General features: G+C 50.9%; 2 protein-coding genes across 2 annotated transcripts; one reads left to right on the top strand and one right to left on the bottom strand.

The window, feature by feature from the left end:
* Positions 1-1,697: 1,697 nt before the first annotated feature.
* On the bottom strand, positions 1,698-6,073 carry MRPL45 (mitochondrial ribosomal protein L45). Its single transcript, XM_030465904.1, is given in 10 exon segments — positions 1,698-2,352; positions 2,802-2,875; positions 2,878-2,937; positions 2,940-2,973; positions 3,079-3,227; positions 3,502-3,551; positions 4,133-4,231; positions 4,586-4,703; positions 4,900-5,101; positions 5,974-6,073. Coding segments are annotated over 10 exon segments (999 nt in total). The 5' UTR covers positions 6,046-6,073; the 3' UTR covers positions 1,698-2,211.
* A 6,405-nt stretch (positions 6,074-12,478) lies between these two features.
* LOC103539242 (puromycin-sensitive aminopeptidase) lies at positions 12,479-47,856 on the top strand. The gene is made up of 23 exons (XM_030465866.1): positions 12,479-12,671; positions 20,743-20,827; positions 28,908-28,985; positions 29,993-30,114; positions 31,004-31,111; positions 32,142-32,342; positions 33,025-33,121; positions 33,227-33,260; positions 34,686-34,800; positions 36,874-37,038; positions 37,708-37,812; positions 38,100-38,160; positions 38,938-39,047; positions 39,637-39,700; positions 40,243-40,382; positions 41,237-41,371; positions 42,806-43,025; positions 43,590-43,732; positions 43,981-44,037; positions 44,467-44,574; positions 44,823-44,978; positions 45,090-45,137; positions 47,387-47,856. The coding sequence occupies exons 1-23, from the start codon at positions 12,549-12,551 to the stop codon at positions 47,537-47,539; spliced, it is 2,628 nt and encodes an 875-aa protein (XP_030321726.1). The 5' UTR covers positions 12,479-12,548; the 3' UTR covers positions 47,540-47,856.
* The last annotated feature ends 5,234 nt before the right edge of the window (positions 47,857-53,090 follow it).

The following is a 53,090-nucleotide window of genomic DNA, read 5'->3' as shown; positions in this document are numbered from 1 at the left end:
AACCCAACCTTCAGCACCCCCCTCCTCCACTGCTCTGCTTTTAAAAAAACAATTCTGCAGCCACCAGGGCTGAGCTGGGGCCTCCTGCTACCACCTTCTCATCAGCTTCTCAGCCACACTTGTAACTCTTGCAGCGACTCAGCTGTAAAGGTTTTTTGTCTTAACTAACAATGCCACTAACTTTCAAAGCACTTTCTTGTCACTGGTTTCTTCTCCTTCACTCCTGGGGGGGTGTATTTACATTCCCCACGTGTACAAACGTCCCCAGGAACCAGCACAGCCTCTGCCCATCAGCATTTCCACTCCCACTCCCAAGCCTTCACCTTTACAGCCCAGCTGGGGAAGGGCTGGATGCCTTGGGGCATCTCCAGCTTCTCCCCTGGATTCCCCAGACCCCTCCCTATGGGGCAGAGATGCCAGGAGACCCCCGTGGGACAGGGAAGATGCTGGGACCACAGAGGGACCACGACCTCCAGAGCATCAGGCAGGGCTGCCAGGTTTGCCCCCACCAATGGACAAGGAGAGGGACGCGGGGAGAAACATCAGGGTGAGGGGAGCAGCCCCTGGAAAGAGCTGAGCCCCTGGTTTGTCCCTCTGCACCCCTTAAATGGAAGCAAATAAATCCTGAGGCAGCAGCAGGGAAGGTTTCAGCTCTCCCTCTGATCTCCCCACCCAAGGCTGGGGCTCATCCTCCTCTTCCTTCATCCTTTCCTTCCCCTCTCCTTGGAAAGAGGCATTGCTGGAGTGCTCTGGATGCCCAAGCACCACCTGATGGTGTCAGGGAGTGAATGTACAGAAAATAAAAGTGTCCCCTGCAGCCAGAGTGCAGCCTGGTCTGTGGGGGGGGGGGCTCAGAACATGGGGTGGGGAAGGAAACCCAGGAGCAGGAGTGGTTTAGTGCAGAGGTGGCTGTGGCTGAGGGGTCCCCTCCATCCATCACCTCCATCCCTGCTGAGAGGTGCCCCAGACACACTGGGCACAAACCAGTTCACACTGGGCACAAACCAGTTCACCCTGGGCTCTTCTGGCTCAGAGCTGGAGCACTGGGTCCCTCCTCAGCTGGTGACTGAAGCGTGGGCAGCAGGCTGGATACTGAAGGTTCTTTCAGGAACAGGCAGACAGATTGTGACACCCTTCTGATTTCCAGAGAGATGAAAGGGATTCCATGGCTGGCTCCTCTCCTAGCAGAGCACAAAGCTGATATTCTGCCCTTCCAAAAGAACATCATTCACAAGAAACACTCTGCAGGCTTGAGGAACCAGAACTCCTTCACTGCACACTCCATAGAATCTCTTTCAGGGAAGAAAAAAAATGCACTTGAGTCCCACAAGGCCTGGGAAATGGCTGAGTGAAGGAGCAAGAGAATGCTGCAAGAAAAGCTGCTTGGTTGTTTGATCACTAGGGAATATTTTGTTCCCAGGACTAGGAATAAATGTGATTTATCCCAGTGAAACAGGGCAAGAACAGATTAGCTGAGGGCTCTGGCTTAATTCCACAGGGCAAGGGAACCTCTGGGAACAAACCCAGCCAGCAAAAGCAGGGGATCTGCTGTGGATGTCCCCATGTCCACAGGATGGTGCCACCACCCACTGACAGCATCCCCTGGCTGGATCCATGAGCAGCTGCAACAAAGGCACCAAAACCTTCAGCTGAGAGAAGCCCCTGGAGAAGCCATCAGCTGGCACAGACACACACCAGAGGAGTCAAAAAGTTTTATTAAATTATCAGTGCTGTGCTGCAGCCACCACCAAGCACCCCCTCAGCAGGGTCAGCAGCTCCCCCCCAGCAGAACTGGATTTCAAGAGTGTTTGCTGCTCTTCCCTGTTGGCTGGTTAAAATAAAATAGCCTGGGAATCAGTCAAGAGAGGGAGAGAGGATGGGAAAAGGAAGTGCCACTGCTGTAAGTTTTAATAAAAGCCAAGCAGGGCTGTGACACTTCCCATGGGGTGCCCAATATCCCACGTCTGGGCAGAGCTCTGCAGCCCAGGGCTCTCAGGATGGAAGCTGAGGGCAGAGTTTGGCCTGTCCTGAGGAGAGGACTCTGCTCCCCTTCACAGAAACACTGAGAGGGTTACAGGGCAGCACACCAAGTCTGCTTGGACAGAGGAAAGAAGTTCTCAGAGCTCTGAATCCCCCTCCCAGGCCCCTCTTGTTCTTTTAAAGGACAATTCTTAGTGAGTGAGTCCACTCTGAAGCAGCTCACTGAAAGGCTCACAGCCACATCCAGCCCCTGATGTTCTCCATCTCTTCCCCCCAGGGTTTTCTTTGGCACTGCTGTCTCTGGAACTTCCTACTTGGTCCTTTCATATTCTTGTGAGGGGATGCAAGGTTGGGCCAGGAATCATTCACCGTCTGGAAAAGCAAGGAACAGAATCAGAGCCAGAGGCAGCTCTGAGCTGGGGATCTCCTGGTGGGGAGCAGGAGAGAGGAAAGGCTTGGGAGTTCTGGAAATGCTGAGGCCTCACACCAGGAGGTGACCAGGAGGTGGCAGCAGCACCGGGGAGGACACAGAGCCCAGGGCTGTCCCCTCCTTCCCCTCCAGGACCCCTTTTCAGTAACAGAGGAAGACAAAGCACCTGCAGAGCAGCAACCCCCTGAACTGACTGCTGCCAAGCTGCCTGGTGTTGCCTCCTGTCCAGCTTCCAGGTGCTGGAGGCCAAGAATCCCCATTACCAACCAGCTTTTGCCTTCCCCTGATGGGAAGCTCAGCTTTAGTTCTTGCCAGAATTAACCCAGGGCCTCTGTCCACAGCCACAAACCCTAATGACCCTAACCCTAAGGGACCCAGTCCTGGTGCATTCCTTGACAATGGCTCCTTTGGGGGGTGCCCACGCTGGAACAATCTTGCCATGCATCCTCCAGCTGCCATAGGGTTGACCAAGTACCTCTCAAACACCACATACTCCAAAACATCCTTGGGCACCCCCTCCCCCCCTACATCAGGCGTCCAAAGCGGTCGTAGATTGCCAGAGTCTGTGGGGGAAAAAAACCAAAAAAAACCCAAAATAAATTCAAATGTTGGCGTTGGCAGCCAAATTACCAAGAAAAGGAGAAAGCCCAGGGCAGGAGGGGCTGTACCTGCTGTGTGTGCATCCTGACTGTCACCTGGCCATAGAGGGTTCCCTCTGTGACGATGCTGTCGCAGCGGATGTGAACCACCCGGGGGGGCTCCAGGGACCCCACAAAACTCCACCTGATGGTCTTGTACCTGTTCCCACGGACATTTCCTAGAAAAAGGGGGAAAAAAACAACGCCTACAAAACCCAAACAGATGTGCTCTGGGTCTGCTGATTTTGCTCCTTGCTCTTCCAGATGCTTCCTGCTTAATTACAACAAGCAATTACTACAAGAAAATGAAGCATTTATTCTCTATTGTTCTTTCCCTCCCTTGCTCTTCTCCTGACTGTACCCAGAAAAAAAAAATAATAATTGAGACAGGGGATGAGGTTTAGAGAGCAGGGAACGACACCCAAGGACACACAGCACCAGAGAAGCACTTACTGAGTAGCAGCGCTCTGTCCACCAGGGAGTGGAGTTTCTGCTTGTTAAAGCTGGAAGTGAAACAGACCCAGTTACTCACACACCTTCCAGAGGGATTTGCTCCCCAATTCCTGATGCCCAGCAGGCACCCAACCCCTGAGAAGACAGAAAAAACTGAATTCTCATCTGTGCTCTCAATAAAAATAAAAAAAAAATAACATGAGTGGAAGTTGGCTGAGAAAGCTGCAGGGAAAGAGACACAAAACCCTCTGGAACCCAGGGTCTGACCTGGAAGTTTTATTCCTGTTTGAACCCTAACCATGGAGTTTTGGAATCTTGTTTTATTCCTGGGAAGTGGGGCAAGGCAGGGGAGCATCATTTCCTAGCCAAACAATTCCCTGCAGCCCCAAGACCCCACTCAGCTGCTGAGGAGAGGGGCAGCAGCTCAGGTCAGGATGGATTTTCTGCAGCCTGCTCCTCACTGTCAAAAGGAAAAGACTGAAATCCCCAAATTCCTGCTCCTCACTGAGGTGGGGGCAGAAGAGGAGAAAGGACTTGGTGCAGAGAAGGAGGAAGAGAAACAAGGAAGAAAACCAGAGCATGGAAGGGAAGAGCAGCAGGGGCTGCACATCTGTCAGAGAAAAGGCCTTACTTGGTCAGGGAATTGTGAGCTTCAATAAATATCTCCTGAGCCTTCTCTGGAAAAGTTTTAGTGCTGAAATCTGGATCGTGGTCTTTGATCTTCCTCAGGCTGAAAAGAAAAGCTCCACAGGTAAGTCCTGGAGGCATCTCAAATGTCCCAGGTGATGGCAGCAACCTCAGCCACTCCAAACCCAGCTTGGACCAGGCAGCAGCTGATCCCCCACTGAGACAAAAACCTCCTGGGACAATCTCACTGCTGCAAACCCCAAAAACCCTCAAAAAAACCCCAAACCCACACTGCACCCACCCACCCCAGAGCAGGCTCCTTGTGTTCAGGTTGTGTCAGACAGCAGCAGCCAAAAACACCCCCCCACCACTGCAGGACAGAACCAAGCAGAACTTCTGCCCCAAAAAATGGGAATTTATGACAATTCTTGGAAGGATGGGAAGGGGGGGGACGTACGCCAGCTGGGAGGCAGCTGTCTGCTTCAGCTTTGCCATCCTCTGCTTCAAACCATCTTTGGAGAGGGAAGTCAAACGGGCATCACCCTCAGGAGGGACGTAAGGATCCATGATTTCAGCTGCAGGAGAGAGGGAAAGTCAGGAGGCCTGCAAAACCAGCAAAGTAAAGGGAATCAGGAGGGAGCAGCCTGGCAGCTGGGAGCTGGAGAAGCAAGAATTCCTTCGGGGCTGATGATGTCTGTGTGTAACTCAGACTGCTCCCTGCTCCCACTTTGTTCAGCACTGCCCTCGAGCCCAGGGAAGGATCTCTCCCACCTGTGGAAGCCAGGTAGATGGTCCTTTCCATGCGTTCCTCTGGAAATATTGGCATGGAAGCCCTGGCTCTCTTCTCCTTCTCCTCAGGAGGCAGCTCCCTGGCCCACTCAGGCACAAAACCTCTCTTTTTCTTTGTTCTCACTGGCACAGCAGCCCAGGCAGGAGCTGGAGCTCCACGGGGAAGGAGCAGAGACCCTGCAGCCTGAGGAGGGGAAATAACAAAGCCGGGGGGAGTCACCCCAACACCCCAGAAACAGCACCAAGACCCCCAGCACCACTACTGCAGCCCCCTCGGACCCACACCCCCCCCCATAGCCCTGATCCCACAGACCCATGGTCCCCCCTTAAAACTCCTCGGGGCTCCTCAAACCCCCTCAGGACCCCCAAATCCTCAGTGCCCCACACACCCTCAGGACACCCCACACCCTCAGTGCCCCCCACATCCTCTCAAGTCTCTTCAGTGCCCCCCACGCCCCCCAAATCTTCAGTGTCCCCCACACCCTCAGGTGCCCCCCACACCCTCTCAAATCCCCTCAGGTGCCCCCCACATCCTCAGGACCCCCCACACCCTCAGTGCCCCCCACACCCCCCAAATCTTCAGTGTCCCCCACACCTTCAGGTGCCCTCCACACCCTCAGTGCTCCCTACACTCTCAGTGCCCCCCCCACACCCTCAGGTGCCCCCCACACCCCCCAGTGACCCCACACCCCCCAGTGACCCCCACACCCTCAGTGCCCCCCACACCCCCCAGTGCCCCCCACAACCTCAGGACCCCCCACACCCTCTCCAATTCCCCCAGTGCCCCCCACATCCTCTCAAATCTCTTCAGCACCCCCCACAACCTCAGGTGCCCCCCACATCCTCAGGTGCCCCCCAAATCCTCAGCGCCCCCCACAACCTCAGGACCCCCCACAACCTCTCCAATCCCCTCAGTGCCCCCCACATCCTCTCAAGTCTCTTCAGTGCCCCCCACACCCTCTCACCCCCCATCAATCCCTGACCGCCCCCTCAGCCCCTTCCCCGGGCTCCCCCGGGTCCCTCCCGCCGCCCCTCACCCGCTCTCCCGGGCCCTACCTGTCCGCACACCCACAGCCTCCCCAGCCCCATCCCTGCCCGCCCCGCTCCCGCCGCCATGGCAGCCGCCATCTTCCCTGCCGCGGGGGCTGATGGGAGGAGTGGGCGTGGTCCGCATGCGAACGGGCGTGGTTTTGTGCGCGCGCGCGATGGGGGCGTGGCCGATTGGAAGGGCGGGGCCGCGGTGGGCGGGGCCTGGGTGGCGGCGAGTGGAAAATTCCACCGGGTGCGGGGGGAGCGGGGGGGGGGGGGAGGCTCCGCCCCCAGCGCGCGCCTTTTGGGGGGGGGGGAGGATACCATAACCCCCCCGACCCCCCCCCCAATCTCCCAACCCCCCTGACCCGGGGACTGATGCAGATGGGGGGGGGTTCCCGGTGTACCGAGACAGAGACACATCCCCCTCCTCCCCCCCCCCCCCTTTTTCCTCCCCGCGCTACGTGCGGCAAATCAGGGACCCCCCCTCACCCCCACCCCGTGGACCCCCACCCCACCCACCGGTTCTTCGGGGGATGCGGAGCTGCCCTCCCCCCCCCCGCTCCGAGCACCAGGGGTGATGCTTTGGGTGCGGGAACGCTGGAGGCTGCGGGGGGGGCAGCAGGGGAAGGGTCCCCTCCCACCGTCCCCAGGGTGGCAGCAGCATCCCAGCCCCCTCCCCTTGCAATTCCATCCCGGGAGACGCGTGGCCCCCCCGGGGGATGCAGCTGCAGGGTCCATCTCAGCTGCAGGGTCCATCTCGCAGCCAAAAACCTATTTTATTCTTTTGGAATTGGGGAAAGTGATGGGTGCGGGGTGGCCCCCGCGGGGAGTTGAGGGGAGGGGGGTTTGAAGGGGGGGGGGGGGGCTGTGGCTCGGGTCCTGGCCGTGGTCCCAGTTTTCTTTGGGAAGTGTTGATCTTGGCGTGGGGGAACCGGACAGCTGGTTAATGTGTAGTGACGGCTCCGCTGCGCCCCAGAGCGTTGATCCCGGCCCAGGTTCTGATCGGTGCCGCCGGGAGACCGGGAGCGACCCCGTGGGGCTGTGATTCGGGGGGGAGAACACAGATGGGGAACCGGGTACCCAGGAGTATGGGGGGATCGCATCCAAACAGTCTGGTGTGATGCTCAGGGGGTTCAGGAATAGGAAAAAGGGGATCCTCCTCCCCGCTGCACCCCCGAGCCCGTTCCCCCCCCCAGGATGAAGCTCCGGAGCCACTCCGGGAGCAGCAGGGGCTGAGTCAGCGGCTCCGGTGTCCCACGGCCCGGCTCTTTCCCAGGGCTGGGGATCCATGGGGTTGGCTTTTCCAGCCTGTGGCTCTCCCGGCTGCCCAGCGGTGCCATCTCAGCCGGTTCTGACACCATCTCGGGGCTCTGGCAGCCCCCCCAGGGCCTCGTCCCCAAAACGTGGGGGAGCAAGGATGAGGAGCATCCAAATCTGCTGTGGTTGAGGTCGGGGCTCCCCCCAGGAGTTGGTGACCTCTGGAGATGCCCCTCGAAGGTGTCCCCAGCTCAGGTGGGACCTTCCCCATCACAGAACCACCTCGCTGGGATTTGCCTCCATCAGAGAGTCTGGGATCAGGGCTGGGATTTGGAGGGACCTGAGCATCAACAGAGGAGGGGGATGCTCAGCACCTGCACAAAGCTGTCCCCACCAGCTCCAAGCAAGGACTTGGTCACCTTTCCCTCCATCCTGGTGCCACTGGTCCCAGGTAGACGGAGGCAGAAGGGAGAGGGGGAAATGATGGAAAACCTCTCCCAACCCCCTGGGAGCAGCCTGCAGAGCAAGAGGCCCCAAGAGCCACTTTGCAGCTTCCAGCGTTGTCCCCGTGCTCCCAAATACCAGAGATTCCTGCCCTAAGCCCAGACCTGCGAGGCAGGATTAGCTGGTGCCCTCCTGGTGCCCTCCGGCTGCTCTCGGCAGGATCAGGAAAAACTCTGGCAAAAGAGAGAGGAAAAATTTCTATGGTGATTTTTCTTTCTCTTTCCTTCTTCCTGTGTTTTTGGTTGGTTTTGCTTTTTGGTTTGTTTTTTTTTTTTCCCCTATCCAGCTAATTAAACTGGTGCAGTGACAGCAGTTGGTGGCTCTGGGCTAATTACAGCTCTTGGCTTCCACCCCATCCATTTTTCCTCAGGTTCTCCCCAGTCTGGAGCTGCAGGAGAACCTGGTTTGGTCAGGCCATGGCTTCCCCACGGCTTTCTTGGTGGAGACTCTTTTCTTTCTTCCTTTCTTTCCTCATGGATTCTTGCTGACAGCAGCATCCTTCACCCAACAACATCTCCTGCTCAGAAAGCACCTGGAGACCTTTGCTAAGCAGGAGCCCCGTGGCCAGCGTGGCCACCAAACCCCCCTGGTGCCCCCAGCACTGGGCACAGAGCAGGAGGGCACCCAGGGGCCTGCCAAGCCATCGGGAGCAGGAATTAGAGCTCAGAGGAGATCAATCCCCTCTGCTCTGCTCCAGGAATAGGTTGATCCCACCCTTGACCTTGCTGCCTGCCCGGCCACGGCTCAGCCTGGGAAGAGTCACCCGTGGCCACAAGCCAGGATGGAGCCCTCCTCCATAGGATCAGAGAACAGTTTGGGTGGGAAGGGACCTTAAAGCTCATCCAGTCCCATGGCAGGGACATCTCCCACCAGCTCAGGGTGCTCCAAGCCCCATCCCACCTTCATCCAACCCTTCCCTCTCATCCCGTCGCTCCCTGTCCTTGTCCCAAGTCCCTCCCCAGCTTTCCTGGAGCCCCTTCAGGCACTGGAAGGTGCTCTAAGGTCTCCCCATGGGATCCTTCTCTTCTCCAGCCTCAACACCCCCAACTCTCTCCCCCTGGCTCCAGAGCTGCTCCAGCACTCCCAGTATCTCCAGGGCCTCCTCTGGATTTGCTCCAACACCTCCCTGTCCTTATGTTGGGGACCCCAGAACTGGACCCAGCTTTACCCCAGTGCTCCAGGGGGGGAGATTCCCCCATCCTGGCTACAGGGATGCTTCACACCCTGCTGCTCACACCCACCCGTGGAGTTCCTGCTGCTCCAGCCCTCCCCTCACTCTTGGGGGACAGGGGGGGTTTCCAGGACTTTCTCCCCAGCCCCCCACCATCCCCACAGGTCTGAGCTCACTCCCAACACCCACCCCCCAACCTCCCCATCTCCCAGCAGTGCCACGTCCCCACCAACCCCCCCCGTGTGTCCCCCGGGGCTCCTCACCCCACCAGGGTGTGGGGAGGGGATGGTGGCAGCCGCCCCAACCCCCTGCCTGGCTCGGGCTCTTTTCCTTCTCTCCCTTCCCCTCCCCGGGGCTCTGCAGCACAATGCGGCCCCGCAGAAGCCCCAGATGAACCCGGGCTCGCAGCAGCCCCGTGGTTTTCCTAACGATGTGCTAAGAGCTGTCGGGACTTTCTCCATGCCCCAGTTCCTGCTCCGGGTCCGGGCTCCTCCAGGTCCCGGTGAATCCCTGGCTCGCTCCGAGATAACTTGTGTTTGAAAGAGAGAGAGAAATCGCTTTTAGCAAAAAAAAAAAAACAAATCAAAAAACCAAACCAAACCAAAACAAACAAACAAACAAACAAAAAATCCCAAAAACAAACAAAAAAACCCAAACCAAACCAACCAAACAAAAAAACCCCAACAAAAAAAAATTCTTCAAGGGAGGGGGAAGGAAAAAGAAACAAACAAAAAAACCCAAACAAAACCCAAACCAAACCAAACAAAAAAACTCAAAACAAAAAATCCCCCCCCCCCCCAAAAAAAAAACTCTTCAGGGAGGGGGAAGGAAAAAGAAAACCCAAACAAAAGGAGTAAATTGGTGTTTCTAGCAATGCAAAGGAATTAATGATTTCCTGACTCTGCGAGCTGTGCTTCCTTCTTAAAAAAACCAAACCAAACAACGAGGGAGGTGGTGGCACCCCCGACAGCACCTGCTTTGTTTTGGGGGGCTGAGGTTTCATGAGTCCATGTTTTGAGGTTTCATGAGGTCCATGTCCAGTGCTGGATGGAGCCAGGGAGAAGCCAGCAGCCACATTGCTGGATCTGGGATTGCTGTGGCAGGTCCTGGGGCTGAGAAAAGGGCTGGGGTACAGGGAAAGCCACGGTGGCCACCAGCCCCAGCTCCCCTCTCCCAGAAGAATTCAATTTTCAAGCAGTTTTTCTTTTTTTCTTCTTCTTTTTTTTTTCCCCATATAAAGTTTTTATTAAGAATTTCCAAACTTCCTGCTGGTGATTGTCCCAAACCCAAACAGACATCCAACATCACCCACTTGGGACATTTATAGCCCTGTAAATGCCGTGTGATGTATTCTGGACACAGCTTTTTAAATCAGATTCCTGACAAAACATCTTCCACAAAGCTGGGGCTCTGCTACCCCAGGGTGAGCACTGCTGATGGGCAACAGCAGAAAATCCCCTTTCTGCTCCTTTTTTGTTGGCTTTTGAGGACGTGAGCCCAGCCACACAGAGCTGCACATCTTGTTTTTCTTTCCCAGGAGCTTTGCAACACCCAGGTTTCACCTCCATGCTGTGGTTCCAGCATCAGGAGGAGAGGCTGTTAGCTCAGGGTGGGGAAAAAAGCAACCCCACGTAGGTGTCTGGGCAGGTACAGCAAGCCTGGAGGACAGGTCACCTCTCTGCACATTGCTAATTTTATTTTATTTATTTTTAAGCCCATCTGACTATTTTTTAATTTCTTTTTTTAATGCTGGATGTCACAGTGCTCATCTCACCCCAAGCCCCCTGGGCAGCGCTGCTTTATCTGGGCCTGAGGAGCACAGAAGGGGCAGAACCAGGGAGAAAAAGGTCCCGTGTTCTCCCTCCAGCAGAGTTCTGATGAGGAAATTGGGGAAAAAAACCCCAAAATCTGTCCGGGTACCCTGTGGGACCCTCCGGCTGCTTAGGGCAGGGGAAAAAAGAGAAAACCAAGAGGGAACCCGAGGGCAGGGACACATCGGAGCCCACCCCGCACTGCCAGAGTCCCCGCTCCGTCCCGTGGCCACCCGGGGGCTTCCAGGTGCCACCAGCACGATGCCACCAGTGACAGTGACATCGCCGTGGGGGGGCAGGACACGCTCGTGGGACCCTCTGAGCCTCCCGTGGGTGCTGCCACACGCCCTGTCCCGCTGGGTCCCCACCGGATCTCTGAACCCCCCCACACCCGGAGGAGGGGGCACCCCCCTGGGCAGCCCCCCCGGGAGCCTCTGTGCAACCCCTGAGACCCCCGAGGCACCTCAGAGGGGTTCACCGTGCAGCTCCCCCCCTCCAGGGTGTTCATTAACGGGGTTCACCGTGAAGCCCCCCCCGAGGGTGTCCCATTAACGGGGTTCTCTGTGAAGACCTCAAAGGGTGTCCCATTAACGGGGTTCACCATAGAGCCCCCCCCCCAAGGGGTGTCCATCAACCGGGTTCTCCGTGAGGCCCCCCCCCCCCCCCCGAGGGTGTCCCATTAACGGGGTTCACCATAGAGCCCCCCCCCAAGGGGTGTCCATCAACCGGGTTCTCCGTGAGGCCCCCCCCCCCCCCCCCGAGGGTGTCCCATTAACGGGGTTCTCTGTGAAGACACCCAAGGGTGTCCCTTTAACGGGGTTCACCGTGAAGCCCCCCCGAGGGTGTCCCATTAACGGGGTTCACCGTGAAGCCCCCCCCGAGGGTGTCCCATTAACGGGGTTCACTGCGCAACCCCCCCCCCAAGAGTGTCCATTAACAGGGTTCTCCGTGAGGCCCGCCCCCACCGAGGGTGTCCCATTAACGGGGTTCACTGTGAAGCCCCCCCCCGAGGGTGTCCCATTAACGGGGTTCTCCGTGAAGCCCCCCCCGGAAGGTGTTCCTTTAACGGGTCTCACCGCACAGCCCCCCCGCCCGTCCCCTTCCCACCGATCCCCCCGGTGCGCGCGCGGGACTGGATGGGGACGGACGGGACGGGACGGGGCGGATCCAACCCCCCCGGTACCGAATCGGTAAAAACGGGGGGAGCTGAAGGGGGGGGGGGGGGCAGGGGAAGAAGGGGACCCCGCGACGCACGCGCACCGCCCGCCCCGCTTACGCAACGCGCCCCGCTCCGCTCTACGTGCGCGGCCGCGTGGCGCCGCCGCGCGCACGCGCACGCCCGGTTCCTTTTCCTCCTTCTCCTCCTCCTCCACCTCCTCTTCTTCTTCTTCTTCTTCTCCCTCCTCCTTCTCTTCCTCCTCTTCTTCCTCTTCCTCCTCCTCCTCTTCCTCCTCCTCCTGCCGCCGCCTCCCGCCCCCTCCCCGTTCATCCTCCCCTCTCCCCTTTCCCCCCCCCCCCCCTCCCCAATTCCTCCATCCACACACACTCGGCCGCCTCGTGCCGGGAGCGCGCGCGCGCGCCCCCGCCCCTCCCTCTCTCCCTCCTCCTCCTCCTCCTCCTCCTCCTCCTCCTCCTCTTCCTCCTCCTCCGCTCGCTCGCTCTCGGTGTTGCCGGCACGAACCTTCCCGCTCCCGTCTCACCCCCTCCCTCCTCCTCCTTCTCCTCCTCCTCCTCCTCTCTCCGCCGCCGCCTTCTTTTCCAACCCCCCCCCCTTCCCCTCTCCCCCCCCTCCCTCTCCCCCCTTCCCCCGTTGCGGGGGGCTCAGCCCCGCACCCCCTGCCCTGCCCGCCCCCGCCATGCCGGAGAAGCGGCCCTTCGAGCGGCTGCCCGCCGACGTCTCCCCCATCAACTACGGACTCTGCCTCAAGCCCGACCTCATCGACTTCACCTTCGAGGGAAAGCTGGAGGCCGCCGTGCAGGTAGGGCCCCGCACCCCGCTCCTCGGGGGTCCCCTGGGAGCCCCATCGCACCCCCGGTTCTCTCCCTTCCCTCCTTTAGGGAGCCCCGGTACCAGCGGGACCCGCACCTTCCTTCCCCTCCTGGCTGCGGGGCCCTGCGGGGCCTCCCTCCCGCCTCAGCCCGGCCCTCGGCGCGGTGGAGCCGGACGGGCAGGTGCAGGGAGGCCGCTCGGAGCTGATCCCCCCCCTGCCTCCCTCCCTTCCACGGTTTCCTCCCTCCCTTCCCATTCAGCCTCTCCATAAATACCTATATTTATATATGGATAAATAGATAGAGAGCCATCCCGCACCCCGGGCCCGGCGGGGAAGGGCTCGGGGCAGCCCGCGGGCCCCGCCCTGCCCCGCACCGTCCCCCGGGAGCAGCCTGGGCAGGGCCGGGGGGGCCTCTCTAGGGACCCCTGGATCTCCCTGGGGCTACAACCCCCCCGCTTTCCAACCTTCTCCCCTTTTCCAGAACGGCCCCGCTAGCAAAAGTCTCTATGTAGGTTAAGCCGCGGGACCCCCCCCCCCCCCAGCCAGCACCCCGCCTGCTGCTTTGATCCATTTCCAACCATTCCGGTTTTTTTTTTTTTTTGTTTTTCTGGAAAAAGTACCGATTTAATGAGAGCTCCCCCCGGTGTAGGGCCTGGGTGCCATGGGAAGCTGGAAGGATGGAGCCAGAGGAGTGGGGAGGGGGTGTGGAAGGGCTGAAACACCCAAGGGGGGGTTCTTCTGCCTCTCCTGAAAATCAGAAGAAAAAAAGGAAAAAGAAAGAAAAAAAAAAAAGCTGCCCCGTGTTCGTGCTGGGAAGGCTCGGAGTCATCCTCAGGCTGCTGTGCCAAGATTCCCTAAACGTGCTTTTCGTGTCTCTCCTTGTGCAATGGTTTGAAAGAGATTCAGAATTGTGAGAGCTCTTGCTCAAAAGGGGATGGCTGTCATCGAGGGCTCAAAAAAAAAAACACCAAAATAATACTCCAGGGAGATTTTTTTTATTTTAAAATACTGAGAGGTGGAAGGATTGGAAGCTTGAAGAGGTGCCCAGAACCTTGTGCTTCAAATGGGGGAGTGTTGGGGTCATGGAGCTGCAGGAGCAGCACAGGGACAGAGGAGAGCAAGTGCTTGGGGAGGGCAAAGGCTGTGGGTGAGGGTGAATCTTGTGACTTTAGGGACCTGGAGGAAGGCAGCAGAGATGAGTAAGTTCACGTCATGTGGAGGAAAGACTGGAAATGTAAATGGCCTTGAAGATCCTGTTCCAGCTCAAGTCCCCCCGGGCTGCTGCTGCTCTCTTGGGTGTCTGGGTGAAAACACGCTGGCCTGAGAAATTCCCAACCTCTTCCCTCCTAATCCTAGCCACCTTTTCCTGTCTTTGCACCTAAGTTGCTGCTCCTCACTCCTGTTACAGCTGTGGGGCTGTGCTGTAAATGGGATCACTGAAATCATCCAGGTTAAAAATAACACCGGGGGGGAGGGGAGTGGTGGCTTTTTAAGCCAGCGTTGCTCCTGAAGAGTGAGGAGTAGTGAACAGCAGCCTTGGAAACTCGGTTTAAATCCAGGAATAAGGAGGATTTGGAGGCTTCTTGGGGAGGTGGTTGGCAGGTTTTAGTCTGGTTGAGATTTTTTTAAGTGTTGGTTGCTGGGTGCTCAGTGGATTCCTGGAGCACTGGGCACCACCTGGGAAGGAAAAGTCCTGGAGTTTCCTACCAGTGTGTGTTGAGGAAGAGCACTGATCTGGTGGGTTCAGGGTTGTTAAAAAAAAACCCTCCTGTTCACACCATGGGGAGCTGATCTGATCTGATCTGATCTTCCCACTGTGGGGAGAGTTAAAATACAGGGCAAGGTTTTAAAAGCATCCCTAAAGAGGAGTTCTGTGTTGTAAAATAACTCCTAACAACCAGAGACCAAAGGATCGTGAGGCCACATCCCAGCTGCACACAAGCAGGAGGTGCAGGAAGGTGCATGGGGTGAGTGTTCATCTGCTTGGGGTGGAAATCTGAAGCTTTGCCATGTCCAAAGGAAAGACACCTCTTAGATTATAGAGTAAAAATTCTGCACCTTAATGCAGAGAACAGCAAGCAGCTCACCAGCAGTGCCAGGGGGAAGGGATCTGGCTGCTTTTGGGGCTTACTTAAGGGTATGCTGACATTTGCTGGTTGGTTGGTATTGAGCTGGGATCAAAACTAGGAAATAAAAAGGAATTTGCATCCTTTTTGATGAGATTGGTTCAATGAAGGAGCTGTTGGCCATCTCCTGGAGCAGGCTGGAGTGGAGCTCAGCAGAGGCGTTCTGTTTGCAGGACGTTTGGGCACACATTGCCCAGCAGCTTTGATTTTTCTAGATTTTGGGTAGGGAAACACAAACACTGCCTTCTCTTGAAGGTCTGGGTGTTGGTTTTTGTAACCAATCAGGAAGAATCATCAGTCCCTCTGCCCCATTCCAGTATGGTAAAGCCTTGACATGTGATAATCCCCAGGAAGTCCTTAAACCAGGGATGCTTTCTGAGTACTGAAACTTTGACACCAGTGTCAATCATGATTAATGGCAAAATGAGGAAAGTGCTTAATTATGTACATCTTGATTAGCCAGCTGGAATTAGTGATACTGAGTCAAGGTATTACAAGTAAACACTTGATCAGCCAGTTTGTGTTCCTCAGTGGGTGCCAATCAGTAGGGTTTGGCAGTGCCCTGTGGAGAGTTTGGGGGAAGGCTTTTGACTTGAGCACTTCCAAGAAAGGTTAAATAACCTTCCAGGCCTTGGTGGTGGGCTCAGGGCAGGGAGACAGAACCTAAAAAGCCATTTTGTCTTTATGTGGCAATAATAAATGTTGCACTTGTGTGGCTCCCTCCAGGGCTCGAGGGGATAAAGCCTTTTATGATGCAAAAGATAAGGCTGTGGCCTCAGTGTCAGCAGCCACCGGGTTGGTTTCAAAGCCTTAAGAAGAACTGGTAGGTGTTTGCAGTTTGTTGTTTTCAGGTTAGGGGATTGGCCTCCCCTCCACTCTTTGGATTGTTTGATTTTTGTGGCCTCTTGAGGCTGCACCTGGTGAGCTAAGGGTTAAGTTTTGTCCAGTTACTCAAGGTTTTAAAAGAATATAATTTGTGGTATTATTAATATTTTGAAAGCCTGTGGAGTTGTGTAACAAACAGACAAATGAACACTTTATAATGGGGTATTTATGACAATTAACCCCAAAGTCCTCAAGGTTTCCTGCTGAAAGAGTTCATTTCTCACAAGGAGGGCAAAACGTGGTCGTGGGGGGATTGGGTTCTGTGTGTCAGGAGCAGATCTGGAGGTGAAGTGGAGCCTCCTGCTCACCATCCTGTGATCACTCTGTCAGCTTTCTCATCCTTTAGCATTTCAAGCTGTTGATTTGTTGGGTGTGTGGGGATGTTTCTGAATGAGCACAATTGAGTGGGGTTTTTTCTTTCTTTCTTTTTTTTTTCTTCCTTTTTGTGGAAGTAGTTCATCTACTCTATTCATCTGTTAGCTGGAGATTTAATTATTCCAACCCTGATCCTCAGGCTCTGGTTATCAGTGCAGCACACTGCCATTACTCAGTGTCTGGGGCAACTTTTTTTTCCATTCTGCTTTTGGCTCCTGGGAGGTTTGGAACAAAGAGGGGATGTGGGGCCAGCCTGTTCTTCACCAGACATGAGCAAACATTTGGCTCCCCAAATTCAACTCTCGTTTTAAGCTCCTAGAAGGAAGTTCTTCAAGCTCTTAGGACTCCAAAAACCCCTCAGGGTGCTGAGCTTTGGAGAGGGAGCTCTGTGGTCAGCTCCCAACTCCCTGGGGTTTCCTTGGTGCCTCTTTTGGAGGGTGCTGATTCATTTCTTTCATTGCAAACTTAACTCCACCGAGGTGGTTCTGGGTTGCAGAGCAGCCAATCTGTGAGGAATTTACAACCTGAGGTAGATGGCTCTTTTAAAATATCTTTCCCAGTCCCTTTTATTGTGTCTTAAGGATACTGGGTTACATTTAGCAATGTTTAACCTGTATCTCTTGCTTTTTATAGGTTAATTATGCAGTATCTGCTAGACTAAAGTATAAATAGTCTTTTGATCCTGCTGCATGCCAGTTAAAGATTAATTGTGGCACTCTTGGATGTAATCCTTGAAAAATTAAGCTTAATGGGTGTAGTATTTGTGGTCAGTATCTTTTTTTTTTGGTGGGGAATGAGTCTGACATGAATACCCAGTCAGGATATCCAAGCCTTGCAGCTTGGGTGAGATGGGGATTGGAGTGTGCAGGGTGAAATCTGCTTCAGAATCAGCACCCTGGGACCCTCATGGCACCAGCTCCAAAATCAGGGATTTCCTCATTTCCTAATTCCTTTCCCCCCTCACCCCCAGGAAGGCCTCAGGTGCTCTGAGCATCCTTACAAAGGGATTTATTTCTCTGATTAATTTGACACTTGTGAGGATGTGTGGCAGCTCCAGAGGAGTGCTGCTGGATGCTCTTTGGAATGAAGGGAGTTTTTTGGGGATGATTTATTTATTATTTTTTTTTGGCTGCCATCCTCTGCTCCAGATGCAGGCTGATAAAACTCTTGCTTCCCTCTCTCATTGAAGTTTTGAATTCTTGAAAAGTTCCACCCTGGAACACAACCTGGGGTAATTTGAGGTGGCTATTTTTAGAGACTAGGATGCTAAAAACACACATGCTGGTGATAATGCTGCATTTAGAAGAGGACTCTTGAAGCTGAGTGACAAGAGTTTAATTCTCTAGCCTTACAAATGGCTCTGGAGTATCATGGCTCTGGTTTTAACTACAGAAGATGTCTTTTGGTGCCCCTAATCCTTTCCTGTGGATAGGCTGCCATTCTTCTAAAGCCATCCAGATTCTTGTTTCCAATGTCCAAAAGCTTTACAAAACCCAACAGCTTTCCAGCATCTCTGTTAAAAAAAGCCTTTTTAGCAGTTTTTCCCTCAAATGGTCTCACTTTTTGGCACTACTGGAGGGAACTTCAGCTCTCCTCTCCTAATGGGTGAGATTTTTCCTTCCCAGAACCAAATGCTGAGCACAGAGGGGGCTGTGGAGGGGTTGGGAAGTTTGTGTCTGAGCCAGGGAATGCCTCAGGAGTTGGTGGTGTCTGTGCCTGCCTCATCTCAGGAGGTATCTGAGCTCTGATGGATGGTTCCAGGCTTTCACCAAAAACACCACCTTGAAAACTTTGGAATTTTTTGGCTCTTCCTCCCAGAGCTTGCTCTCACTTCATCTGCTGCTCTTCAGCCTTCCAGCAAAGCTGCTTGCATTCCTCTCTTGCTCTTGCCTTGGAAAGCCTCTTCTTGTTGAGGAGTAACTTTATTATTTTGCATTGGGAGGTGAAGCAGGGTGAGAGTCTGCATGTATCCAGCTCTGTAATTCCTGACACCTTCTGCAGTCAGATGGGGTTTTTTTGCCTCAATATGATTGCATTTATGGGAAGCACCCCATGAGCAGAATATGTCTCCCAAAACATGGCAATAGTGGGAATGTAAAAGCAGCTTCAAGGTTCCACTTAGAGTAAAAAAAAAATAAATACAAAAAGCCCCATTAATTCCTCTAGAACCTACAGGTTCTTCTGAGATGAAATGGTCAGAAGTCAAGCGTGCTGGGTGGTTTGGTTTTGTTCTTCCAAGTGTGTCTGTACCTCATTATTTTTAGTGGATCAGAGGGAGGAGGCTCTCATGCTGAAGCCTGTGTGCCAACATGAAAACTGGGGGGTTTTTTTTGGGTTGTTTTTATTTTTTTCCTCCACTGAATCAAACTCTGGGGTTCCCAGCAGTGTGCAGGAGGTGCTCTGCCAGTGTTCATATCTGCAGACTGAATTTTGCCCTTTGCTTTTCATGAGTTTGGAGGGTTAAGCATTTTCCAGGCTACTGATTCACTGAGTCCCTGGAAATGGTTTGGGGATGTCTCAGTCTCTTGTAAAACTGGCTTGATATTCCTTAGGAGGAGAGAAAAAAAAAAAAAAAAAGGTAAAAATAGGTAATTGCCTTTCTAAGAATTCCCTGAAGTTGTCTCTGCACAAACAAACTTATTCTGCAGGCACAGGGCTACATGGAAAAGTTTTCTGTCCTCAGAAGAGGTTGTTTGTAACAATCCAAGCCTATTGTTAAAGCCAGCATTGTCTGCAGCTTGGACAGCTCTTTATGCATCTTGAATTCCTAATCCATAGAGATTTTGATTTGTAGATGGAAAAAAAGGTCTCCAGTAGACATTTATTAGAAGCTTTCCTCATTCTGATTTTCCTGGGTTTTATAAGACCTTGAAAAACCCCAAACCCTGATGCTGTGATTAAAATTGTTGGGCTTTGGTCCTAGGTTTTGGGAAGTGTTTTAATCCTTTGGCTTCATGCACACCCAATTGGAAATAAAAATAGATTTCAGATGGTAAATCTTTATTCGGAACACCAAGTGTAACCTGGGTCACTTCAGCTGCTACATTTGCTGGTTTTAGGCATTGCAAGCATGTTCTGAGGATCAGGGTAAATTTCTTAGGTAACATTGTTTTGGTTTTACCACTATAAAGAGGCCACAGGGTGAGAAGAGAGCAGCCCTTTGCTGTGGGACCAGCTCCTGGGGGGTGCCTGACCTGCAGGGTTTGGGAAGATTCGGTGTTATATTTGTCAAAAATTGTGTTTGTGATAGGAACAAACCACAGACATTTGCTTCAGAAGCCAAGTTGCTGGCTGAGGTTGGGAAGAAGCTGAGGTGGGGTCACCCATCCTCTGTGGAGCAGAGGGTCCCACCTGGGTGCCCCCGTGAAGCACCAACAAAAATGCCCTGACATTTCTTAAGCCTCCCTTATCTGGGCCTGAATTTGTTTTCTGTGTACACAGTGACTAAGGAAGCATTTCTGTGGTGTGCCCAGGGAACACACATTAAACTGAGTATCTGCTTCTGTTTACTCACCCTGTGTAGGTGCAGCTCCTGGAGGGCAGGGGGGTGACAGTCCTCTCTGCTCTGTCACCTCAGAGCTGCTTGGTTTGGCTTTGCTTGGAATTAATTGCATTTATACTCAGAGGTTTGGATGCTCAGCAGGACAGAGCCCTTTGGGCTCCTGGATCCAGCACACAGAGGTTTGGATGCTCAGCAGGACAGAGCCCTTTGGGCTCCTGGATCCAGCACACAGGTCCAGTTGGTTTCTTGCTCTGTGTTCAGAGGTGTTAGGATGGGGTTTTAATGTAATAATAGTGAGAAATCAGGACAGGAATGCAGGTTCTTCTGCTTTAATAAACTTCCTGGCTGGAGTAGGAACATGTCAGACTCTAGCTGGCTGCTGGAGAGGTTCTTGCTCCTTTTATTTAAAGAACTGGTGTTGCCCATGGCTAGAAACTGGATCCTGGACTAGCAGGGTTACCAGCTCAGTCTGGTGTGGTGGTTCCAGTGGTTTCAGCCATAACTTTCTAAATAATTCTTAGTTGAGTTCCCAAATATTTTACCCCTTAGTAATTAATTGATATTTAATTTGAATTCCTCTCTATTCAGGCTCTTGCATCCCGAGCTGGCAGGGTGAGATTATTACTACACTGGGAGCTGGCCACTTGTTAAATAAAGCAAAGTGTGTGTAGCCAAGAGCTGGCAGAAGGAAAGCTCTCAGGAAAATGTAAAGGCAAATTTCTTGGCAGCTGTTTTGAACCCAAGAAGTGGTTGCAGTGTCAGTGGCTCAGGACACTGCACCCTGGGTTCTGTTTCTGCTCATCCCCAAGGTGGAAGTTTGGGTTATGACCATCTCTGGAAGGAAGCTGCCAGGCTCTATCTGTTTTTATTGGTCTGGGATTCCCAGACAAGGACAAGGGCCCTATTGTCAGGCTTTCATACCAGTTTTTAACAGGCAGTTCATTCCCTTAAATAATTTACAGCCTCAATAAGTAGGCCTGGATGGCTGGAACATGATTCAATATGCATGTGCCAGGACAAATGAGAGCAGTCAGGGGAATGTATTTTTCTCTTTTACCACTCTTAGCACTCCAGTTCTGTTCCAAACACTTTGAGGGCTTTCTGGATGAAAGGGTGGTGGGGATGCAGGGAACACCATCTCTTCCTGGTCCTCACAACCTTTCTCTTGCAGGTGAAACAGGCAACCAACCAAATTGTGATGAACTGTGCTGACATTGACATTATCACAGCTTCCTATGCACCAGAAGGAGATGAAGGTAGGACTGCTGTTTTGCTGGGATTTTTATGTGTTAATCCATTTTATTTCTGACACGAGGTGCTGTTGCCAACAGTTAACAACTTTGATTGCTGCATCACATGATGGGTTGATAAGCTAATCTACCCCTAGAAGCACAAAATTAATTATCTGACCTTCATTCTTTTCTCATCACTGTCATTTGCATGATGTTTAAAAACAAAAAAAAAGTTACCTCAAGCTTCTGTGAGATCTCTGTTCCATTCCATCATGCCTGAGTGTTGTGGGCAAAAGGTGTTGGACTGGTTTTACAATGGTTTTTATTTTTATTCTGGACAAGTGTGTAAGAACATGATCTGTACCTGGAGACTTGGCAGGACCAGTAGAAATCTGGGAGAAGGGCTTGTCTGAGGAATGCACCAGTAAGAGCTGGCAGTAGGAAATACTGACTGGGAAGGATTTGGAAAAGTACAGAAGACATTTAATTGACATTTATCAGGATGCTTTGAGTGTAGAGCAACATGGAAAGAGGTAATTGTGTGGAAGAGACGGGTTGGGATCCAGCTCAGTGAGAGACTGGAGGTTACTGGAGAAATGGAAGAAGCAGTGCCTGTTTGTAATGTGCAATTAGAGTAGGTGACATCTTCCCCCAGGTGTGTTTTGAGGAGATTTAGGAGACAGACAAAAAAAGTTTTAGTAATGGAAGCATGAAGGGGTTGGGGTGTGCAAAATAAACTCCTTGAAACAGAGCCATGGGCTGACACTGCTGCCTGTGGGCTTTGTATGGACATTCCAAGCATGGCAGTGATTTGGTGCACTGTGCCCAACTGGTTGTTGAGTCCTTGAGAAGAGGAAGAGAAGAAGAGAAGAGGAAGAGAGGAAGAGAGGAAGAGAAGAAGAGAAGAAGAGAAGAGAGGAAGAGAAGAGGAAGAGAGGAAGAGAAGAAGAGAAGAGAGGAAGAGAAGAAGAGAAGAGAGGAAGAGAAGAAGAGAAGAGGAAGAGAGGAAGAGAAGGAAGAGAGGAAGAGGAGAAGAGAGGAAGAGAGGAAGAGGAGAAGAGAGGAAGAGAAGAGGAAGAGAGGAAGAGAAGAGGAAGAGAGGAAGAGAAGAGGAAGAGAAGAAGAGAAGAGAGGAAGAGAAGAAGAGAAGAGAGGAAGAGAAGAGGAAGAGAGGAAGAGAAGAGGAAGAGAAGAGGAAGAGAAGAGGAAGAGAGGAAGAGAAGAGAAGAGAGGAAGAGAAGAGAAGAGAGGAAGAGAAGAGGAAGAGAAGAAGAGAAGAGAGGAAGAGAAGAAGAGAAGAGAGGAAGAGAAGAAGAGGAAGAGAAGAGGAAGAGAAGAGGAAGAGGAAGAGGAAGAGGAAGAGGAAGAGAAGAGAAGAGAAGAGAAGAGAAGAGAAGAGAAGAGAAGAGAAGAGAAGAGAAGAGAAGAGAAGAGAAGAGAAGAGAAGAGAAGAGAAGAGAAGAGAAGAGAAGAGAAGAGAAGAGAAGAGAAGAGAAGAGAAGAGAAGAGAAGAGAAGAGAAGAGAAGAGAAGAGAAGAGAAGCTCTGCAGAGATCCCTTTTCTAGGAGGAGCATTCCACTCTGGAGCACTTTGTTCCAGCCATGGGTGTGAGTTGGAGGAATGGTCTTAGTGATGGGCAGAAGGATGCTCCTGCTTTGCTTTCAGCTTCTCTCACATGTTTGTGCAAGAGCTGAAAGAAGTTCAGTGAGCAGGGCTGTGTTTGAACACCTAAAGAAGGGAAAAAAAAAACCCAAAACCAAACCTGAATTTTCCAGGCTGGGTTTGGTAGGGACAATCCCAGTTCTCCTGTGGATGGGGAGCTCTGTCCCAGGGAAGCAGCCTTGGGTTTGGGTGTGTTGTGGAAAAGTCCAGCTCACCACAGGAAGCCTGGGAGGATGGCAGAGAAGAATCTGGAGCTCAGCCACCACTTCTGATGCTGCAGGAACCCAGCACCCTTTCCTCCACCTGCTGGATCCAGGCTCCTGGCTGTGTCCTGCAGCTCGGTTCCCAGGTGCTGTTCACACGCTGCTTGGGGTGATCTGGAGTGGATTGGGTGCACCCCAGTGCTGGGTGCTCCCCAGTGCTGGGTGCTCCTGGAGAGGTTTCTTATCCTGAGTAATGAGGTGGGGAGTGGTAGGAAGAGCAGAGTGTGTGTGTGTGGAGTCTGTGCTGCCCCACCCCAGGCCCAACCCACCTCTTCATTTCTGGGTTTTGTCATGGAGAAAAGGAAAATAAATGGCAAAGGCCCCGAGGAGTAAAATCCCCTCCCTGCCAAAATGGGGAAAAAAAATCCATAAAATAGACTATTTTAATGTGTTCCCTTTGTGCTCTTCAGAGCTGATTTTCCCCTCCTAGGGGTCTAATTTTCTATTCTTTAAGAGTGATATATTCTCCATATCACTTTGTAGCTGCTCCTAACTTTGAAGCTCCACTGTTGTAGGGCTGAATGGAGACTTAAACCCCAGTCCACTGAGTTTCTGTGGTTTGAATTCCTTCATTCTGATTTTTTTTTAGATAGCCTTGAACATGGCCCTCTGGACACAGCAGAATTCCAGTCCAGCACGTTGGCTGCAGCACCTCAACTCTTGCATCATAAAGATTTGAGGGGCAGATTTGCTGCCTGTTTACTATAGTTATCCTCAGGCTCCACGGGGTTAAAACATATCTCTCAGGTTGGGAAGCTGCCAACTAGTGTAATGGCTTTGGAAGTAAAATTGCATGAAATTGGCTGACTATTTGCTGGCACCTGTTGTTACAGATCAAGTCAGTCTTACTAATGCCTCCATTGTGCTCAGCTTTGGGATGGCAATTGTATAACTGGTCTCAAAAACAGGCTGCAAAACAGTCCAACAGAAAATATCAGCCAGATCCTTTGGGTTTGGTTACTTGGGTGAGCCCTGTCCCCACTGCCTGTTCAGGATGCTTGAGAACGAGTGAGAAGTTGCTGATTTTTTCTCCTTCAAAGGCCCTGGTGAAGAATTGTTCCCTCTTTTAGTTCTATACCTTTGGGGAAGAATTTCTCCCACTTCTCTGTAAATAGGGGACAACAGATAATTGGTCATTTACCTTCTTTCAAGTGTGGTTCTGTTCCCAAAAGCTGCTGTGTGAAAAAGAGACCTCTTAGCTCAGCAGATCCCTGTTTGTGGAGGTGAGCTCTGGAGTTTTGTGCACAAGTTTATTTTGCTAATAGTTCTTGTTACTCTTGAGCACCTCTGTGGCCAAGGCTGTGCACCAGAAATCTTAGCAGGGACTGGGGGCTGTGTTTTCCCTCCTCTCCTGTTCCCTCTCCCAGAGATGGATACAGCAGAGGGTAGAACTTGATCTTTGGAATTTTAATGCAGATTTGCCGGGGAATCAGATTATTGCCCAATAGTTGACAGGAAGCTGGGGAGAGGGGGGGGATGTCAGAAGCTTTAAAGTCAAAGTAAAAAAATGTTGCTGTGTAATCCACAATCGAGTGATAGTGAATAATAAACCAGCAGAGATTGATCACACACTACTTGGAAGCAGAAAATTTCTCTGTTCCGTGGTGAAACCAAACGCAGGGGTTGTAACCCCGGGGGCTGTGGGTTTGCTCTCTGTGCCAGGTGCAGGGAATGGAACACAAGCTACTCCAAAGGACTGAAGTTTTTTTTTTTTCCCTGGCTGAAGTTGTGACTGGCTCCTCCTACTAATCCTAACGAGGAATTGGGTTTGGGGTTTCTCCAGGAGCCAGTTCCCTGCCTTTGTAGCCAGAGGTTGATAGCGCAGCCGCGGCGTTTGGGTGCCCAATGGTTGGCTTTGCACTGCTCAAGGAAGGGCTGAAGCAAGTTAGGTTTTAATTTAGATTTTTAGGGGATTGAGTTTCCTACAATTACTGAGTGCTGAGTCGTTTGATCTTCACATGAATCTTTCCTTTAAGGAGCTGTGAAATTGTGATAGAGTCATAATCAGTGAATTGGATTGTCTTTGGCTTGGGAAGCTCTTCAGATCCTGGGGGCTGGAGCACGGCTTCTTAAATTTAGAGATGCTTGGAGGGCAGTACTTGGCCATTTTGCCTAGAAAATCACAAGCAACCCCAGTGGTGTTTGTTTAGCAGAAATAATCAAGTGAACTTTGATCTGTACTTCAACCTTTTCCAGGTTCTAAGGCCAGAACTCATTATTTTAGTCTTTTCCTTCCTCGTCTGCCTGGGACACGCTTGGATGCTGCTCCTGGATGCTGGCTAGAGCAGAGCCTCAGCTGATGTGTAAAAACAACAAAAGATCATGGGTGTTTATGGAAAGCTGAGCAGTGGGACCCAAGTTTATCTGGGTGTTGCTTCCCCTTGGCACTCTGGTGCCACAGGGCTCGTGGGGCAGTCTGGAGTCACAGTGCTGTGGAAAGGGACAGAGCCCACTCCCTCCCTCCCTTCCCTTGGCATTGCTCTGTGTCTGCTGTTGAGCAGCCATGTGGATCAGGAAACCACTGGCTGAAAACTGCCTCTGTAAGAGGAAAAAAAAAAAACCAAAACAAAAAGGGAAGGGAGCTTTTGGAGCCAAATCATCTTCCTCATCCTGGTGTGAGTGGCAGTGGAAAGGGAGGGAATGGGAACGTGCAGCAGGAGCCAGGGAAAATGAGACTGCTGTCTCTGGCTTAAGCCAGCTGTGAAACCTTCCTTTGTTGTAGAAAAGCTCAGCTGCATCTTTTCCTCTGGAGAGGACTTGGTGGGACTGAGTGGTGCAGGTAGGTGTGGGGAGGAGGAGGCCTGGGCTGGGCTGGTGTGAGAGCTCCGGGCAGCTCGGACATCGCTGCCCTCAGCAGGGCTGTCCAGAGCCTGTCCTGATCCACATGGAAAGGTGTGAAAGGGCCTGAAAGCACTGAGCATCCCCAGGAATCTCATCAGGGGATGCTGTGTCAACATGGGAGATGTTTTAAGCTCACATTTTTCACTTGCAGATGGAGTCAGCTGGGTTCAGGCAGTCCCTGGAGCTCAGCTGATGAGTGCAGGTTCATCAAGCCACCAGACCTTAATTGCCTGTGACTTCTCCATGAAAAAAAATTCCACACTTGAAAAAATTCCAGCTTTTCCATTTGGCTTTGTCTTCCCTTTGAAACACACAGACATTTGACATTGCTTAAAACCTTTGGGCTGCATCCCAGGCATGCAGTACAGAAACTGGGATCATGCATAGGTGTATCCATCCATCCATATGGATGTATGGTTGCTGTGCAGTCTCAGGAAGCACTCTGTAGGTAAGGCCTGTCATTTATTAAATGCTACTGTAAAACCTGCTGTGTAGTGCTCTGCTAGATCTGCCTTTTATGCCTTTTTCCCCCAAAGACACACAGCCCCAGCAGCTTTTTCTTTTCTCATGCCACTTGGTCCAGGCTGAGTACTAATGTGCTAGTGATTAACTTGCAACCTTGCAGTGCCAAACTCTCCAAAGTTAGGAAGCTGCCAAAACTGTGTTGTTCTCTTCAGGAGCTTTTGTGTTCAGCACTGTTAGGAATTCAGGCAGCCTGGTCCTGCAGTTATAGCTTTGTTATGGGCACTTCTCTTAAACTCTTAATGAAAAGTATTGCCAATGGTTTTCCACGGTTCTTTTGCCGTATAAATGAATAAAAAAATTGCCAAGTATAAATTCTATAATTAAAAAATACTTTGAATCTTTATTTTTTTCCTTGTTTTGGTGATCAATCTATTAGCAGCTGCTTTGAGGATGATAAAAACTTGCTCTTCCAGACACCAGCTCCTCAATGAGTGAAGGAAACACCAACTCCCCCGTTGTCAAGGTGGGGAGAAGCTGTAAATGGATTTTTCCCTTCTCTCTGGGGTTGCTTTTAAGCCTTCCTCAGGAGCTGGCTGGCAGGGTGAGCTGGGGGAGATTGTGATCAGTGTGTGCACAGCATCCCCCATCAGATGGCCAAGCAGAACTTGTTTAAGCAGTGTTTCTAACCTCAGGGTAATTGGAATCTAACCCTGGAAAATGAAGGTTGAGAAGGAATAAGGTTGTTCTCTGCTGTGTGCTGCCTGCTGCACCTTCCCAGGGGAAAGCAATAAACCCCAAGCTGAAGGTCTTCACCTTGCTCTGGTGCTGGTCATGTTTTACCTCTGTCTTTTCCTACGACTTTCCTAGTCCAGGTTAACAAGGTTATGAAGCAGCAGGGCTGCACATTCAAACTGAGGAGGACTTCACATTTGGGAGAGGAGGAGGAGATGGAAACTCGATCTCCATTGTCAGCTCTTGGCAGCAGAGCTGCATAACACACATTCCTCTGGATTTCTGGGTTGCAGTAGGTTACAGAGCTGTGATCCTGAAGTCAGGGCATTGTTTGCCTTCCATATCAGATTGTTTCCATTAGGAGCTGTAAAAAGATACAAATGTTTTTGGTTTGCTGTGGTCATTTTGAAGTACACGGAGGGGAGTGTTTCTTCATTCCTCCCCTGATCTTTATCAGAGGTTTCTCAGGTTTGCAGTTAACCTCTGACCACAGGCTGACAGCTCAGGACCTCCAGGTTCTCCAGCAGCACCAGGGTTCCTCCCAGCAGCTTGAACATCAATTTCCTGCAGGTATTCAGCCTCTCCTTCCCTCTGCCCCGGGTTGCTGACAGGAGAGCTCAGGGCAGGTTTGTTCTGTTGGACTCTGGGGTCAAACTTCACTGCAGTCAGCACTCAGCTGCTGGGAGCTCACTCCAGACCATGCTGTTCCCCTCAGCATCTTCTCTCCACCTCCTTCTCTCCTTTTCCTCCTCAGTATTTTGCAGTTACATGGAGAGAAGTCAAATCCTTACATTCTGTCCCTCTCTGCCCAGTCTTGCTGGCATTTTGCTGTCCTTGGGCTGTGTGCTGTGTAAATGCTCTCTCTCACCCCTCTTTACAGCTGATTTGCAGCTTGTAGCCTGAAGTTCTTCTGCTCAGGCCTGTAAATATTTTTTTTTTCCCTTGAATTTATTTCTGAACTGTATATATATATTTTTTTTTACACCTAGAGCTGTTTCACTGTAAACATTTGTATGTTGTGTGCCCTAGCATGGTGGTTAACTCTGATTAAATGCTGAGCAGAGCTCTGTGAAACCAGTGGTTAACCAGTAGTTCAGAGTGATGCCCCACGCAGCTCTGTGCTCTCTGAGCAGAGCTTGGCACTCACTGCCTTTAGGTTGCAATCATTCTGTTCCAGGAACAACCAGCACTTTACATTTGAGGAGAATAAAAGCATGTTTCCAGTTAGCTTTGTCACATATGGAACAACTTAGCTCAACATCTTTGGAGTGTGCTTCTGCTGCCTCTGTAACCCAAAACCTGTGTTCCTGTGGTGCTACCTGAGCACACAAGGCAGCTCATTCTGGGGATTAAATTCATGTTTCAAACAAGCTTTGCCATTCAGAATTCCTTGTAGTGAAGAAGTCAGCACAGGGGTACATTCTTCTTTCAGGATGGCTGTAGCTCTCTGTATCAGAGCACATTCCAGTATTATTTTTCTTTTGTCCTTTTTTCTGTCACCCTTCAAAGCTGGAATATCCAGCAGACAACCAGAACTGTTCACTGAATCCTTTCTAGCTCAGTTTTGAACCAAAAAGGTTGCCAGACCACTTCAGTGTCCTTTAAACTGATCTGTGCATTTCCTTTGTCTTCAAGAACTCTACAGAGCTGCCAGATATTTGTTGTATTTTAAGTCTTAGAGTTCTGCATCAATATCTCTGCACAGGAAGCTGCATCCTTGGGCTGCTCATTTGGTTTTGGTGCACATTTCCCTTTCTTCACAAGAGCTGATGGTGGCTGAGGATTGAGTGACCCAAGCAGCAGAACTTGCCAAGTGAGGTCCTGTGGGTCAGGTTTGCAGTTTGACAGCCTGGGCTCAGCAGAATCCTCCCCTGCCAGGCACCAGGCTGCCTGGGCTGATGGAAATGGGGGAGATTTATTTCTCTGGAGCAAAATAAGGTGGAATTCCAACAGGGGGTGGGGTTTCTTCAGTCACTTGCTTTTTTTCTCTCAGTCTGGATTGTTCAAAACCTTCATTGATCTCCTCAGCAGCTGCAGCACAGGGTTGGATTCAGCTGGTTCAGTTAATTTTAAATGTTTGTGAGGCACAAAAACATCTCTGGGGCTTGTTTTGAACCAAGTGCTCTGGTTTTCTGTTCCAGAGGTACACGCCACGGGGTTCAACTATCAAAATGAGGATGAGAAGGTTACTCTCTCCTTTCCCAGTACTCTGCAGAAAGGTAAGAGCTATTTCCATGCTTTCTGCTTGCTTCAGCTCTGTGTTTAAGATATTTGCACTTGAAGAAGCTGGAGCAGGACAGCTCTTGTCTTGTTCCCTGAAGTTCCTGGCTGGGAATCCAGTGCTCCCAAGGGCTGCTGGCCACTCTCAGTCACTTTGTGAGCCTCTGGAATTGGAAGTGTTGTTACACCTGAGGTTCCTCTAATAGTTACCTGCTACTGGGAGCTGGGCTCAGAAGCTTCTTGTTAGCTACCAACAAGCTGGGTTTTCTTAGGGAGAATGAGCTAATCTGAATTTCTGCAGTGTTTTCCTGGTACTAATTGTGTTGAAACTGCAACAGTTCTTTTTCTCTGAGGAATCTTGTCAATTCAAGCTCAGCTCCTGGGTTTGAATCAACCACTTTTGTTTCATCTCCACAAACACAAACACCAGGATTCCAGGAGGATAAGACTTTGATGTGTCATTCCATGGGATACTGGCAACCTGCCTCTCAGCTCAAGATCAGGTTTCCCCTTTTGCACAGAGGCAAGGTGGGCAGAATAAATCCTGAGACTGACTTAGAAGCATGAAGGCAGGCAGTGCTCCATCCTGCCTTTGCCCTGGGTTTCAGAGGATGCTGTCAGTGCCTGGTTTCCATCCTGTTTTGTTTTTTTTTTTTTTTGCAAACTTCACTCAGATATAAGGACTGGAGACTTCCCAAAAAGGCTTAAGGTAGGTCTGGTTACTGCCCCGTGGTTAGAAGATGAGGATGCTGTAGGCTCTGCTCTCTGATCAATGCCAAAGTGCTGTGGGGACTCTGGTTTTGCTCTGTTGGAGTTTATTTTATATCCAGAGAGTGAAGAGTTTGAGGGAGATGGGCAAAAAAATGTTGGGGAGAGACCTGCTGAGGGGACATCTCTGTTCAGAAGGTCCAGAGGCAGAGGAGGAGCCTGGCTTGGGGGTGCAGACCAAAAATAACGTTGTGTTTGGTGCATGCAACTCAGAATGTCCCCTCTGTTTGTGTTGCAGGGACAGGGTCACTGAAGATAGACTTTGTGGGGGAGCTGAATGACAAAATGAAGGGGTTCTACCGCAGCAAATACACCACCCCCACAGGAGACACCAGATACGCTGCTGTCACTCAGTTTGAGGTATGGCACGGGGGGTTGGTTCTCAGGGATAAAGATTCTCAGCATGGAATTAATGCTTAGGAGAAGGAAAGGCAACTTCCCAGCTTTAGCTCCCTCCTCTGGGTAACTTTCAGGAGGCTGTATCTTGTATTTTTCTTTTTTTTTTTTTTGCTCCTTGTGTGGATGGGTGAGACCAAAAGCAGCCTTGGTGCTGCCACTAAAGCTGAATCTGGGAAGTTTCCCAGCCAAGGACCATGCTGGTGTGTGTGTGTACACAATGGCTGCAGTGTTGAGGAACAGCTGTTTGTTTAGATGTGGACAAACACCTCTGTCTAACCCCTTTTGGAAATATATTCCTTTTTTTTTTTAATAGGCCAGTGCCTTTATTTTAGGACCTTGCCACCCAGACAGTGAGCCAGATACTGTCTCAAGTCTTATGTAAACCCTGGACATAATGACAGAGTTTTGTACCATATTGTGATTTCACAGTTCTCTGCCTGGTTACATAAAACCTGGGAGCACTCACCTCACACAAACAGAACATTTCTTGGGTGCAGTCTGGTGACAGAATATAAAGGGGTGGTCTTGTGTGTGTGGTCTCTGAATGCCTGGGTGCCCTCCCTGTGTTCACATGGCTGAGCTTTGCTCCTCTCATGACTCTGCTGAGTTTTCCTCAGCCTCTAGAATTCCAGCAGAGCACAGAGTGCTTTTCAGCTGCAGCTTTTTTAAAACCCAGAGGGAAATAAGTTACTGCTGTAAGAATAAAATGGCTCTAATGCAGAGGGCAAGAGTGCCAGTGACCAGCCAGCATTGATCCCAACCTCTTGCCTCCAAAATATGCTGAATTTTTGGGTGTTCTCTTGCCACCATCTCCTGTGATTGATTTGTTTAATGATCTTCCTTCCTCCAGGCTACTGATGCTCGCAGAGCTTTCCCTTGCTGGGATGAGCCTGCTATTAAAGCAACATTTGATATCTCTTTGGTGGTTCCTAAAGACAGAGTAGCTCTGTCAAATATGGTAAGTTCTTGTTGGGGAACTAAACAGTGTTTTAAATAAAGCTGTAACAATGCCAGCTGATTATCTGGTGGTTATTAGTGTGTCTTGGCAACAGGCAGAGTTAGGGATATGGGCTCTCTTGCTGGCTATTACTAAGCAGCTCTAAATTGAGGGGAGTATTAAAAAGATTTTACTGGGATGTCAGATGCTAGCACAAAACCTAAAGGGGTTGTACAAACCACAGTGGTGTTTCTTACCATAAATCAGACAGTCTTAGCATATGTGATGCTACATGCTGCTTGATTCAGAGTGACTGGGAAATAAAATAAAATAAAAAAAAAGTCTTTTTAATGTTTATATAGCTGCTAGAGCTACCTAAGCAGATGTAGAACCTGAGTTAAGAAGGATGTTTTCTGCCCTGGGGGATTTTAACCAGAACTGGGGTGTGATGTGCAAGCAGAAGTTACCTCAGCCCCAAATACAAGTGGGGGATTTCAGGTTTTCACTCTAAATATGGTGCCAGCCTTTGTAGGGCACCTTGCTGGAGAAGAGCAGCTCAGTTGGAAACCAGACTTCTTTACTCCCAGGTGCCAACTTCCCAGGTTCCCTGTGAGGTCTGAGCACATGGCTCCTGTTTCAGAACTGGAAGTGAAATCCTGAGGCCTTTTTGGGATGGGGGTGGATTTCCCTGGAGGAATCTGCTGTGTCCTTGGCAGCCATGGGTCAGGGGGCATCTTTAGTTGGGGGGGGAGAGGGATAATTACTTGGGGGGGGCTGAATTCCCAAATCTCAGCCCTTTCCTGGGAAGCCCTGCTGTGAGTCAGTGATGGGAGAGTTGCTCAGGGTGTTGTGGGGTTAGCTCAGGGTGTTGTGGGGTTAGCTCAGGGTGTTGTGGGGTTAGCTCAGGGTGTTTTGGGGGTTGCTCAGGGTGTTTTGGGGTTAGCTCAGGGTGTTGTGGGGGTTGCTCAGGGTGTCGTGGGGTTTGCTCAGGGTGTTTTGGGGGGCAGTTTCACTTCCATGGAATCACCACCCTTCCCTTTCCTGCTGGAAGAACGTCCTGGACCGCCGGCCCTACCCGGACGATGAGAACCTGGTGGAGGTGAAGTTTGCCAGGACCCCCACCATGTCCACCTACCTGGTGGCCTTCGTGGTGGGGGAGTATGACTTTGTGGAGGCCAGGTCCCTCGACGGGGTCCTGGTGAGGGTTTACACTCCTGTGGGCAAAGCAGAGCAAGGAAAGTTTGCATTAGAGGTAAGTGTCCCCCCCTTTTCCCCCCTTCTGCCCCCTTCTGCCCCCTTCTGCCCCCTTCTGCCCCCTTCTGCCCCCTTCTGCCCCCTTCTGCCCCCTTCTGCCCCTTCTGCCCCCTTTTCCCCCCTTTTCCCCCCTTTTCCCCCCTTTTCCCCCCTTTTCCCCTTCCCCCCTTCTCCCCCCTTCTCCCCCCTTCTCCCCCCTTCTCCCCCCTTCTCCCCCCTTCTCCCCCCTTCTCCCCCTTCTCCCCCCTTCTCCCCCCTTCTCCCCCTTCTCCCCCTTCTCCCCCTTCTCCCCCCTTCTCCCCCCTTCTCCCCCCTTCTCCCCCCTTCTCCCCCCTTCTCCCCCCCCCTTTTTCCCCTCCAAAACTCCTGAGCATTTGGTTTGGGGTTGGTTTTTTTTTGGCTTGGAGAGTCTGGGTTGTTGTCTGTGATGATGGAACTGGATGGATTGGTTTGGGTCAGCTCTGGTTTGGGGGTGCAGCCTTGGGAAGCTCTGAAGGGAGTTGGGGGGAGGCTACAGCCTGGGAGGGGAAAAGGGGATGGGAGTTTTCCAAAGCATTGTGCTCTGGGAGCTGGACATGGGGCTTCTGGAGGAAATCTTGGCTGAGGCTGCTTGCAGTCATAAAAAGTCAAGTTTTTTACTCATTGTTCCAGGTTAACTTTTCTCCTCTGGTTCCTTGCAGGTTGCTGCTAAAACTCTGCCTTTTTATAAGGACTACTTCAATGTTCCTTACCCTCTTCCTAAAATTGATCTCATAGCTATTGCAGACTTTGCTGCTGGTAAAGTAACTCACTTTATTGATGACCTGTAGTTGCTTTGAATTTGAAATGTTTAGGAAGAGGTGTGTATCCATATCAATAAACCTTTGTATTTATTTTATAAAGGTGCCATGGAGAACTGGGGCCTTGTTACTTATAGGTATGCTGTTAAAATCCTGTCTTTCCCCCCTCTTTGTTCACTAATTCTTGGAAGTAATTGGATTAGTTTTAGGGAGCTGTAATTCTTGGGGCTCATCCCAGCTGAGACTTGAGGAAATACCTCCCACTCTTGCTTCAGTTTGGAGCATTTTAACTCCTGCAGCAGCTCTGTGCTCTGATCTTAGGGAGGGGAGAATCAGCTCTTGCAGCTTCTGTCCAAGGGTGGGAGATGTTCAAGTGTCTGGCAGCACTGCCTGTTCTGCAAGAGAACTTTCTTGGCCTCTTCCCTCCCCTGTAAAAGTTACTCATTTACTGACACAGCTGGAAGAGTTTCTTATTTTACCTCCTAGGCAAGTTGGTAAATTTAGCAACCACAGAATAACCATGTGGATGTGAGCAAATCCAAGATATTAACTTGCCTTCCTTTTCAGTTTTGTTTTTTCTTGTTCATCTGATCAAGCTTTTGTACTTTTGCTTGATTATTATTACTATGAATTATTGTCTGTGCCCATTGTCAGAATGCTTTTCCTTCATTTTGTACAGCATTGATCCTGTAAGCTTTGGATTTCAAATCCTGAAATACTTTGAATTTCCTCAGCTAAACTTTTATTTTGGCCTTAAAAAAAATGACACAGCAGAGACTTAGACTTAGCTGGAAAGTAAAATTACCAGAAATGGCTCAAACCAGGACATAAAATGGAAATTTGAGCCCAGGTTTACAATTCCTTATCTGCTTATTGCAATTCTGATGAAATTTGATATTTTACTCCCTGTCTGGGGGAAAAAAAAAAAGAAAAAAAAGTGTCCTGGATGAGTAGAATTTTTGGAAGCCTTTAATTGTGCTGTTACTTTCCCCCCTGCCCCCTTAGGTGACTTTGGCACTCTTGCTTTATCCCTTTGGGGACAGAAGGTTGGCACCAGCTCTCTTTTGAGGCAGGTTTTTCCCTTTTGAGCTGCAGCAGCCCAGAAATCCTTTTCTGGCTGACCCACTGAGTCCTGAGTGTGTTTGTGTGTGCCCTGTGGGGACACTGGTGTGGGAATCTGGGGGTGACACAGCTGCTGTGCACTTGGAGGACTCAGGATTCCTCTGGGGGCTGTCAGATCCTGTAGGTCAGATCCTCTCTTAGAAACAAAGGAGGAACTTTTCTCATTCCTGCCTGGGTTTTTTTTTTTTTTCTTTTTTTGCACTTGTCTTCTTGCATGCCCTAAGGAATTAATTGCTCCAAAGCATCCCAACAGCTGTGGAACTTTTACCAAAATAATTCCATGGCTACACCAAAATAGCTTTTGGGTTTTGTTTTGGTTTTCAGTGGTTCTGATCACTCTGTAGCTTGCTTAGGTAATTGAACCTACTTTTGATTCTGTGTTTTTTTTTCTCCCTAGGCCTGTGCCACTCTGCTCAGTTCTCTTTCTCTTTTGAATACAGGGAGACTGCATTGCTCATTGACCCCAAGAATTCCTGTTCCTCATCTCGCCAGTGGGTTGCTCTGGTTGTAGGACATGAACTTGCTCATCAGTGGTTTGGAAACCTTGTGACTATGGTATCTAACCAGCTCCAGTTCTTCTAGTTTTCTTTGGCATGTGCTTCATATCCTGTGTGTGCTTAAGTGCCCCCTAATAGCAGGCATGCTACCTTTAAAATAATAATAAATATTCTTAAAATGCTGCTTTATTCCCACTTTCTCCTTTCAGTGCAGCAGCTGAGGAGTTGCTCAGCAGTAACTCAAAGGAATGACTTTGAGTATATGGGGAGGGAGCTGTCTGAATGGTTTGATGTTTAAGTCATTTTGGTGGGAATAAGAGCATATCTGAGGCAGCAAGACTGAAATCCATAAATAAAATCCCATTTAGTGCTGAAAACTGGAGCCTGGATCTCTCAGAGCTTCAGCTTACTCTGATGATGAGATCTGACATCCCTTTCCCCCAAACCCTGCAAACAGGTACTTGGATCCAAGTATTTCACAGGTGAGGAAGTTTCTGTTGGAAGAAGCTGGTGTGGTAAAAACCCCAAAGCTTCTGGAGCCCCAGGTCTGCATTTTCCTGGCTTTTAGGCTCCCATGATGAGACAAACCTGAGGGTCAGTAGTCATTGTGACACTAAGCAGAGGGTTTAACACCTTCCCACAGTGCTGTGCCTCTTGAAATGGAGGCAGCTGTGCCCATTCCTCTTGGTGGTAGCACAGGTAGGAAAGCAACACAATATTTGAGTGGAAAAATAATAATAAAGTGATAAATTTGCAGCTTTTAGTAGAGTTGTGCAGCTGGAAGCAAGGGGAGCCAGCACTGTGTGACAGGAGAACACTGTAGGGTGCCAGCAAGTGGTTGGGGTTCAGTAGTGACCCCCAAACCATTCATGGTCCTTCTGACCATTGAGAGCTGTGGCAGTGAGTTTGAGAGACAACATCATTTACAAGAATCTCTAAAGAATTTCTTGGATCAGCTTTTTATTCCCCTGTTTGAAGTTCTAGGTCTTCCAGAACTTCCCTTTGCTGCTCTGTGGTGCAGCTGTGCCAGATGAGGACATTCCAGTCTTCTTAATTCCCAGATTTTTTCCCCCTCACTTAGTCTGAGGTGCTCACAGCACAGCAGAGAGGCTCAGGAGCATCACTCCTGGAGCTTGTCAGCACCAGATCTTAGTGGCCAGCACAGCTTGCCAGTTCTTCCATAGTGAAGATAAATAAAATCAGTAAATAAAATCCAAGTACAATTCCAGGGGAAGAAACAGGAGTAGGTGAGCAATTAGGTTGCCAGAGGGAAAAAAAATGAGAAAAAAAAAACCAACAAGGAGGGGAAAAAGGTTTAGAAGTGCATCCTGATTGCCCAGGAGTCTCTTTCAGAGTTGCATTAATCCTTTGGCACCAACGTGTGTGTACTGGAACCTGGTCTTGGGAGCAGAGGCAATCAGAAATATAAATGCAGATTGGATGGTCTGCACTCTAAAATTAAAGCAGGGCTGAGCTGTCTGGTTTCAGGGACAGCTTTCCCTCCCCAGGGTAGATGTTTCATTCATGGCAGCAGCAGTGCTTGGTGGAGCAGCTGGTGGAACTGGGCTGGTTCTGCATCCTCTGCAGTTTCTTCCTCTCAAGGCCCTGGATCTCCATTCCCATTTAAAGAACAGTTGGGAATTGGGTTCTGGCAAAGGGTGTTTTCTTCCTCAGCATCCATAATTTGTTTTCTGATCTCACCTACTTCAGTTAAATCTTAGAAATGAAGAGTTTTAGGAAGCCAGTGTAGCATTCTGGTCTGAAAACAAGCACCTTTGGGTGGTGAGGAACAAACCTTTAACTGTTTCCTAGATTTCAGGTCCCCATAGTCCAGAACATTTCCTCAGATTCCAGGTTTTCCTCCTTTAAGTAAGAAAGCAAACGACCTCAAACAAAATCAGCCTTCTGCTGTTAAAGACACTGACACTGCTGCCCACAGTTCTGCTGCATTACTCAACAGTGGCCTTGAGGACACTTCTTGGGTCAGTGACTTCTGCAGGGAGAGGAATTAGTGTCTCCAAGTCGTACTGAACTGCCCATCAGCAGCTTCTTATCATTGCTGGAAACTTCTTGTTGGTTCTATTGAAACTCTTGGAATTTTGTTCTTTATTCTGTTGTCTTTTCTTTCCAGGAATGGTGGACCCATCTCTGGCTGAATGAAGGATTTGCTTCCTGGATTGAGTACCTCTGTGTGGATCACTGCTTCCCAGAGTATGATATCTGGACTCAGTTTGTTTCTGCTGATTACACACGAGCTCAAGAGCTTGATGCCTTAGACAACAGCCATCCCATTGAAGTAAGCTCTGTCTTTGCTGTTGTTTGTCCTCCCTTTTCTTCCTGTCAGCTGGCTGTGAGCTTTTTTGCCTGTTAAGAGGAAGAAAGAACTTTGCAGTCTTGATATAATGAAGGTCCAGCTGGGTTTGCTGCTCTGGAAACAAGGCAGTGGCTGAGTGATGAGGAGAAGGCAGTAGTGAGCTCAGTTACAGCAAAACTGGGAGTTGGGCTGGAAGAAAATCCCCTTGGAGTTCCTAGAGATCCCTGTGGACAAGTTTTCAGGTGGCTTAGGAAATGCTGGATGCAAGAGATGTCAGGAGATGGCCCTGCTGTGTACAACAGGGACTTAACATCTCCTGAGCACTGCTCACTGTCCCAGAATTAAAGTTTCCACTGTGGTTTTTTTTTGGTGTTTGGGTATATCTTAACCCCAAGGACTGTAGCAGCATCCCCAAGTCCATTTGATTCAATACCAAAACCTAAGTTAGGGGATATTTAACCTATAAACCACCCAGGGGGAATACATTGAATTAACTGGGGGCTGAGCTTCCACATTGACCACTTAGTGATGGATATTCTGGTGCTTTCTTCAGTGAGAAAAGTCAGCTCCTTAAACACTAGAGCAAGGAAAATCAGATGTTTTTATGGCAGATGAAATTGTTCTCACTGCTGGTTACCCTGTTGTCCACAGGTCAGTGTTGGCCACCCCTCTGAAGTAGATGAAATATTTGATGCCATTTCTTACAGCAAGGGAGCATCTGTGATCCGAATGCTGCACGACTACATTGGTGATGAGGTAAAAAGATTGGTGTTTAAAAGCCAAGTGTAGATGGCCAAGTATTTTTTACAGTTAATCCCTTTTTAAAAGAAAATCAGTGTATTCTTTATTTTGGAAACTTCCCTCCAGTTTGTACTGGGGCTCTGTTTGAAATTGCCTGGGAGAAATAAGTGGGGAAATGTGGAAGGAGTTAGAGGGGTCCATGGTGATCCTAAGGTTCCTTGGCCAAGTCTTGAGTTTAAGTGGAGTGCAGAGGAGGGCTGGAGGGATTTTGGTGCCATTTCATCCTCGTTCTGTGTTCCCAGGACTTTCGGAAAGGAATGAATCTGTATTTAACAAAGTTCCAGCAGAAGAATGCAGCTACAGGTAACTGGTGGTTGTTATGTGCTGTAGGAAAGTGATTCCTGGAGGCACAGGTTTTACTGCTGAAGGGCTGGATTCTTAAACAGCTCCTTTCTCCACCCAAGAACTGAAAAGCAAGGAAATAATGACCTTGTGTCCAGTTTCATACAAGGTGTTCCCTGCACTGCCAGAATTCAGGATCTTCTTAGAGGTTCTCTGTGGCTGAGGTCAGTCTGGAAGGGCTGTGTTCCTCTTGGTAACCACAGCTGCCTGGTGATCTCATTCAGACACAGGGCACACTGCTTTGCCCTGCAAGCCTTTTGCAGTATTGATTGCATGTGTGATTAAACAGTTCAAAGTCTTCTCTGACATCCCCTGCCTTTGCCTAAGTCATTTTTCTGCATCAGGCAGAAGTGTGAAGCCCTGTGCTCTGTCAGCCCAAACCTGCCTCTGTTCCCTCAGCTCTCTTGGTATAATAGATAAAAAAACTTAAGGAAAAGACTCTTCTATTTATCACTGTGGATATTTAATGCCCATTTTTGTTCTACTTTATCACAATGTGTATTGATTGCATTTTCTTTTTAGTAGTTAAGAAGCTTTCTCCTCCCCTGTCTTCCCCATCAGTGGTTTAAACCCTTCCCTCTTGCCTCTCATCTGTTCCAATTTGATACAAACTCACCCCAAAAGAGAAAGGGCAAAGGGAAATATTAACCGAGCCTCTCCCCCTGCCCCTAGAGTGTCTTTAGTAGTGTCTGGCATGTCAGGACTCTGGGAGTCCTTAGTCAGGCTTTTCTTCTGCAGAGGACCTTTGGGACAGCCTGGAAAAAGCTAGTGGTAAACCTATTGCTGCTGTGATGAACACATGGACCAAACAGATGGGATTTCCTCTCATTTATGTGGAAGCTGAACAGGTAAATGTGGCTGTGTGGGTTTTTTCAGCACTTCAGATCAAAAGTTCTGCCTCAAAACTGTGTTTGCAGACCAAGTCCAGTAGCATCCAATGATATAAAAAACTCCCTTTGATCAGGAGGCAGAGCAGGGGCTGCTGTGGTTATGACAGGTCCCTTTCTGAAGGGAAGGGGAAGTGCAGCTCTCTGGAGGAACCCAGAGCAAAGCAGAGGGAATTATTCCACAAGGACTCTGCATCACGTGCTGGGAGTTTGCTGACAGAGCCCATTTGCTCTTTGTGTTGGTGGGAGGGAGGGAGGGAGGCTCTGACTTTGCTTCCCTTGCCACACGTTTCCCTTCTCACTCCAGTTCAATTGTGCTTATTCTACAAGATTGCAGGGTGAGTGAGTTTTACTGCCTGGAAGCTGAAGTCTGGCAACAAATCCAAGAGAAAGAGGGCATGTGTGTTTTAACAGTATGAGTGCTGGCTGCTCTGGAATGATTCCCCTTTTCCTGGAGGGGAATCAGCAGGCACATGAAAGCAGGGATACACAGAAGCTGAGGTGTCCTGCTAATCCCTTTCTCTCTTTTTATTATTATTTTTTCCCTCAGCAAGAAGATGACAAAGTGTTGAAGTTAGTCCAGAAGAAGTTCTGTGCCAGTGGACCATATACTGGTAAGATGAGTGCTAAGAGCAGGAACAGAGTCCCTTATTCCCTTATCTCCATGCCATAGCAGCAGTTTGGAGCAGGCAGGTGCTCTGCTGAGATCCAGGTGTTCAACTATGTGCTAAAACTTCAGAAAACTCTTAAGTTGACCACTTCCATGTGTGGTTTCCATGCAGAAATTCATCCCCAGACTTTCAGCTTTTACTCTGAGATTCTTCTCTTGTCCTGCTCCAGGCCAGGGCTGCACCTGAGGAGCTCTGCAAGCTGCTGGGTTTGTAGTAGTGCTGAAATAAAAATGCCAGCTCTGTCTTAGGACACTGATTCCAGCCATCTTCCATGCTTACAGGAATTCAGCTCTTTGGCCTGAAAGGTCATTTAGAAATTCCTGGGTTTTAACTCTAGCACTGCCCTCTCCCTTTGGGTTGGATTAGGCCAGATTAGGCCTTTTTAGATGCACCTATAGGCAGCCTTGCTGAAACTTGTTGAAACATCAGGCAGAGTTTCTCAGTGGTGTGTGCCTGCTCTTTTTCCTTCCTTTTTGTTCTTTTAGGGGAGGATTTCCCCATGTGGATGGTCCCCATAAGTATTTGTACAAGTGATGACCCTACCCGTGCCAAAATGCAAATATTGATGGACAAACCAGAGCTCACCTTGGTTTTGAAAGATGTCAAACCAGACCAGTGGGTGAAGGTGAGTTGGGAATTATTCCTGGGAAGAAGTCTGATTGTTGCTGTAATCTTCCTTTCAATTTTTCTCTTTTCTTGGGTTTTTTTTCCCCTTTGTAGTCTTGTATTTCTCACAGAAGGGGCCTCTCAGGGCTGCTGTTGGGTGCTGGCTCCTCTCTGCAGTGCTCAGTGTAGCCCAGTGCCTCCCAGGAGTGGCCCAGCCAATGCAAACTTCAGTGTTTTAGGAGTCCAAGCCCAAAAGAGCAGTGTGTGCAATCAGAGGCAGCTTCTGAGCTGAAGTGTGGTGGCTTTTTTGGTATCCCATGGCAACCAGGGTTTAGTTCAAGTCCATCTTGAGCAAAAATAACCCTGTGGATCTTTCATCAGCGTGAAGGTTCTCTGCAAGCTCTTGCCAGACAAGTGCAGATCTCCAAGTGAAAGATAATTCACTGCTGGGGTGAATTAAACTGAATTAAAAATGTGTGGCCAGCATTGGGCTGAGGTTGGTGCTGCACGGGCTGTGGGGTTGGAGTGGAGCAGGAGAGAATCAAATCCTAACACCTGAGTCTCTCTTTTCCCTTCCCAGGGCATCCCTTCAGTTACCCCTGGGCATTTCTCTTCTCTCCTGGCTTCTAATTTTAATTCTGGGGTTTTTTTTATGCCACCTTTGTCTTCTGTACCTCTTTGTGAGCATTTCCTGCCTGAAACCTTGAGTCTTTCTCCCTTATGATTTGAGGGTTTTTGTTTGTTTTCTTTAAGTGTGACTGGCCTGGGAGCTGCTAATGCTTTCAGAAATCCCTAGTGGCTCAAGAATAAATAAAACCACTTCTTTCTTTGCTTCTTATTTTTAATTTTTTTTACTCTTTTGGTCCTTTTCAGTTAAACCTGGGGACAGTAGGGTTTTATCGGACTCAGTATAGCCCTGAGATGCTGGAGAGTTTGATACCAGCCATCAAAGACCTCTCCCTACCCCCTGTGGACAGGCTGGGCCTGCAGAATGATCTCTTCTCTCTGGTAAGCAACCCTTTGCTATTCTGTTTTTCAGTCAGAGCTCCAGTGCCTGCAGAAATCGGGGTCTGAAGAGTCAGTCTCAGTTTCTGGAGGCAAAGTGCCTTTGGGATCACTGCATAAATCCAGCTTCTAATGAGCTGGGCAAGTTCTAACTTGTATTTTAAGACCCCAAAGGCAATGGAATCAGGCTGTCTGTAACCCCTGGTGCACAGGGGGCATTGTACTAGAGGTTTCCTTACAAAATCAAGGGGTTTGTGAACTTCCTGGCTTTTAACCCATCCAAATAAGGAGATTTTCATCATCCCCATCAGACACAGTCAGCACCATGTGCTCTGTTTATTGGGATTGCTAAAAGTGACCTCTACTTGAAGAGGAGGCTGATGGGGATCCTTAGTGTTTAAAACCCAAAGTATTACCCCCAAAGCAGGTGTTGCTACCTCTGAACAGTCAGACCCTGCACTCTGTGGGTTTCAGGTTGTGTTTTCTTACTCTTGACAGTCACCAAATGTCTGGAAACTGGAAAAAAATGTGGGTTTGATGCCCTGCCTCCAGCTTCAAAGCTTGTAAGGCTTAGCTGGAGGGGGTTTGAAAGTGTAGCCTGAGTCATTTCCCAAATACTGCAAGACTCTGACAAAAGAGTTGAGCAAATAACAGAGGGAGGAACATTGTGTGAGGCTCCTGGTTTGGTTTCAGGTTTTTTTTCATGTTTTTATCATAGGTGACTAGAGCTTAGATAATAAAAGTTGATCTTCACCTCTTTTCCAGTACCATAAATTACTGGTCTGGTTCCAGATTAACAAAAATCTGAGCAATCTGGTTGGAGATACCTTCTGTAGGTATTATGGACTGCAGTAAGCATGGAAATGTTTTCCTGTGGAGCAGTTAAAGGAGGTTTCCCTGGCAGAGGGGGAGAGGCAGCAGCGCTTCTTGTACTAATTCAGGGGAAGCAGAAATGCCTTCTGCAGTTTCACCCTCTCAGTTTAATGAAGAGCAAAACCAAAATCCTCTAAATCAGTTTTTAGTCAAAGTAAGATTTTGGTGGGGGTCGTATCTGCCTGAGAATAACTCTGGTTGGGGGTGTTCTGTTGTTTGGTTTGGGGTTGTTTTGGGGTTTTTTTTTTTGGTGTTGTTGCAGTTCTGTGGAGTCACTTAATCCCCTTGTCTTGTTTCTTGTTTGCAAAACGTGCTTCTGAATAGCTGCCTCCTTGTCAAGTGCTTTTCTGTGTGTAAAAAGCCTTGTGTGCTGTGAGCAGCTGAGGTGCTTCAGCTCCTGTTAAACCCCCCTGGGCAGAACAGAGAAAAAAGAAAATTAAAAACAAAGAGTTTCTCTGCAGTCTGTGCAGAGTGGGGGAGACTGTAAAAAGAATGTGATGAGCTCTTTAAACATCTTGATTCTGGTTTGGAAGTAAGATTAATCTGTGTCTTTTCCTCTCCCAGGCCCGAGCTGGAATCATTAGCACTGTAGAGGTTCTAAAAGTCATGGAAGCTTTTGTGAATGAGCCCAATTATACTGTGTGGAGCGACCTCAGCTGTAACCTGGGAATTCTCTCAACTCTCTTGTCCCACACAGACTTCTATGAGGAAATCCAGGGCTTCGTGAAAGATGTCTTTTCACCCATAGGGGAGAGACTGGGATGGGACCCCAAACCTGGAGAGGGTAGGAAACTCCTGCTGGTTTTGGAAAACTTGTGTAAATAAACTCAGGGAGATGTTGGGAAAGGGGAGAGGAGCCTCAAGTAGGCATCCAGGGGTGGGTTTTATCCTTAAAACCAGGCAAGCACAAAAGCCACAACCAACTCTGTGTTATCAGGCAGAAGTTAAACTGGTAAAACTTTTCCCTACCTGGTCACTGACTGATAAAACTTCTCTGCTTTAGCTTGGCATCTGTTGGACTGCAGGGATCTGAGGAGGATGGAAAGCCAAGGACCTGCATGTTGGCTTGGCCTGCTCAGCCCTGTTGTAGACACAAATGGTTTAATGTTACTGACTTAGCTCAGGTTACAGGCACAGCTGGGCTGCAATCTTCTCCTGCCCCTCTTGCTGTAAATAAATACATTTATTCTCCTCTTGGCACCAGTGAGAAGTGGCCTGGTTTCTCCTTCACACATCTGGAAGGATTGTTCCACAGCTCTGCAGGTGGAAGAACACTTTAATTCAGTGTCTGAATTGTGTCTCCAAATCTTTTAATTTGCTTTTTTTTTCCCTCCTGCTCACCCAACAGGTCATCTAGATGCCCTTCTGAGAGGTCTGGTCTTGGGCAAACTAGGAAAAGCTGGGCACAAGGCAACACTAGAAGAAGCCCGACGCCGATTTAAGGATCATGTGGAAGGCAAACATGTGCTGTCAGCTGATCTGAGGAGTCCTGTAGGTTTTTGTACATTCTGGTTCCCAAAGAACCCTGTCCCCACTCACCTGGCACTGGGTGCCCTGAGCTCACAATTAGAGGAGTTGATGGATCCTGAAAATCCAGTCTTAAAAACGTAGGAGGGATTGGTGGGGTCTGATCTGGCCACTTGCCTGGAGCCTACCCCAGATTTGTAGGAACTGATGGTATTTCTGAAAAAAAAAAAGGGTTTTTTTAAAGCACTTTCCTTGTTTCTGCTCTCTCTTAGGTATATGTAACTGTTTTAAAGCATGGAGATAGTACTACTTTAGACACTATGCTGAAGGTGAGTGCACACTGCTGTTCACCCTGCCAGTTTATTCCATGAAAAGCTGAATATTCCCCCTCCAGGATCCTCTGAGCTGCAGAGCTCCATCCAGTGTTTCCCAGCTGCTGAGGACACCCAGGCCTCATCCTGGTGTTCTTGGTGTGTGTGTGGTGTGAAATTGCCACCTAGTGGATGCTGCAGCTTGTATTTTGAGATGATTTTTCCTTGCTGGGAGGCACAGTCCTGCTTGGCCTTGTTGAGCAGTGGTGAGGAGCAGCTTGTTGTGGTGCTGATGGACATGGAATGAGGGCCAGGATGCAGGATGAGCCTCAATTTGTCACCTCTTAGGCTGGAAGAGAACTCCAGAGTCAGTGCTAGGTAAGAAGTTGGCTTTTAAAGCCATGCACTAAGTGGTTTTGGTTTGTTTTTTTCACTTTGCCTTTGAAGCTTCACAAGCAAGCAGACATGCAGGAGGAGAAGAACAGAATTGAACGAGTTCTTGGAGCCATCTCTCAACCAGAACTGATTCAGAAAGTTCTCACCTTTGCACTTTCAGTAAGTTCCTGGAGAAAAAAAAGCTGCTTTTTTTTTTTTGTTATTTCTGACAAGAGCACTTGGTGACACCTCTGTGCTTTTGACATGTGGCAGCACAGGAGGAAGGGTCTGAACTCTTTGAGGGGGTTTTTTTGGGTGGAAAAAAAAAAAAAAAAGCTGTGCTTGGCAGCTTTGGGGCAGAAATGCAGGAATTCCCTGAGCTGGGGTTGGGGGAAGGTTTGAACACTTGTTTCCATTTTGCTCCTCAGGAAGAGGTACGTCCCCAGGACACTGTGTCTGTCATTGGTGGAGTTGCTGGAGGCAGCAAGCAGGGCAGGAAAGCTGCTTGGAAGTTTGTAAGGGATAACTGGGAGGAGCTTTACAATCGATACCAAGGAGGATTCTTAATATCCAGACTAATAAAGGTATTTGGAGCTCTAAACAAGGCCTCTTGGCACTCATGACCAAACCTGAGCTCTTAGATTTGAATTGCAAAGCACCTACTTACCCCTGGGAAATATTTTTTGTTCCTTCAGCTGACAGTGGATGGATTTGCAAATGATAAAATGGCTGCAGAAGTGAAGGTAAGAAACATTAATTAAAGCACTGATTAATTAACTGCACCCCTGACAAATGGGGTGTGCTCTGGGTTGGGAGAGCTCTGAGCTCCTCTCTGGGGTTTTTTTTTCTTTGGTTTTGAACTCTGCCTCTGCTTGTGACTGTTGGCCAAGCCCCAAACTGCACAGCTTCAGGTTATTTTATTGGAGTTCTTCTCACTGGCTCACAGCAGCTCTGTTCCTACCAGAACAGCAGCAGCACCCAGGCACTCCTGGAGGAATTAACAGAGCAGAAATGGGATAAATTCCACACCAAAGCTCCCAAGTTTTATGTTTTGTGCTGGGTGCTGAGAGGCTCTGGGCACGAGGCAGATTCAGGTGTTTGCAAAATCCATCTTGAAACTGGAGGCTCAAGGGGATTTGGGTTTCGTTCTCTCTGAGCTGGCAGTGCAGGCACTGCTCTCAGGAGCAGTTTAAAAACGTGCAGTTTTTGTTCTTTACTCTTTGCCCACACTTTTACAGGAGTCCTTGGAAGAATGAATCTGAAAATATGGTCCCTGGTTGGTACTTTCCCTTTAGGAAAACCCCCAGGAGGAATTCTTATTCCAAAGATCAGCTGAGCCATGAAACCTAACTCTGCTTTCTTTATCACTTGTGATCTCTTCCCAGGGAAGATTTAGCAGCATGAGGGATTTTGCAGGGGAAATCTTGCACCATAGCTATTTTATTTATTTTATTTTCCCTTAACACTTCCCAAAACATTTACCAGAACAATCATCCCTAACCAAACCATAACTACATTCCCAGAGAACTCCCTGAGAGAGCTTTTAGCCCTTGGAAGGGCTCTGGCTCTCCTTGTCACCTTGTGCTGTAGCTTGGGGGTCACCAAACCCTGGGAGAAGCCTGCTGGGGGGTGACCCCCACCTCTGCCACCTTTTTTTTTTTTTCCTACCTTTACCCCGTTGCAAAGTGCAAAGTCAGAGCAGGCTCTGGTGTGCAGCTCCTCAGAGCCAGGGGATCAATCTTGTTGATTCTGGAGGAAGAAATGAGACACCTCAGCCAAGCTCCTGAGAGCTGCTGCTGCTCTGAGGTCATTTCTGCAGCTTGGAAAGAGGCCTGGGCAGGGAAACCTGATGCCCAAATGCTGCTGCAGAATGCCCTGAGAGGCTTCCCTGGTGTCTCCTTCCAAGGCTCCAGAAATACCCCCATGATCTGCTGCTCCTCCTTGGCCTCCCCACCAGGGACTGAATTCATCCCTTCCAGTGGTGCTGAGTGCCCCTGGCAGCAAGGACAGGGCAGGGCTTTGGCTGCTCCAGTGCTGTCCTGCTCTTCCCACTCTGCAAACTGGGATTTACTGGTTGGGCAGCATGGTTTGGCTGCTCCAGTGCTGTCCTGCTCTTCCCACTCTGCAAACTGGGATTTACTGGTTGGGCAGCACTCTGTCAGGTCTCAATGGCACTGGGGGTCCAGGGGGACACAGGAGGTGGGTTTGTGCCCTGTGATGACAATCAGACATTGGGGGGGGCTCCCAGGGGAAGGGGGGGATTGGATTCCCCCATTTGGGGAAGTTTGGGGTGCTGAGACATCCCACAGAAACAGTAGTATTAGAAGGGTTGGACCAGGTGGTCCTTGGGGTGGTTCTGGTTGGACCAAGTGATCCTTGGGGTGGTTCTGGTTGGACCCAGTGATCCTTAGGGTGATCAGGGTTGGACCAGATGATCCTTGGGATGATCTGGGTTGGACCCAATGATCCTTAGGATGGTTCTGGTTGGACCAAGTGATCCTTGGGATTGTCATGGTTGGACCCAATGATCCTTGGGGTGGTTCTGGTTGGACCCAGTGATCCTTAGGGTGGTTCTGGTTGGACCCAATGATCCTTGGGGTGGTTCTGGTTGGACCCAGTGATCCTTAGGGTGGTTCTGGTTGGACCAAATGATCCTTGGGGTGATCAGGGTTGGATCCAATGATCTTTGGGGTAGTTCTGGTTGAACCAAATGATCCTTGGGGTGATCCTGGTTGGCCCAAGTGATCCTGGTTGGCCCAAATGATCCTTGGGCTGGTTCTGGTTGGCCCAAATGCTCCTTCCCACCTGACATCCCAGGATTTCCCATGCCATGGGGAGCACAAACTGGAGCCAGGTCAGGAGCACGATCCCACCCGACTCTGCATCATCCTCTGCAACCCGGGAGACCGGGCAGCTTAAAAGATGAAAAAAAAACCCCAAAACCCCCCAAAACCCCCAAAAACCCCTTTTCTTGTGTGTGCTTTCCCTGCAGGCTTTCTTTGAGAGCCACCCAGCCCCCTCTGCAGAGCGCACGGTGCAGCAGTGCTGTGAGAACATCCTGCTGAACGCAGCCTGGCTGAGGAGAGATGCTGACAACATCCACCAGTTCTTCCTGCACAGGGGGGCACCCCCAGCCCTGCCCTGAGCCCCCCCCCGGCTCCACCTCCGCGGAGAGAAGGAGGAGGAGGAGGAGCTGCCCAGAGCTGAGTCATCTGCCAAGAATTTGGAGTCTTTTTGGGGTTTTTTTTTTTTTTTTTGGGTTTTTTTTTCTCAAACCGACGACGACGACGGGGATTGGACTGTGAATGTAGTTAACTGGTTCCTGCTCACACTCCAGATTTAAATTCTATTTGAGAAATTATCAGCAATTCAGAGAGAAAAAGCAACACAGAGAGAGAGAGAGAGAGAAAGAAAAACAATCTGTAAATATGATAGTAATAAAATAGAGCATAACAAAACTGTGAAACCTCCTCAAGCCTTCTCAGTGGTTACAAGATTTAACAACCCCCTCCTGACATGTTCTGGTTTTTACACCCTCCCCCCTACCCCAAAAAAATTAAGAAAAAAAAAAAGGAAACCAGAGGTTTTCTGGGTCAGTGGAATTGGATGGAGAGTTTGGGGCAGGACTGGGTTGATCCCTCTGGGAAAGGTGAGTGGGACAGGCAGGTAACTGGGGTAACCTGGAGGCTGCAGGGTTTGGGGGAGATGTTCCTGCACCCCCCAACCCAAGGGCAGTGGGTTCCCTCCCTCCCCCTTCCCTTTTCTGTTTTCTCAGCAAAAATGTTCTGTTCCTCCTCAGTTCCACTTCCTGATGTCCTTCCCAGAGCTGTAAGGAAACTCCTTCCACAGCCACATTCAACAAGAGATCTGTGCAATTTATTTTTATTTTATTTTTATTTTATTTTATTTTTCTCCTTACTAAATTGCAGCTGCATGTGAGTGAGCAGACAGCTGCTGCTGGGGCAGCTCCCTGCTCTCCAAAACCCCTTGATTTCTCCCCAAAAATCCCCCTGGCTGGGGCACCAGGAGCTTTTTCCTTCCTTTCTGTGATGTGGGTGGTAATTAGATTCAGAAGCCTTAATGAGTGCTGATGAAGTCTGTGCCATCAGTTCCTTCCCCAGGCAGTTTGGGCTCCACTCACCACCCCCCCAGCCCCCTTCGTATCCAGGTTGGGAGTTCCAGAAATAGATTTTTATTTTTTATTTTTATTTTCTTTAACAGGAATTCATATTTGCTGTGGCTTTAACTGTGTTCCAGGAGGTCACCAGCCTGACTGTCACAGACTGCTTCCCTCAAACAGGTTTTGTGCTATTGTTTAATAAGAAATAAACCACACCAAACCCAACACCAAACCAACCACAAACCAATATCCAGAAGTTGGCGTTTAAATAAAAATGTCAATGTGAAGCTGATGTCCTGACCTTGTCTTTCCTGCTGGGAAAGGGACCCCCAAACCTCCCCCACCCTCTCCTCCTCTGTTCTGGGCTGATTTTCAGAGGTTTTGGGGCAGCTGAGGGAAGGTTGCAGCCCAGGAGGACGCAGGGCAGGGTTAAGGGGGAAAAAAAAGGTAAAAAAAGTGCAAATAAGGAAATTTCTATGAAATGAAAACTCATTTTCACCTGGGAAGCTGAGGGGTTTGGGTCTGTTGGTTCTGTTCCCTCTTGCTGAGTTCCCTCGACTTTTCCAGGTTGAACATTTTGGGGCAGAAACACCAGAAATGGGGAATTTTGTGCAGCAGGGTTGGGATCCCTGGGGCAGAGTCAGGAATGACCCAAAATGGGAATTTTTTGTGTCCCCTCAGGGCTCTCCCTGACCTCAGCACTGACAGAATCCCAGGTTCTGGGATTCCTTTGGGCTTCAGGTGATGGAAATGAGCTGGGAAAGGGGAAGGAATGGGACAAAACCAACACAACCCTGGGCAGGGAGCAGGGTGCAGGATCCCAGCAGAACTCCTGGGTCCAATAAAGCAAAAAAAAAAAGGGTTTAATTCTCCATGGGGGTTCGGGATGTCCCCATGGATTGGAATTCTTTTTGTTTTCCCCATTGGAGAGAAACTGATGGGGGGGATGGTGAGGAAGGGGATGAGAGGGGGCAGTGAATTTTTGGGGCATTTATTGCCCCAAAAGGGAATTTTAATGGAATAAAAGGATTATTTTCCTTTTATTACCCCCGGGACTGAGGGTGCAGAGCCCCAGGACAGCCGGGTCAGGACTCGGCTCCCTCTGTTCCAGCCAAAAACCTCCAAAAAAAAAAACCTTTGGGATTTTCCCTCCCCCCCAGCCCTCCCTCAGCCCCAGCCCCAGCCCCAGGTCCCAACAAAAACCCCGCAATTCCCCCCAAAACTCAATTCCAAGGCTCCCCCGGGATCTCCCTTCCCGGCCGAGGGGTGACAAACGCCCTGGCTGTGGGACTGTCGCGGCTCTGTCGCGATAATGACGCCGTTATCGCCGAGGATTCGCGACCCCAAAGCTGCGCTCGGGTCCCCCCTTCACCCCCGGGAGTCTCCGCCCGGTCCCCCCGGAGCCGCTCCCGGAGCCTCCGGTGCCTCCTGCCCGGGGAAGGTGAGAGCGGCTCAGCCCCCCCGAGCGCCATTAACCGAGCGCTAATTAATTATCGCAACGCTAATTGCTGCCTCCAGCTGCTCCCGCCCCGCAACACTTCTCCTTTTCAATCTTTCCGCTCCAGCTTCCTAGCGGTACCGGGCAGCGGTACCGGGCAGCGGAACCGCCCGGGCTGCGGCTCCCTCCCCGCAGCCTTCAGCACCCCCGGGACCGGTACCGGTACCGAGCACTGCCCGGGAACGCCCGTTCCGACCGGGGGCCCCTCACAGCGCGGACGTCTTCCCTTCCCGGGACTCCGGTTCCCTTCCCCGGGGGCTCCGGTTCCCTCCTGAGGATCCGATTCCCTTCCCCGGGACTCCAGTTCCCTCCCTGAGGCTCCGGTTCTCTCCCGGGGTTCCGCTTCCCGGTTGGGGCCCGGCACGTGTCTCCCCGCAGGCCGACAGCGGGGGCTGCAGGCGGCGTCCCCCCAGTTCCCGGTGCCGTTTCCCAGCTCCCGGTACCGGTTCCCGGTTCCCAGCTGCCGGTGCCGTTTCCCAGCTCCCGGTACCGGTTCCCGGTTCCCAGCTCCCGGTACCGGTTCCCAGCTCCCGGTTCCCAGCTCCCGGTGCCGGTTTCCAGCTCCCGGTGCCGGTTCCCAGTTCCCGGTTCCCAGCTCCCGGTGCCCGTTCCCAGCTCCCGGTACCGGTTCCCAGCTCCCGGTACCGCTTCCCGGTCCCGGTTCCCGCCCCACGTGGCCGCTTCCCTCCCCCTCCCCCCTTCGGGAACGCCCTTCCCGTTCCCACCCAATCAGCGCACACCGCCGCCGGAAGCCCCGCCCTTTTCCTCCCCCCTTCCCCTTCTCTACGTTTCCCGCCAATCCCCGCTCTCCCGTGACCGCCGCTGTCCAATCAGCAGCGGGGCGGTGAAGCGGCTCTCTCCGGATCCTTCCGCCCGCTCCTTCTGCGCGCGCGCGCGCGGGGCCGGTCCCGCTGCTCGCTGTGCGGCGGCGCCTCCGGGGTTCGGTTTGGGTCATTTATTTGGTTTGATTTTTCCCTTTTTTTTATTTTTTTTTCCCCTCCTTCTTCTTCTTTTTCCTCTCCTCTCCTTCCGACGCCGCCGCCTCAGGAGCCGCCGCCCGCCCGCCCGCCGTTCCCCCTCCCCCTTTCCCCCCGTACCGTACCGGACCCCTCCCGTCCCCTCCCCTCTCTCCGCCGCCTCCCCGGGGCAGGTCCCGCTTCTCTCTCTCTCTCTCTCTCTCCCCTTTCCCCTCCCTCCCTTCCCCTCCTCTCGCCCCGGACCGCCCCGCTTCCCATTACCCCCCCTTCCCCCCCCACCCTTTTTCCCTCCCCCTCCCCTTCCCCTCTCCGCCGGTGACCGGAGCCGCCACGCCGCCGCCATGGAGCTCATCACCATCCTGGAGAAAACGGTCTCACCGGGTAGGGCCCGCAGGGCGGCGGGGGGGAGAGCTCGGGTGGGGCCGGGGGCCGCGCAGCCCTTGAGGGGGGTGGAAGGAAGGAGGGACCGGGAGGGGGGGGGGGGTTTGAGGCGGCGGCCGCGACCCCCGGGAGGGCGTGGGAGGCGGCGGGGTGGGCGTTGGGGAGCGGGGGAGGTGTCGGGGCCTCGGTGCCCGCCGGCGGCGCCTGAGGGACGGGCGGTTGGGCCCCGCGCACCCGCTGACTGACGCCGGTTTCCCTCCGGCTTCTCCCTTCCCCCCCTTCCCCTCCTCCTCCTCCTCCTCCTCCTCCTCAGACCGCTCCGAGCTTGAGGCGGCGCAGAAGTTCCTGGAGCAAGCGGCCATCGAGAACCTGGTGAGCGGGGAAGCGGGGCGAGCCGCGGGAAGCGGGGTTGGGGCCCGGCGGGGACCGGAGGAGGCGGCGGGGCCGCTCCCCTCCCCCCCTCATCCCCCCCCCCTCATCCCCGCCCCGCCCGGTCAGGCCGAACCGCCATGGAGCGCAACCTACCCTGCCCGCGCCTGCCCGCCCGCCTCAGCCAATGGCAGCGCGGCCTCCGCGCGTCGCAGCCAATAGGAAAGCGGCGCCGGGCGGAGGGGCGGAGCTTATCGCGGGAGCGGCCTCCGGGCCATGTGCGGCCGCGGCCATCGCTGCCCCGGGCGCCGCCCGGACCCGAACCGGGACCGGGACCGGGACCGCCCCATCCCCGAACCTCCCTGTAAGGAGAGGGTAGCGGGGATACCCGAGCAGCGCCCCCAGCCCCAGGGAGGGTGAAGGAGCTCTGTGGGTTTGTGCTGAGCCCCAGGCGGGAGCTGGTGGGGGAATAAAAACCCCGGAAAAAGGTGGAAAATCGGGAAAAATAAAAATCCGAAGCTGTGTGTGCTCCGCGGGACCGGGGATGGGGGTCTGGGGGGTCAGGGTGCGGTGGTTGTGTGTGTAGGGGAGGGGGTGTCACCCCTTGGTCACTGCAGTTGCCAGGCACTGGTTTGCACTGGTCTGTACTGGTGTGAGTGGGGAGAGCAGCAGGGGTTGGGTTCCTGGTGCTGCCCACGTCTGGAGAACCTCTCAGAACCACCCTGGGGGCAGGTTGGGGTCTGGGTTCTCTTAGGTCACTGCTGGCTGAGCCTTGGGGTCCCCCCTGGGTTGTCTGGAGCCCCCATGGGGGGGTTTTGGGGTGACCTGGGGGTCCCTGGGGCTCGGGGAGCAGAGGGGAAATTCTCATTTTTCAAGGTTTTGTGTCTGTTTGATGCCTTGAGAAAGCCAGGGCAGAAAGCAGAGCTCATCCTGAGGCTGAGAACGTGTCCTGGAGTGGGGTGTGGACGTGGGAGATCCCATTCCCAACCTCAGGAAAAGCCTCAGGGGGGCTCCTGGGGGGGGGATGTGGGCTCAGGGGTGACCCCAGGGTGGGCTGGGGGGGAGTTGGGTTGTTTGGAGAAGGAGAAGGGGCAGGAGGAGGTTGTGGGTCAGGCAGCCCAAGCTGGCAGAGTTCTCCTGGAGATGCCCCAAGGGGGGGTTTTGTTCTTCCCTCTCCCTCCTCCTCCTCCCTGCTGCTCATTCTGAGCCTTCTCTGAGCTGTTCCTGACACTTCTGTAGGTGTGAGAGCTGAGGTCGTGCACATCTGCAGCTGCTTGGAGTCTGGAAGGCTCCATGTGATGCTTCCAGGATTAATCCTAGAGCTCCACGAGAAGAGAATTTTGGGTGGCTT

Source organism: Calypte anna, chromosome 27 (genome assembly GCF_003957555.1).
Source record: "Calypte anna isolate BGI_N300 chromosome 27, bCalAnn1_v1.p, whole genome shotgun sequence".
Taxonomy (NCBI): domain Eukaryota; kingdom Metazoa; phylum Chordata; class Aves; order Apodiformes; family Trochilidae; genus Calypte; species Calypte anna.
This window is presented reverse-complemented; position numbering and strand designations above follow the sequence as displayed.

Bases quoted from the DNA above. Each gene is read 5' to 3' on its own strand.
- LOC103539242 (XM_030465866.1), top strand. From the start codon at position 12,549: ATGCCGGAGAAGCGGCCCTTCGAGCGGCTGCCCGCCGACGTCTCCCCC. The intron at 28,986-29,992 runs GTAAGAGCTATT...TTTGTGTTGCAG, and splicing joins TCCCAGTACTCTGCAGAAAG to GGACAGGGTCACTGAAGATA. The intron at 40,383-41,236 runs GTGAGTTGGGAA...GGTCCTTTTCAG, and splicing joins AACCAGACCAGTGGGTGAAG to TTAAACCTGGGGACAGTAGG.